The 72,089-nt window shown below is 41.4% G+C and overlaps 1 protein-coding gene across 3 annotated transcripts; it reads left to right on the top strand.

The window, feature by feature from the left end:
- Window positions 1-18,060: 18,060 nt before the first annotated feature.
- On the top strand, window positions 18,061-61,648 carry KDR (kinase insert domain receptor). 3 transcript variants are annotated; one of them, XM_082838076.1, is made up of 30 exons: window positions 18,061-18,362; window positions 22,366-22,459; window positions 24,422-24,618; window positions 27,532-27,662; window positions 27,951-28,119; window positions 28,697-28,836; window positions 29,445-29,622; window positions 31,010-31,124; window positions 31,215-31,378; window positions 33,287-33,443; window positions 34,533-34,656; window positions 35,185-35,293; window positions 36,114-36,455; window positions 38,477-38,623; window positions 39,345-39,476; window positions 42,033-42,139; window positions 42,569-42,704; window positions 43,063-43,167; window positions 44,524-44,637; window positions 45,213-45,301; window positions 45,898-46,051; window positions 47,986-48,083; window positions 50,370-50,492; window positions 50,645-50,756; window positions 51,372-51,471; window positions 51,881-51,986; window positions 53,171-53,322; window positions 58,356-58,455; window positions 58,957-59,042; window positions 60,789-61,648. In XM_082838076.1, the coding sequence occupies exons 1-30, from the start codon at window positions 18,296-18,298 to the stop codon at window positions 61,009-61,011; spliced, it is 4,071 nt and encodes a 1,356-aa protein (XP_082694202.1). In that variant the 5' UTR covers window positions 18,061-18,295; the 3' UTR covers window positions 61,012-61,648. The 3 variants fall into 3 exon arrangements, with proteins under 3 accessions (XP_082694202.1, XP_082694203.1, XP_082694204.1); XM_082838077.1 differs by lacking the exon at window positions 60,789-61,648 and adding an exon at window positions 60,553-60,738; XM_082838078.1 differs by lacking the exon at window positions 36,114-36,455.
- Window positions 61,649-72,089: the final 10,441 nt, after the last annotated feature.

Below are 72,089 nucleotides of genomic sequence, written 5' to 3'. Positions count from 1 at the left end.
TAAATGTTTGATAGAATTCGCCTGTGAAGCCATCTGGTCCTGGGCTTTTGTTTGTTGGAAGATTTTTAATCACAGTCTGAATTTCAGTGCTTGTGATTGGTCTGTTTATATTTTCTATTCCTGGTTCAGTCTTGGAAGGTTGTTAAGCTATCCAAAAGGGATTGGGGGCTTTGAAGAACTGTGAAACTTTATACAGTGGTTAAATCTTACTTAAATTTTCCTCCTAGCAGAATTTAGTTACAGTTGGGGGATTAATTATATTCAAGACCATTAGACAGAATTTAGTGCAAATGCCATGTCTCTTTGGGCAAACTACTATACTTCTTTGTGCTTCAGTTTCCTCATCTGTAAAATGGGCGTAATAATTGTACATATCTCATGGGGTTATTGAGAAGAGTGAATGTTCTAAGAAAGTCACAGTACACAGCACATAAGAAGTCATCTATTACTGCTACACTTTACTGCACTACTAATGCCATCGTGACAATGACCACCACTACTCCAGTCTTTCTTCTTTTTCTCTCCACATTGTCTCCTTTAGTTCACAAAGATCATTGTCTCCTTTAGTTCACAAAGATCATCAATAATTTAATGTAATCATGAAATTCCACTGAAATTTGTGAATTATTTCCTAGATATGGGAATCCATAATTTTCCTTGTTGTTGGAATTTAAGTCATGAGGCCAGATGTCATGGGAAGATTACCGTATTCAGTGTCCAATGACTTGGATTTAGTTCTAGCTTTGTCACTTACTACCTTGGTGACCCTGGGAAGGTTGTCACATCTTTCTGGGCTTCTGTTTCCTCAACTGTAAAATGGGGGTGGGCGAATGAATAAGATGATTTCTAAGGTCTCTTCTGGGAGAAGCTTAGGAGCACTTGGGCTCTAAGACCAAGATGTAGAAAAAAAACCTGTAATATTTTATGCTACCAGCTGAACTCAACTGTTAATTTAATTTACCACAACAAATGTAAAAATAATCTACGACAAATGAAACAGCTTAGATAAAAGTTAAACAAAATATTCTATAAAATTAATAAACAGGATTAAAGATAAAGACATCAGACTATAAAACCTTCAATGTTAGGGACAATGCATTAATATGTATCCTTGTCCTTGTATCTCCAGAGGCTAGCAGAAGACCTGGTACATGGTTGGTATTCAAACAAAGTTTAGCAAAATGAAACAAACAGAATTGAGAGTCAGTGTGGCTTGTGAACTAAATAATATTCTATTTGGATTGGATCCAGGATGTAAATTGTGAGAAAGCTGGAATTTCTGAAATCTGAGGCTTTATATTAAAGCAGAAGTTCTCTCATGGTTGTTGGATCAACATCATCATTATCACCCGGGCACTTGTTAGACATGCAGATTTTTCGGCTCTACCCCACATCTACTGCATGAGAAACTCTGAGGATGGAGTCTAACAACCTGTGTCTTTGTTGTTGATTTTTAATTAGACTTTATTTTCTTAGAGCAGTGTTAGGTTCACCTCAAAACTGGGCAGAAAGTACAGAGAGTCCCCACATACCCCCTGTCCACCCATTACAGCCTCTGGTGGGAGATATTGATAGTTACAGTTGGGGGATTAATTATATTCAACATCATCCCCTGCCAGAGTGGTACATGTGTTATAGCTGATGAAACTGCATTGACACATCATGATCACTCAAAGTCCCTAGTTCACATTAGGTTCATTCTTATGGGTGTACGTTCTATGGGTTTTGACAAATATATGACATGAATCCACCATTACAGTATCACATAGAATAGTTTCACTGCCTTAAACAATCTGTTTTAAGAAGCCCTCCAGGTGATTTTCGTGCACATTAAGGTTTGACAACCATTGCGTTGCAGGATAGAATTTTTCAAAGCTAAGTTGGAGAAATAACCAAGAAATTAAGACTGTCATAAATCCTACATCTAAACTGAAGCTATGATTGATTTATCCTACTCTCCTCTTAGTACACATTTGGATGCTAATGGTCAGGATAGTCTTTAAAACGATTTGGGAACTCTCAGCATCTGGGCTTCTGCTTTACTCTTTGCTGAAATTTTAGGGCACCCTTTTCTCTACCATATTACTAGAAAGTAGGATAGAGCTGTGGAAAGGACACATTTCTAAGAGAAAGTATTTTATTATTGAAAATTATTGAAAATATTTTATTATTGAAAATTTTCAATTTTATATTGAAAATATACTGATTGCTAAACTTCAATAATTATCAACTCCTGGCCTATCTCATTTTATCTGTATTCACATCCATCCCCCCCTTCATTCCAAATTATTTTTAAACAAATCCAAGATGATGGTATCATTTCACCTGTAAATATATATGGCCCAGAAAAATAGAAGAGAAGGGAACCCTTCCCAACTAAATCATTTACCATGGTTTAAAAAAAAAACAGAAAATGTTATTACAAGGAAAGTAAACTGTAGACCAATATCCCTCCTAAACATGGATTTAAAAAATTTTATTATCAAACCAAATCTAACTATATATAGAAAAGATAACATATCATGTCCAAGTGTGGTTTCTCCCAGGGATGCAAGTTTGGTTCAACATTCAAAAATCAATAAATGCAATTTGCCAGAACAACCATAGGATCGTCTCAACAGATTCAGAAAAAGCATTTGACAAAATTCAACATTCATAATAATATCTAATAAGTTAGGACTAGAAAGGAATTTCTTCAGCCTGATAAAAGGAATCTATGCAAAACTTATAATGTCATACTTAATGATGAGGGACTGCCTGCTTTCTTCTCAAGCACGGATTTGAGGCAAGGATGTCTACTCTTATCACTTCTATTTGACATTATATTGGAGATTGTAGCCTATATAAGAAGCCAACAAATGAAAAGCATACAGATTAGAAAGGAAGAAATAAAATTGTGTTTATTCACAGAAACATGATTGTCTACAAAGAAAATCCTAAAGAATCTACCAAAAAGCTACTAGAACTTATATGTGAGTCTAACAAGGGCACAGGTTACTAGGATAATACAAAAAATAATTGTATTTTTATATAGTGGCAAAAAAACAATTGGAAATTAGAACTTACAGTGGCATCAATGAACACGAAATACTTTGGGGTAAATCTATCAAAATATGGTGAAGATTTGAATGCTGAAAACTATATAACACTAATAAGAGAAATTACAGTCAAATCCTTGATGATCCCCAATGACCTCTGTCTCCTGTATTTAAACCCTGGGTATTAACGTCCTCAGACTGTGAATAGGGCTGAACTGTATAATAGGATATTGTGGACATGGTCATATATGACTTCCAGTTCTAGGTCATAAAAGACACTGTGGCTTCCACCTTGCTATCTTGGATCACTTGCTCTGGGAAAACCAACTTCCATATCTGAGGGCACAAGTAGCCCTAGCCCTATGGAGACTCCCAGCGTTCAATGAGGATCTGAATTCTTCTGCCATAGTCATGCAAGTGAGTCACACTAGAGGTGGATTTTTCAGCCCTAATCAAGCCTTCACATGACTGCATCCCAGGCTGACATCTTGTCTGTAACCTTATGAGAGACCTGGAACTAGAAAGACCCAGCTAAACTGCTCCCACACTCCTGAACCACAAAGACTCCGCAATAATAAACGCCTATGGTTTGAAGCCACTAGACTTTGGAGTAATTTGTTATGTGGCAATAGAAAACTAGCACAGGTTTTGGTACCTGGAAGTGAGGTGTCACCACAATAAACATTTAAAAATGTGGGAGTGGCTTTCAAGTGCAGCAGTTGGAAGAGGCTGTAAGAACTTTGAGAAGCTTGTTAGTGAAAACCTAAGGGACATTGAAGAGATGATCATGTGATTTTCATCCTCCATTCTGTTAATGTGGTGTATCACATTAATTGATTTTCATATGTTGAGCCATCCATGCATCCCAGGGATCAGTCCCACTTGGTTATGGTGTATGATCCTTTTAATGTGCTGTTGAATTCAGTTTCCTAGTATTTTGTTGAGGATTTTTGCATCAATGTTCATCAGGGATATTGGCCTGCAGTTTTCTTTTCTTGTGGTGTCTTCGTCTGGCTTTAGTATCAGAGTAATGCTAACTTCATAAAATAAGTTTGGAAATGTTCTCTCCTCTACAGTTTTTTTTTTTTTTTGGAAAAGTTTAGAAGGATTGGTGTTAATTCTTCTTTAAGTGTTTGGTAGAATTAAGTTTCAGTTATGCAAGATGAATAAGTTCTAGAGGTCTGCTGTACATTGTGCCTGTAGATAATAATACTATATTCTACACTTAAAACATCTATGAAGAGGATAAAGCTCATGTTCAATGTTCTTACCACAGTAAATTTTTTTTAAGTAGAATAAAATTTAAAAAAGAAAATTGGGGCTGAGCACAGTTAAAATTGCCCACGTAGCAGAGCTGAGATTCTAATCTCGGTTCATCTGGCGCCAGAGCTCCCACTCGTCCACTACATCATTGTACTTCCCCTTCTAACAAATATGGGAAACTGGAAGAGGAAAATATCTTTAGAACAAGCCATTTGAAACTAAATACAGTACGTTACTCCATAGGAAATCGATTAAAAAAACAATGGCAGCCTTTACACGTAAGGTATTATTTTATATATATGTGAAAAATCACCTATTATATTTTGAAGATTCTTCCCCCTTCACAGTTATGGGGGATATATTTTGAAGGATTTTCCCCCTTTTCAGTCACGGGAATAGTTATTTAGGAGCTTATTATGAAGAAAGGACGTATGCTGAAGAGTGGAACAGGCATCAATGAAAAATTGCAATTGATCAATGCAAAATTTAAAAAAAAAAGTAATATGGACCAAACCCTGTATCTTGAAACTTCTCCATACAAAAAATTTAAACTATTACAGTATGTATGTGTGGAAGAAATTATATGTTAAAAAAAAGAATATTGATGAGGTTGTTAGCAAAATCATGATGGCATTTGAGAAGCCTGCCAGTGAGGGCTAGAAGGAAAATATTTGATCCTGGAGGCAGAAAGTTTAGCAGAAAGATTAAAGGTTTTGTCTTAGGATTATTTGGTCAAACAATTGAGTTTCTAAGATACCTGGGGAGCCATCTCCCCCAGCAGTTTCAGCAGACGCCCGAGGTAGAGAAACACTTGCCTCAAAGAGATTTGCGGATGTGGACTTTGACTAATAGAGTGAATCTCAAGAAGAGAGGATTATATCAGCAGAAATGTTACCAACTTAGATGGATATCCACTTACTGTTCAAATTTCCTGATTGTTTCACGATTTGAATTTCTTTCCATTGTAGGACACTGGTTTGTGAAGCCAGAAAGATGGAGATTTAAATCCTGGCACTTCCATTCACTCGCTATGTGGGCTGTCAAAGATACTTGAAATTTCCGAGTCTCATAGGATTATTTTGAAGAGAAAACGAGATAATGTATAAGGAAACATTTTGCACAGCAGGTATATAATTCATTTGAGCTTTTTAAATGAATTATTATTGATAAGTTATGGCTTCTCTGGGGTCAAGCTCCTGCTTTGGCACCACCATGAAACCCATGAGGAAACAGGGAGTATTCCAGGAGAACTACTCCATGCCCTCTAAGCAGGAGAGAGAAGGGCAAACACTTCTGTTCATATTCTCTTACCCACCTGGGCAAATGAGATGTTAATAAAGATACCTTCAAATTAAAGAGGATGAGGATGGTCTTTAATAGCTTTCTAAAAATCCAAAATATATCATGTTTATTATTATTTAAATTATGATTTTAAATGATCAATTATCAATGAAAATACTAAAAAATATAAAAGAGCATAGAGTAATAAATGAAACCTCTTCTATCTACCATTTCCATCCTGGTCCTCAGGAGTAATTATTTTTACGTTTCATGTGTGCCCTTCAACAATTTTTTCTTTTTTTTAAAATTTAATTTAATTAATTAATTTTTAAAAAAATCTTTATTGGAGTATAATTGCTTTACAATGTTGTGTTAGTTTCTGCTGTACAACAGAGTGAATCAGCTATATGTATACATATATGCCCATATGCCCTCCCTCTTGCATCTCCCTCCCACCCTCCCTATCCCACCCCTCTAGGTGGTCACAAAGCACTGAACTGGTCTCCCTGTGTGATGCAGCTTCTTCCCACTAGCTAGCTATTTTACATTTGGTAGTGTATATATAACAATTTTCTTTTCTGCATATGTGTGTAAAAAGTATTCTGTGATTCTTGAAGATCATTTAAGTCCTCCGTATTTTTCTCAAATAACCACTGTTAAATTCTGATGTGTCTATCTTCAGTCTGTTTTCTGTACACAAGCATACACATAAAGACATTTTCCAACTTTTTGAAACACGAGCTCGTAAAGAATTTTAGGGATGTTTGTAGTCTGGGGTCCTCATTTTTAGACCCTGAAGAATTCTTGTAACTGAATATAAGAGCTAGTGCTACATGTCACTCCAATTCATTGGAATTTGGCTTTTGATTTTAGGAGCTCAGGAAGGGTGAAAGATAATGTCACATACTGCATTGCATTCAGCAGTGTTTCTAGATCAGAGAAACTGATTTAGATAATTCATCTTTCTTGAAGCTCAATTTGGGTGTCTTCCTCCTTCCCAACCTCCCCCAGGCAGTTCTTTAATTCAGAATAACATTTATTGAAAGGCATAACTCAGAAAGAATGGGAGAGTTGCCTCAATACACATAAAAAGCTTATCTTCTTTTTGAAGCTGTAATTCTTTGTATCAAAATGAATTGTTGTTACCAGACTGTTGACTTCAGACTCTTTTACTTGCTTGACATTTACTTCAGCAGTAGCTAGGAACATTTCAAGCTGTAAATATTGAATTAAAATTTGAAATACTCTATGGAGGAGGCTTTAAGATCTTTTTATGTTGTAGGTGCTCTTACTTTTGGAAGACTCACCCTGAATCATGGCAAACACATTAAAATGTACTGCCATCTCACATATTTTTTTGGTTGAAAAATATTTAAAAGTATTTTTAATAACGTTGAGTTTGCTAAGAATAATTTTGTTCTTATGAGTTATACTTTTAAAATTTCTCACATATTTTTATACTTTTTAGAAATCTCACTGTGACTATAGTACCCAATGCATGAAATAGTCCTGAAGCTATAATGTTTTCATTTCAAAGTTTCAGAAGGATCATTTCTGTTCTCATGAACAAGAGTTTAACGTGATGTTTCTCTGCTCTGGCTGCACATTAGAATCACATTCGAATGCAAAAACAAAAATCTGTTGGTCAGGTTTTCCTCCCAGAGATTCTGATTTAATTGATGTACGATGGTTCCAGGTACCAGTATTTTTTCAAAGCTCCCCAGACCCAGGAGAGTCTAATGTGTAGTCAGGATTGAGAATCTCTGTTTTGTTGTTAATAAATAAATTATCTAATAAATAAAAAAGTAGATAAAATAATTTATAAATAAGACTAAAATAATAAATGTCCAATAAAGGCTCTAATAAAAACATGAACAGTATATCTAGTTCAACTACTTTTAGAGAGTCTAAAATTCTGGTGTTTGCATAGATATGTCATAATTCACTTGCTACTAAAAAGTAAATTAATAATTTGCTGAATGAATAGGGATTGCTCAGAAATCTGCCATCTGTACTCAAGGAGCAGGCCTCTGGTACTATAGCAGGTTTCTGGGTACAGAGTGTGAGGTGAGACCTCATGGTGTTGACATCTTGGGAAGACTCTGCCACAGTCACATGCTAGAAGAGATTCTGTGCTGCTGAGTGCGGTTGTGAAGAATCTTTTCAGTATTTCTTCAAGAGGCAAATAATCAAGACCTGTCTTTAGTGGCTAATGACTTGTTGACTAAAGACAGGAGACTGAGTTGAATAATCTCTTAAGGGCCCCTATAGTTCTGTGAGTTCCGTTTCCTGGGAGGGACAGCATCAAGGAGTTAGTTGACTTGCAGTCTCGTAAGAATTATTGTCAGGAGCAACTCCAAATATGACCCAACGTCAGTTCCTCATGGTACATGATTATGAGGTGAAAGACAGTAACTATTTGATATTGGAGATCAGGTCAGGAAGAAGAGTGTAGAGACTAGGAGGATAGTTTGGGGTCAACACATGAGATTGATTGATTTTCAAATATATTATTCTAGAAGTTGAGCCAAGAGATGGTCAGAACTTGATGGTCAGTTTAATATAAGAATAAATTAGAAAGAACAAATGTGTTAGGAAAGGAGAATTGGCAATATTGAGTGATGCTTGGGATGGGAGGGATGAAAGACAAGCAGTAGCTTTCTAGTGACTGTTTTACCAAGAGGTGTATTTTTTGAGAGATGAACTAGCACGAATCTGCTTTAGAGTGTAGCTTTGGATTCATCCTGCTTTGGCTCAAATCCCGGCTCTACCACATGCAAGCTACATGGCAGTGGGCAAGTTACTTAACCTCTCTGAGCCTTAGTTTCCACATCTAGGAAGTGAAGATAATAATAGTACCTACTTTGTAAGACAGTGTTGAGGATTAAGGGAGTCAACACATGTAAAGTGCTTACAACAGGGCCTGATTTATTAAATGTTAGTTATTTTTATGATATGTTATGATGATAACATTGGAAGAAAGGGGACTATTTCCAGAAGACCAAAAAGGCTTGTCTTCAATTAATTGGAAGGTTAGAGAAAACAGCTATGAAAGCTACACTAAACTGGTCCTCAATCTCACGATATACTGAAGAAGACAGATACACAGACCAAATAAATCTGATATAAAGCAGGATATCATATAGCTACAACAGATATAGAATAATGTATTCTTGGAGTATGGGAAATATAGTAGTCATTAGTTGATTGTCTCCTTAACATTCATATCCTCCTACTTTCTATAAAAACCTTCAGATTTTTCTTTGAGAAACAGTCCCTTCCCCATTTCAGTGATGTGGTTTTGATGTTATTGACCCCACTTCTAATTGCAGGCGTGGACTCTGATTAACCTAACCCTACTGGCATCCTTCTTGTCTACTATGGTCTGAATGTTTGTGTCCCCCAAAATTCATATGTTGAAATCGTAACCCGGAAGGTGATGGTATTAGTAGATGGAGCCTTTGATAGGTGATTAGGTCATGAGGGTGGAGCCCTCATGAATGAGATTACTGCTGTTATAAAAGAGACCCCACAGAGCTCCCCAGCCTTTTTTGCCATGTGAGGATACAATAAGAAGTCTGCAACTTCAAAAAGGGCCCTCACTCAACCATGCTGGCACCCTGATCTCAGACTTCCAGCCTCCAGAATTGTGAGAAATAAGTTTCTGTTGTTTGTATGCCACCCAGTCTGTGGTGTCTTGTTATAGCAGCCTAAATGGACTAAGATACTGCCCTAGTAACTGGTATAAGGATGAGCAAATGAGACGCAAGAGAATGTTTGATGAGGACAGAGTCTTCCTCATTTTTTCTCAAGAGCTTCTGGCAAAGAATTTTCTGTGGAGAGTGTGGTGTGAAGATATACAGCCTTTTTTTTTTTTTTTTTTTTTTTTTACAGTGAGCCTGAGGGCAGAATTGAGAAACTTATACAGAAAAATAGTAGGATGACACACTGAGATTCTAGATAAAACTATCTGAAGTCAGCCCAGAACTTACAGCAGCAGGATCCTATACATTTAAGCCAGATTGAGTTGTTTTTTTCTGTTGCTTACAATCCAAGGAATCCTAACTATTGCAGGTAGGGAACAAGTAATTCAGTTGGCCAGGGGTGCAGCAGTAGGGATTGAAGAGACTTCTTGGGGCCTGGTTTTGAAGGGAGGCCAGTCTCCTATAGACAGATCTTGGAATAAAGTACATTCTAAGCAAAGAGAACATATATCGGGCAAAGCCTGGAGACGAGAGAGTAAAAAGCATTTTTTGGAAGTGGCCAGTGGACTCTATATGGCTGGAATATAGAGTATGTCTATGGTATACTAGAAGATAAGCTGGAAAAACAGGAAGCAGGCGAGGAATGAAGCTTTGAACACCAGGCTTAGGATTTGGGGCTTTATGCTGTGTGCAAATGCCAGCTGTCAAAGATAAAGGACAGATGCACCTTGTGTTTTAGGGAGATAACTTTGGCAACAGAGTGATGGATGGATTGGAAAATTCCAGGACAAAGGCAAAATGGTCATGAATCAGGGCAGTCTGGTGAATGAAAATAGGGGATAGATATGAGAGATATAAAGAATGTAGACAAGATTGGTTTGGGTGGGAGAAAAACATCAGGGGAGTAACACAGCTGCAAGGTATGGAGTATAAGCACTTGGAAGGACTGCACTTGAGGGTGCTGCAGGAGGCAGTACAGGAGTAAGAGAAACAGTGCTCAGTTTTGTACACTTTGAATTTCAGAGCCTGGTGGGATGTATACAGGCAGATATCCAGGAAGGGCTGGAGGTTAGAGTCTGGAACTAGGGTAGAAACCAGAGCTGGAAAGCACAACTTTGCATGTTATCCCCATAAAGAAGACAGTCAAAGGCACAAGGGGGAATGAGGTCCCTGAGAGAGTCATGGAAGAGGAAAAAGGATGATGACCAAGAATGATTTGGAGATTCCCTATGTTTAAGGTTGAGCAAAGCAGCTTAAGCCAGTGAAAGGCATTGGCTGGAGAGGTAGGCGTGTACAGTGTAATGAGAATCAAGCAAAGACAGCGCTTTAAGATGGGGTGGACAATGGAATGGATGTGCTGGAGATGCTGGGCAGAGTCAAAACTGAGAAGAAGCTATTGTATTTGAGAAGAGAAGATGCGGGGTCACCTCTCTCTTTCCGGAACTTTTTTTTTTCTTTTTTCCGTACTCGGGTCTCTCACTGTTGTGGCCTCTCCCGTTGCGGAGCACAGGCTCTGGACGCGCAAGGCTCAGCGGCCATGGCTCACGGGCCCAGGCGCTCCGCGGCATGTGGGATCCTCCCGGACCAGGGCACGAACCCGTGTCCCCTGCATCGGCAGGCAGACTCTCAACCACTGCACCACCAGGGAAGCCCACTTTCCAGAACTTTTACAATGAGGAATGGTAAAAGTAACCAACAACCAAGTAGCTTTAGGAAGAAGCAAGGTCAAGGTCCTTCTTTCCTAGGATAAGGAAATCTAAGTGTTTTTGTATACAATCCAAAGACCATTTTAGTGTCTAATATTTTCTATGTGTTGCTTTGTTACAAGACTCATTTTCTCTACATCTGGAACTTCTATTTATATTATGTGGTCAGATGCATGAAATGACTCCCTTATGGCCTTTCATCTGCCTATAACCAGCCTGACTAATTTTGGGATGATTATCAGTTAGATCTGAAGTTGTATTTTTTACTTTATTTAAAACTGTCTCTCTGTGTGAGGTGTTCCTTGCTGAGTCGTTCTGCTTGTTTTATTATGTTCACCAAAGCAGTAACGTATGAGAAATGAATGTTCAGAAACACACGGAAAGAGAATTTTTATTTGTGCCTCAAGGAACTCCTCACCAATGTTTTGGAAACTCTGGAAACTAAATTTCTATACAAAGACCATAAAACTTTTCTGCTTCCATTGATTAGCTGTCATTGCTGGTGAAGCAACACTAGTGGAAAATGCTATCTTTATTCTGGAGAAATGTGAAAAGCACTGAATACTAATACACCTAAACTGGAAGTGGATATATTCTTCTGTGAGGGATGAGTGACTTATAATAATTCTCTAGGAAACGAAAGAATTTGTTTTTGCACTGTTCAGTTCCTTGAAAACTTGAGAAACTTTTAAGAGGGGAGATGACATTAATTCACTGGAAAATGGTTACAACCTGCAAAGGGCACAGACATAAAATTCGGGACACACATTTTTTGTATAGCACATGCAAACCTTATAAATGCTCTTTTTCTTTTTCTTTGTTACTCAAAATAAAAAAAAAAACAACTCCAATCTCCACTGATTAATAAATTAAGAACTTTTTCACTCTGTGTCTATGTTGATGTTGTATAGTTCTATTTATTCCAGTAAGTTGCTTCCTGTAAAGGTAATTGTGATGGATACCCAAGAGGCATGTAATTCTGAGGGGGAAAAAAGTGAAGAAGAAACAAAGAACAGCAGAAATGGAAATAATAAAAATAATTTGAACTTTATCAAAGTATTGAGAAGAGAGGATGCACAGAGGCTGTGCTAGGCATTGAAAATACAAAATAGATTTCACCTAAACTCCTGCTTTTGAAGGAGAAACATTCACATAAACGTAGTCATATTATCATATATCATATCATAAAAGTGCTGTGTGTATATAGGAAAAGGAAAGTAATTTCCTGGCTCTGTGAATAACAAAATAGTCCAAATTAATTGGTCTAGGATAAAGTATAAATTCAGTATAGCTCTGGATATATTTATTAAGTGTATGACTATTATTTAAATGTGAAGTTAAGAATGATTTGTAAGGTACATTTTACATAGCTAGTACATATCATTTGAACCCCACAGTATTTTTGATGATAGCTCTATTTAACTACACATATCATGATAAGTATGTAATGTACAGGGTACATTTTACTAAATAAGCATCAACATCATGCATTTCACCATTCTTATTACACCTTAACCACCATCCTTCTACACAACCACCTGCTCAAGTAAGATTTAACCTCTGCCTGTTTTTTCTGGGAGGATCTCAATTGAAGAAGGCAGTTGAATAAAAAGCTAAAACTTTACTTGGGAAGGACATTTGAGCTGGATATTGAAGGTCAAATAAAAGTTTTCTAAGACAGTAAAGGACAAAAAAAAATCCATGGCAGAAAACAAATACCCCAAATGCCCAAGTGATTATGTACATAGGAGCAACTGCTTCTCTTTGAAGGGGTAAGGAGGTGAAGATCCAGTTGGGTTGGGGTTCCTGGGGCGGGGGAGAGGGAGATCTAGTTACCTGCCTTTAATTCTGCCTTGATTGTCTGTCACAGAATGAGTCTCCTAAGTCACCCTTGGACTTCCGTCCACCTAGGAAAATGGAAGCCATCATCATGGAGAGGCTGAGGAAGCCAATGGCATCTATTGACTCAGCCTCACCCCTTGAAGGAGACCAGTCCTCATCAAGAAACTATGTGCTTGAATTATACTCCAATAAAGATGTTAAAAAAAAAAGGGAAGTATGTTAAATAAAAATATTAAACTATTCCCTTAAAAAAAAGAAAGAAAGAAAGAAACTATATGCTTGGAGGAATCTGTCTTGGATGTTTACTACCTCTCTGCTTTTAAGTCCTGATTCCACTACTTTTAGTTGTGGGACTTTGGAAAAGTTACTTAAACCTTCAAATCTCATCCCCCACCCCCATATGAAAATAATTATAGTATCTTCACTGAGTTATTGTAAACATTACAATAAGTTAAGCGAAAGAAAATACCTGGCATATAATAAGTGCTCCAAAAATCGACTTCTTATTATTATTATTATAAAAAAAAACAAAGAGTGTCTTGATTTTTAACCAATCATTAACTAATGGTGAGAAAACTATGCATTGATTGTTTGCAAAGAGATAAAACAACTGTTTTTTTTCTTTTTTGCAAGACTTTTAGGAAGGCAAAGGATCATTTACTTAAGGATAAACAATTCCTTGTCTTCACTCTTCTTCTTCACTGAGAATTGCTAACAGTGCTCGCTGCCATCATGGGATGTTGCAAGGATGAAGCAAACGATGCAGCGAAGCATTCAGAACAGTGCCTGCTCACAGAATGTGCTCAGTGAGTGTTGGCTACTTTTATTGTTTTCTAACATCCTTCTCTGGTGTTATGTGGATTTTCAGTTGGTTACTTAAATTCCCTGCATGCTTTCCACTTTTTAAAATTGTTCTATTTTGGGCTTCCCTGGTGGCGCAGTGGTTGAGAATCTGCCTGCCAATGCAGGGGATACGGGTTCGAGCCCTGGTCTGGGAAGATCCCACATGCCGCGGAGCAACTGGGCCCGTGAGCCACAACTACTGAGCCTGCGCGTCTGGAGCCTGTGCTCCGCAACAAGAGAGGCCGCGACGGTGAGAGGCCCGCGCACCGCGATGAAGAGTGGCCCCCGCTTGCCACAGCTAGAGAAAGCCCTCGCACAGAAACGAAGACCCAACACAGCCAAAAATAAATAAATTTACAAAATTGTTACATTTATCCTTGTGAGATATAGCAAGCAACTATATGGGTGAGTTTGGGGAGGGCACATAGGCATGCATATTTATAGTAACAGATTTTTCCTGTGCAGGTGGCAAGTAATGAAGTTCTGTTTCATTTGTCTCACCAAAAGAATGGGGAGTTTGTTTTATATTTATTAGAATGTAAGACCTGATGAATGAAGCCAAACACTGATAGAAACATCCGAGGCGAGCCTGGCTTTGCGGTAACAAAACCTTCTTTTCCTTGAACATACCAATATGTTTTAAGTTTAAGTTAAAAATAAGTCACACAGAGAGAAAAATACACATAGGTGTGTAAGGAAGGTGGATAATGAGAGATAAAGGGTGCTCAGGATCTCCCAGTGCATGATAGTCATGAGTACAATGGGCTATGAAATCCAGCCAACATCTGGCAAGGTAGTCAGGGCTCTGGTAAGTTAGAGCATAAACAAATATTGGAAACAAATTAAGTGAAGTAAACAGGAGAAAGTGACATGCAAATACGTAATCAACAAATGGCAATATTTGAAAACTATAACAGCCACTAGAAGGGAGAGTTGAATCTTGATCCATATATTTTATTTGTAAAAGTTACACTTTCTCATTTTGACAAAATGCCATAGAAATACATGAAGTAAAAAGTGCAAGTTCCCATCCACTTGCCTCTTTGCTTCAACCATTTCCCAGAGGTAATGTCAAGACCAACTACGGAAAAGTCAATGGTATTATACAAAACCGGCCAGCACTTTGATTATAGTTACTTAAAACAGGTTTTTTTAATCATGGAAAATTTTAAATGTGTAACTGTAGAGAGAATAGTAAAATGAACCTTTATGTACTCATCATCCAACTTCCTCAGTTATTAACCTTTTGCTAGCCTTCGTATTTACTTTTTTAAGATATGAAGTCCAAAATACTGGTGGCAATGGAACAAAAGTTGGCACTGTGGAGTGTAATTTATGCAGTATGCTTTGATGATATGAACAATTTATATTCTTTGTGCACAAAGCCCGATGAAACAGCTGGAGATACAGAGCACTCTGTGATTAAGTTAAATTTGCCCTGGGTGGAGCTATTGTGAGGACTGCTCATTTCTGCTCACGTTCACCACTAGTAACCCTAGTCTCTCCTGTAATATCTAGCACGTAGTAGGACCAGAAAATGTTATTGAAGAAATGAGCCTTATTTACCATTCAGATCTTAGCAACATGAAGGAGATAGTATAATTAATCTTTGCACAGTGTTTCCCAATGTGCGTTGGGTGCTTACTGTGTGCTAGGTGCTTGTGCTTACTAGGTATTAGGTCAGGCTTTATGTGCAGTAACTCATTCAATTCCTGCAAAAACCCTAGGGAGAAGGTTCTGTTATCATCTTTTGTGTTTCATAGATATGCACCCAGTAAGTTGGTCAAGATCATGTGGATAGTAAAGCGGTAGACCTGGGAGACAAGCCCAGCCAGTGTGGCCCCTGTGTACTTAGCACCACTCTTGGCTGCTTCACCCCCAAAGGTGCCTGAATACCATTTACGGGGCACTGAACGCACTTGCCTACTTTGATAGATGGTGATCTTACCTGTACTGTCTGATTAACTCACAAATCACTCCTTTGCAGCAGTGCCAGATAATGGGAGGGTGTTGCACATGGAACAGACTTAAAAAAAAAGAAAGAAAGAAAGAAAACAAAAAAAAACCCCACCAGACTTTGTCATTTTTCATGAACACAAGGTACTTCTTAGTGCTGTGTGGGAGGGAATGTGGTAGACTGATTTCATTGAGACCCTGCCAAATTCTGGTCTTGTGGCCATCAAAGACGCATCATTTCCTCCAAGACTTCTAAAGGGGGCTATTACCATGGGCCTGCAGGTTCTGGTTTGCATTCAGAGGAGACACTATCTTCTTAAGTGAGACGTGGAAGAGGAAGTGTCATGAATTGTAAATAAAGCTGAGAGAGAAGAATTGTTTGGAGATGGAGATGGAGAAAAACTGCCTGCTCCAAACCAGGTTCCATCTCCCTCCCCCTTATCCAGCTTTGCCAGAGCCCATCCTGTTTTCCTTGCTAAGTTTACTTGCAGGAAGAGAGGAGTTTCTTTTAAGTATACCCCTGGCCCTGACGAATACCTCCTAGATTAAATATTAGTGCATCTATACAGTGCAACACCATGCCACTATGAAAAGGAACAAGATGGAGCCCTAAAGCTTGATGTAGAATGACCTCCAAGTTATATTTTAAAGTGAAAAAAGCCAACACTCAAGCAGTATTTATACCAAGGGTACCCTTTGTGGAAGGAGGAGCATGATATACTTATGCCTATATGTGCATAGAATTTGCTTGGGAAAAAAGGAAAGGTAAAAATGCCTGCCTCTGCCGAAGGAAGGACTTTTCATTCTAAACCTTTTCATATTAAAAAGATTTTTTAGGGCTTCCCTGGTGGCGCAGTGGTTGAGAGTCCGCCTGCCGATGCAGGGGACACGGGTTCGTGCCCCGGTCCGGGAAGATCCCACATGCCGCGGAGCGCCCGTGAGCCATGACCGGTGAGCCTGCGCGTCCGGAGCCTGTGCTCCGCAACGGGAGAGGCCACAACAGTGAGAGGCCCGCGTACCGCAAAAAAAAAAAAAAAAAAAAAAAAAAAAAAAAAAAAAAGAGAAGAAACACTTTACATTAATGTGTATTTCAGGAGGAGGAGTTTGGACTAGATGTAGAAATAAAATATTTCTACCTCTTCATCTCCCTGAAGGGTGGTCCTTTAAGTTGTCATTTAAAAGCACCTGCGAAGTAAGAGACGGAGGGATCTGGAAGATCCCATTTAATGAAGTTAGGGGACATCTGTCACTTCCCAGGTGTGGGGACAGATGGAGAAAAAAGAACAAATGTAGTTAGAAAGGAAACAGAGAGTCTACAGAGCCACAAGGAATCTACACCTGCTGAGAGAGTTGGGAGGTTTGGTACAGAGTGTTCTGGGTGCCCAGGGTCTGGCCAGTAACTCATTGTCTTATTGTCAAAGTGAGACAGGGTCTGGGCTTTGCTTCATTGCGTCTCCAGGGAAGCCCGCCGCTGCGGGCGGGCCTCCTTCCCCGCGGCTTAAGGGGTGCTTGGCTGGAAGCTGTGCTCTGAAAATGCCCGGGAAGCGTCAAGCGACGGACTCCTGGTCGGGTAACCCGGTGGACGAAACCTTTTCTCAAGGAAACCCACACGCGCCGCGGATATTCGAGAGCCCTGGGTACTTCCAGCTCCCCGGAGGCCTGAGGTAGGTTTTTGGTGAAAGCCAGGTAAGACGGGGAGGGTCTGAAATTTAAATGCTTTGGGGGGCGAGGCAGGTAACTTAAAAACAATTGAAGCCGTCAGGTGTAAGAGGAAATAGTGGGAACTTTGGAGAGCTGCGCAAGTGAGTATTCGGACTAAAGGCATTCAGTTTCAGATTTTTAAACTACAACTGTGCTGGCCAAGCAAAACACTCATACTGGCTGTAGTCACAGTTTGCGATCGTGCATTCGCCTCTGCTCAGTATCCGCTTCTGCCTCGTTTCTTCAGCCTGCCGCTGATCCTCAGCCTGTGCCCCAGCCACTTCAGAGGCGCGCAGAGCTAAGACCGTCCCAAACTTTGGCGCTCCTCCTGAGGGCGCAGTGTCCCTCGCAGCACTCCCAGTGTTGCTCCCCAACATCTCGGGGCGGGAGGGCAGCCACCGACTGAAACTTGGAGTGGCTCAGAACCCGTTATGGGCTACATTTTCTTTCAGAAATGGAGTGGTTGCGCCCGGAACGTTCACCCTTGGGCCACTCCGGGCCAGACGCAGTCCGGTGCAAGTGGGGAGATGGGGAGATGTAGTGGGCGTGGGAAGCACCGGGTCCACTCACAGAACCCGGCTGAGGGGCGGGGCCGGCTGCGAAGGGAAGCCCCGCCCCGCATAGCCCCGCCCCCGCGCTCTAGAGTTTCGGCTCTGGCTCCTCACCCAGCACTGAATCCCGGAGAGCCGGAGGTATAAGGTTGCGTTTCGTCTGCCCGCAGGGGGTATCACTTGCCCGCTACAGAAAGCCCTAAGCTGTCTGGCAGTCGGGCTACCCTCTCCTGCTGGCACCCTAAGACGCCCCTGCAGCCGCGGCCGAAGCCGGGGCACCCTCGCCCTGAGAGCGTCGGAGCCCTGCGCGGCGGCGCGCATTCCACCTCCGCGCCTTGTTCGCGGAGCAGGACCAGGGAGAGAGAACCGCCGGTCGAGTTCTGGGCACTGCGCCCGGCGCGAGGTGCGGGATGGAGAGCAAGGCGCTGCTGGCCTTTGCTCTGTGGCTCTGCGTGGAGACCCGGGCTGCCTCTGTGGGTAAGGAGCCCACTCCCTAGAAGGAAAGCGGAGAAGGTCGGGTACGGGCGGAGAGATAGGGATGCGGAGAGGCCCTGGAGGCCGGACCTAACTGGGAGTCATAGAGCTGGAGAGGTGAAAGTGACTTCACACTGTGTTTTTTCATTTATCAAAGAGGAAACTGAAGCTCAGTAACTGGCCTAAGATTACGCAGCGAGTTGGTGGTCTCCTGAGCCCAGTTCCATTTCCGCGACTCTGGCCTCCGACAGGGCCTGGGCTGGAGCGTGTCCTGCAGAGCCGATACACCCGTGCTCTTAGCAGGCGGGAGTGGGAAAGCGCCTGTGGCTGGCAGGCAGGAGGTGCCCCCGCAGGCGGGAACAGGCGGTGAAGCGTTGTCCGGCTGCGCGCACCATCCTAGCCAGGACGCGGGGAAGGAAGCCCTTAGGGGGCCGCGAGCCGGCTCGGCAGACGGCAGCGTGCGCGTAGCTCTGCCTCTGTAGGAGTCGAACGGGGAACCCGGTCTACTGTTCCCTTTTGGTTCGAACTCACGTACACACCCAATGTATAAGGTGGGGTCTAGGGGAGAGGGAAACTTTTTCTTCTTCCTGGTGCAGGACGCCGCTCTCCTCGCAGAGAGAAAGGGGAATTGGGCTTGGACCTGGGGCTGTGACAGCTTCCCGAAGTGTCTCCAAGTAATAGTCACCTTCTCATGTAAAACAGTTTAACATCTTTCAAAGCGCTTTGGTCTTTCGGGTAAGCACAGGTCAGAAGTTCACGTTCTGAAAACTTGCTCTGAAGGTTTTGGTACCTAGATTGGGCGCCACTCGCCACTCTCCTTGTCGTCTAAAATTTCACACTCCTTGAAGATTAGGAACACGCATGCCCTTGGTGCAATAAATTCTCTCTCTCCCCCATCCCTATTTCCTTCTCTGTTTATCTCTCTCTTTCTCATCTGTCTCTAATCTCTTTCCTGTAGCCAGTTTGTTGATTTACAGATTTCCACTCTTTGGAGGGTGAGAAAGGGGAGAGGGTGGAAAAGGAAGAAAAGGTAAAATGATTCAGGTGAAAATTCCTTATAAATTAAAGAATCACATGTCTTTTTTTTTTTTTTTAAAGACACCCACACACATATATAGTAACAAGATCATCTGTCTATAGTTACTGAATTTTCTGAATGACGACTTGGTTCATCCAGGCCAGCTCCACCAGGAACACTCATTTGTCCCTGACAAGACCTCTCTCTTCCCCTTTATGGTGAGAGAATGAAGCTCTGGAACTTGTGGTTTGTTCTGTATCCCACAAAGAAGTGAGTTGCTTTTAAGTCTGGGGTGTTTCATAGCACAGCAGTAGTAACCGTAATCGGGCTGCCCTGAATATAATGATGAGGTTGCCCTTTTGGAGTGTGTGACTTGCTTAATTGGATTGGGCTATAATTGATGCCATCAAATTCTAGAGACAGAGGCACTGTTGTTTTTCCTTCCTGTCTTTGAGCTGGAAGGGTAATAGTGCACAAATGAATTAATTTTGGCCATGGAATTTGAACATAGAAGAGCTTTTTATTGAGTAGCAGCGTATGTACTTCTTAGAGTTATTTCTTTAGAACTTTCTGAAGAGCAGAACTCAAACTTGTCAGTGAAAATGAATGAAGCTTATTGGAGCAAAAAGAAATTGAGTGTTGGTCTACATATATGAATTTGAAGTTATCATTATTGATAGCCTTGTTGAATAGTTTTTTGTTGGAGACATGTCTCTAGAATAGTATGGTGTTGTTTTGGCTCCCTATGAATGGAGAACCTTTTTTTTTTTAACATTGGAAAGTGTGTCTAGAGTGTGAGATAATCTGTGGCAGTGATTTACAGGAGAGGTTCAAGAATCTTTTATTTTTGTGGTGGGGTGAGCTTGGCTTAATTAGAGCTTAGTCTTTACTACCATTTTTTTTCTCACATGAATGTGCCCAAATAATGGGTTCTTTCTCATTTGGGTCATCATAGGAATTGTATTAAGTTACTGTTTTTGACATGTTTCTCAACCTAGTGTTTCCCAGTCAAGTTTGATATCTGTGCTCATCCAAATGAATTATTTTCATTTTCCTTCCGTGACACAAAATGGGGCTCCATTATTGGAAGACTTTTCTTTTGCTTTTAAACACTTTGCTTTATTGTTTGCCTACTTTGGGAGCAGTTATTTCCTTCATATTGAAAAGTGCTCTGCTGATTAACTGAGCATGACCACCCAGACCAATAGCCATCCAACAGTGGCCCGTAGACCATGTATGACCGCGTCACCTACAAATGCAGATTTGTAGGCCTAGGCATATTCTGACACGTGCTAAAGTTTAAGAACCACTGCCCCAAACCCATGGCAGTTCCAACGCCAATTAGTTCCTGAGATTTATTGATATAAAGTAATTTCCAGTTAAAAAAAATTTTTTTAATATTGATTAACAAATCTACAGCAGCCTATTTTACACATCTGAGTGAGCGTATGAGAACACGAGTCATCAGCTGTTCATTCTGCCTGCAGCTGTTCACGTTGGGGTCCACAGATTCAATGCTGTGCATATTTACACTGGATATTTGCTCATACTCTGTTTATTCATACTCTTTCATATTTGCTAATACTCTTTTATTTGCCCAACAATGTCAATCCCAGTTTAGGCCTAGAGAGTCATTTGTTCTTAGTGGATGTGAGTTAAGGATCGTAAGAAGCTTGGGTGCTTACCCAGCATCAATCACTTTTTAAGGTTGTGTTTTGAAGATCTAGATATGAGTTAAGACCCTGACATGGTGGACAGTTTTTCTTTCTCTGATGCTTTATCAACACCTGGTAGTTCTTTGCATTTAGTTGGCAGAGAACTCAGTCTTCTTGCTGTAGAGTGACCCATGGCAAGGAATCTGTTCCATGGTATATTTAGGTAGACACTTTTCCTGTGTTCCAAGCTTGGTGTCAGGACAAGCTCAGCGCTTTGATCAGTAAGTTGAGATTCCCCAGTTGTAATTCATTAGCATTACCCTTTTTTTAACTTATTTTTTCTTTAACTTTATTATTTATTTACGACTGCGCTGGGTCTTCGTAGCTGTGTGCAAGCTTTCTCTAGTTGCGGCGAGCAGGGACTACTCTTCATTGTGGTGCACAGGCTTCTCACTGCCATGGCTTCTCTTGTTGCAGAGCATGGGCTCTAGGTTCACGGGCTTCAGTAGCTGAAGCATGTGGGCTCAGTAGTGGTGGCTCGCGGGCTCTAGAGCGGGGGCTAAGTAGTTGTGGTGCACGGGCTTAGTTGCTCCGCGGCATGTGGGATCTTCCCAGAGCAGGGATCAAACTCATGTCCCCTGCACTAGCAGGCAGATTCTTAACCACTGAACTACCAGGGAAGTCCTGCATTACCCTTTTTAAGTTCTGTTTTCTGAAGGAAAGTATATGCATGTTATATGACATGGGAACATGTTTCTTTCCTCAGTTCCTCTCATCTAGTTTTAATGTACAGTCTTTCAACCTTGGCAGTTCAGTTACCAGAGGAAGTGCACTAGAAAATTGATAAAGGAAAATGAGACAATGTCATGGACATTCCCACCCCCCTCAAAGTACATGGATGAACTATATAGAAATCTCTCTAAGTAGTATTCATTAATCAGCAATTTAGTCAAATGTGTGCATCCTATGTTTTATAAGAAATGTCAGTGGGTCCTTTCCCAGGGGAGTGAGATCATCAGATGAAGGTTCATTTGGTTTCAATGTCCCATATCCTTTTGTAAGACCTTGAAGTTGGCAATGCAGGAAAACAGGAACTCCACCCTCGCTCAATGAATTGCAGAACTGTTGTGTTGGTTTATGACCATCTGCCCATTCTTCCTGTTATGACACAGCTTGTGAACTTTTACTGGGAATGGTGAAAAGTAAATTCACAAGTTTTACACAATGAATTGCTGAAGAGGTGTTTTAAAGTATAGGGTGTGCATTGTTTATGGAAGGTGTTTCCTATTGGGTCTGAGTGGCAATTATATTCATTTATTTAATTTGTTTCTAGGTTTGTCTAGCGTTTCTCTTGATCCACCCAGGCTCAGCATAAAAAAAGACATACTTACAATTATGGCTAACACAACGCTTCAAATTACTTGCAGGTAAGGATACATTTTAGATTCAGATTTCCTGTGTCAAATATCATTGTTTATTAAAGAAAAAATAATTTCCATACATCAGAATTATAATAGAGTCTTCATAATTGTGTGTAAGTAGTGAGGTTTCTAAGAGCTAATGTAATAATGAAAACAAGAGGAAGGTCTTCTCTGGAAAATTCTGTACAATTTTGCTGGCATTTTTTTCCTACTACCCTCTGCCAACACACACATACACACACACACACACACACACACACACACACACACACACACACACACACACACCTAATAACCAGTATAGCACCTAGCGTATATTATGTAATACACATTCAATAAATATTGAATGAATAAATGAAATCTTTAGAGTTAAAGAAGTTTGGGGACGTATTTGTTATACTCAGAATGGCTCTTAGACATCTGTTTAGCACTTTTCAGGAACTTTATTTTATGGAAAAATTCTGACTGTAGTTGCAATTTTATATTCAGTCATTAATATTGCTGAGTGCATGTCAAGCTCTGGCCTGAGGTTCTGGCATGTCTCTTTCACCAGCTAGCAAGAAGTCATGCTCTTGATTTTTGCTAGCTGGGGAAATAGGCCTCTTTGACAAGATGAGGAGGCGTCTAAATTTTGCTTTCCAGCCCTTACCTCAGGGAGAAAAGTAGAAGACTTTAGGGTTTAATGTAGTGATTATGTATGACAGAGCCAGAGGCTTCTTGGGACCGGTGTGGTTTTGGCAGAGGAGGTGGGTAGAGGTGATCTTGCCCCCTGAGAACAGTGCTGATGGTCCACAAAGAACCTTGGGGAGCTTGTTGCCATTGTTTTTGCTTGATGAATGCCAAGTGTTCAGCACAGTGACACAGATCTGTTTTAGCTTGCCGAGTGTAAAGGATACCCTAGTTGCCTTATCAAGGGTAGGGGACCAATACCCAACCCTTGGGAAAAAACATAGTAACAGGTGCTGTTTGCCTAGCTTTGCTACTTCAAGATGCATTTCTCAGCAGATTTTCCTCTTACCCACCCTTAACAACAAAGGTTATTTAAAATTCCCCAAGATTCTATATATACACCTCTTATGTCCCCAGAAAAACAATGGAGTGTGTTAAAAGTAACTTCATTAATGTAACTGCAACTTCGTGGAAATTTCAAGTTCTTTAAAGAAGGGTCAGTGCTGTTACATTCTTCTTGATGTTGACTGTCTTCCTTGGGGCTTTGTAGAGAAATGCTGCAATGAAAGTAATCTGTGCTTTAATGCCATCCTTCCAAGGTCCTACGAGGCCCTTAGACAGTTGCATCCCCTTCCTTCCTAACCTCACCTCTTACTCTCCCGACTGCCCACTCTTCTCTAGCTACGCTGGCTTCCTTGCCATTCCCCGAATACTCCAGATAGGCACCCACCCCAGGGCCTTGACATTGGCTGTTCCCTCTGCCTGAAACTCTGTTCCTCCTGATATCTATACGGCCCACTTCACCAAGCCCCCTCCCTCTAGAACTCTTCACTTGTTTCTTTGCCTCTTCTAGACTTTCTTCATAGTATTTATCACCACCTTTTATACAACATATTTTACTTACTTTTTAAAAGTTTCAGCTTTATTGAAGTTTACGTACTTTTTTACTGCCTGTCTCCTCCAACTAGACTCAAGTTCCATGAAGGCAATGATTTTTATCTGATTTGTTCACTGCTGTATTCCCAGTCTTCAACAACGTTTGACACATAGCACATGCTTAATAAATATTTGTTGGTTGAATAAAATAAGTAATAGAAAACTCGGGAATCCTTATAAGTGATTTCTGAAGCTGAGACTCTGGCTTTTTGTCATTTGTCCATATAATCTGTCATTGTGGTAGAAGGCTATGAATCTCTCTGTTGAGGAGTTTGTATAAGTTTGAGAACTAAACCTTCTATTTTCTTAGAAACAGCCTCATAGGCATTTCACTTAAATACTTGCTTGGAATGAATTTTTCAGGGGTCAGAGGGACTTGGACTGGCTTTGGCCCAACAATCAGAGCGGCTCTGAGAAAAGAGTGGAGGTGACGGATTGCAGTGACAGTGCCTTATGTAAGATGCTCACCATTCCAAAAGTGATCGGAAATGATACTGGAGCCTACAAGTGCTTCTACCGGGACACTGACATGGCCTCCGTCGTCTATGTGTATGTTCAAGGTAAGTGGTTAAATGGAATTCACTTCCCAAGTTAATTTACCAGTTACAAAACACAATCGGTGCAAAGAAGAATCCGGACAACAAAGGCTCGCTCTAAAGGCTCTCTGCCAACAGGAATCTACAAAATTCTTCTCTCCCAAGGCCTCCTCTGAGTACAAGACTCAGTGATTTGTTCTGCAGTTTGGGCCTTGCTACATCTCTATTGCCCAATTAGTTTGGTTCTGATCTTTGTTTCTAAGGGAAATCTGTGTTCACAGTTGGCAATGGAGATTTATAAGAAGTCTTCTGATGCTTGAGAAAAAAAACCCTGACATCCTCGAAAAGGAAGATTCAGGGGAGAATTATGGAGAGGTTTCTGTGGAGAGATAGGTTATCTACAGCAGATTCGGAGATTTCCCCAAGAATGCACAGGGAGTCAGCCAAGGGCTCTGGAGCTTTTTTTGTTCATAGGAACTTTTCTTTTCCCACTTACACTTTATAAAAAACAATTTCCATACACTTGTGCAAATAAAGTCACTGCCTCAAAAGGCCTTTGGAGGACAGTGTTTCCTTTGCTTGTGTGGTCTGAGATCTTGGATGACACGCTCCATCTTTCTATAGTTTGCAATTTGGGATTTACACTGTGGAGGCCAACTTAACATCCATGTAGGGTAAACTCCATGTCACATGTATTTAGCATTTATAATCTGAATTATTCGTTCCTTCGTGTTTCAAAAATCTTATGCTAACTTAAGAAAACCTGACTTAACTAATGAGATATGAATCATATAACTTGGGTGGGTATAAGTCTATAGTATAATATTTTGCTTAGATATACTAAATATTTTTCTTTTCAGTAAAGATGAGCTTTTTAGACATTTTATTTATACATTTACATACCTCTGTACATCCTAGAGAATTTGAAGCAGGTGAAGATGGCTTAGACTTTTTTCCAGAAGCATCTTTTACAGAACAGGAATTTCATCAGCTTTGGGAGACACACTTGCACATCTCCATTTGCGTTTCAATAGTGCAGTATGGTCAGTGCAAGGGAAGAATGGGGACCACATCAGAATAACGTATGTCACTCCTGGATTGCACAATATTTGAGAATTACTTTTGCCCAGGGTAAGCACAGTCCAAGGTAGAATTTTGTGCTCTCCTCCCCTCTGCAGAAGTTGAAAGAGACAAGGCCCAGATCTTCGAGAATTTCTGGCTCCTTTTGATCTGGCAGTCTTGGGAGATCAGGCTTTCTCAGAAGATTGCAAGGATTTCCTGCTTTCAGGCTGTCTGGAAATACTACAAGATGAACCTCTCCCATAATATCTCGTTATTTCCTTCTCCCCAAGTCAGGAAACCTGGAGACATGTGAAAATTCATTTCATGAGTTACAGTAAATATTTTATTTTGAGAGGATGGGTGGTTGTTTGGGTTTCTTTTGTTTATTTCCTCTTTTTGGGATACTGAAATAGAATTGATTTACTGAATAGCTTTAGTCTTACGTCAAGGGGTTAATTTAGCTTCCAAAGACTTGCTCTGTAAGCAAGCTATGTAATATTTCATAGCATGCAGATGAAAGGTAGGTAATATGAAGAAGTAGCAATCCCTAGCACTGTTTATTTGTACACTGCCTGTCTCTGAGTATACCATCAAATTCTGCTTCCTGTCTAAGCCTGGCGTTCTAGGAGGTGAGTTGTCCGAGATTTTGGTCATGAAGTTTAACAGTGGAAAAGAAAACATTGAAGTATTCCCTATGGATGGTCCTTTAATATCCCCTCTGGTCCCCACCTTACTTCCTTAGTGTTCTGACCCCATTCCCTCCAGCAATGGATGGAGCCGGGAAGTGGGTCTTGGTCTCGTAAGATAATGACTATGACATGTGGTGGCTGGATTGGCTGCCTTTCTGTGCTGTCCAGCTGGGAGGGAAATCAAACTTCTGCTGTTGCAGGGAATTAGCTGCTTTTCTCCCCTTTGGTTTAATTAACTCTTTCTTTCCTTGAACCAACCATCCTGAAGAGCTCTGAAAATGCTTGGTCAGGTGTGTTGGGGAGAGTGGCATGAACCATTATCTCTCTGAGATTTCAGGCATGGCTTCACACCCATCAACTCTATCTCTGGGAAAAGGAGTCGTTTCCCAGCAGCGTGTTAACATCATACGAACAGTGTTTGAACGGCATTAAAATCTCTTTTGTTTTTTTCTCAGTCTTTGCCATGGTGGCTTTTCAGGCTTTTGTCATTGAAGATATTAATGATTGCTGAATCTTAAACTAAATGCAATTAAACAGGAAACATAAACAATTTAACTATTCAACATTATTATATAAAGAATCTTATATCTAGTCTTCACAATCTTAAAATACTCACGTGAAACTTTCTCTTGAATTATTGAATTAAAAATCGTTAGTCATTTCTTTAAAAAATCTTTGGGAGCCATTAACCCATTTTCATGACAGTTACACTATTTGCCTTAAGAGAGAGAACATGAAGTTTTTAACATCAAAAAACTCAGTAGGTAAACTATACAGGTTTAACTTTAAATTTACTTTAAAACTTATGTACATGCAAGATGTATAGTGCATATGAAAATGTATGTGAAAATGAAGACGTGTGCTCCCTCACTTTGAAAAAACTGTAATGATCAATCTGCTTAAATGTGGAACCTATAAAGTACACTCTACTTGTTGATCATCAGTGCAAAAGGAGCCAGTCTCATTCTGGGAGTTTTCTTCCAGATATTTCACACATACACACCCCCCCTCCTGTAGCATAACCTTGGAGCCAGATATTTACCAGCAGACCTACCTCTGGATTCCTTTGCCTAGTGTGAAATGTCTTTCCCAATAGTTTACTTCTCTGGTTAGAGTTTATGAACCTGAAAGATGACCCACTTTTCTAGTAAATGCCATTAACTCATGGAACTACATTTTCTTCTAGATTACAGATCTCCGTTTATTGCTTCTGTCAGCGACCAACATGGAGTTGTGTACATCACTGAGAACAAAAACAAAACTGTGGTGATTCCGTGTCTGGGGACCATTTCAAACCTCAATGTGTCACTTTGTGCAGTAAGTTACATCTTCTTTCTTCATCTCTTACCCTTTCATAATATTAAGCTAGTATTAAGATGGGTAGCCTGTTTATAACATTATATATATTATAAATATATATATATATTACATGCATTATATAACATTAAGTCAACAATGAGTTTTAAAGGAAACTTTAGGAAGGGTCAAAATGACAAGAAATAAAACCAATTTGTATTCTTAAAATAAGATGAATTCTTTAGTGTTCATGGTTTTTACTTTTGGATAGCACTTGATTAAATATTTGATATTTCTTTTTCTACCCAGAGGTATCCAGAAAAGAGGTTTGTTCCTGATGGTAACGGAATTTCCTGGGACAGCAAGAAAGGCTTCACTATTCCCAGCTACATGATCAGCTATGCTGGCATGGTCTTCTGTGAAGCAAAAATTAATGATGAAAGTTACCAGTCTATTATGTACATAGTTGTGGTTGTAGGTAAGAGGACAATTCCTTTTTGTATCATTAATGTCAGAAAATAAAGATTAGCTTCTTATATTAAGATTCTGGAGGACAAGAGATATTGAGAAATACATTATTTCAAGATTTGTTGTTAAGCAATTCACTACATCCGCTCTTCTCTACCCAGTAAACCTATGTGCAACTGAGGTTTTTCTCCTTCCTTACCAAGACCAAGAATGAATAAGAGTTCTGTTATGGGAGCGTATTGTTTGGAAAATTCAATGTTCAGAGCATTGCTTGGCATCAAGTCTTTTAATTATACCTATTTTATGGAAAGTTTGGTAGCTTTCTAAAACCGGCCGCATTGACTATTGACCTCTCAGATTTTACTGCTTTTCTGTCCACTGGGCTACAACATCTTTGAGATCCATTTAGGGCTGCTTTGTGGATCTCTGTAGACCATTTTCCTGGGAGTTCACCAAGGTTTGGGGAGGCCCTCAGGGAAAAATGATGTGACACATTTTGAAGTTGCATCATGTCTGAAAAAATGTGTGCCAAGTTATAGATTTTGGTTTCCCTCTCACTTTCTGTTTTTCCAATGTACTTGCTCCAGGGTACAAGATTTATGATGTGGTTCTGAGCCCCCCTCACGGAGTTGAGCTGTCTGTTGGAGAGAAGCTTGTCTTAAATTGTACAGCAAGAACTGAACTAAATGTGGGGATTGACTTCAACTGGGAATACCCTTCTTTGAAGGTAACACTAACAATTCAAAGCCAGACCTCCAAATACTTTGATAATAAGCTCCAACGAAGTTTGCTTGAGAGAGATAGGGACCTCTTTGGCCAGATAAAATGTAAGGGCCTTAACTTACACTCACATACACACACACACATTTTAAGAGAACTGTAGGACATACAGCACTCATGGGAAAAAAAGATGCAAAACCAAGGACTCTGTCCAGGCTGTGAAGATTAGTTTTCTTTAGGGGATTATGTCTTTCTAGGTTGCATTATTTCTCTGTTCTCCAAAGTCCTTGATCTATTTTCCTTTTAAGGGAATTTCTTTTCAAGAGGTGGCATGAGACACACTTCTCCTTAAACAGTAGTCATATTTCCTTGGGTTTCTGCAGTTTACATTGATCTCATTCCCATTATGTGAGGTTTGAAAATGCCTGATTCGGTTGATTCTATTTATTTCTCCTGAAACCAAATGTATTTGTCATCAGCATGATGATAAAAGTTCAGAAGTATCTATTATTAGCATTAAATAGTGTTCACCAAAGGCCAAGACTTTTATGGGTATCTAGAAGCTACCAGGGAGTGTTATTCTGGACTTTGGAAGTTCACTAAACTCTTTTTCAGCATCAGCATAAGAAACTTGTAAACCGGGACCTAAAAACCCAGTCTGGGAGTGAGATGAAGAAGTTTTTGAGCACCTTGACTATAGATGGTGTAACCCGGAGTGACCAAGGGTGGTACACCTGTGCCGCTTCCAGTGGGCTCATGACCAAGAAGAACAGCACATTCATCAGGGTCCATGGTAAGCTAAGATTTCCTTTGGAATTATGCTCTGCCTTGAAAAGTGAGATGATTTAAATAAATGTAGGTCATCTAGTGATTCCTATTTTGCTCGTTCAGAAGATGTTTTTGAGCTCTTGCTAGGAAGGCCACTTGACCTCGAGGTCAAGAGCATAGCTTGGGTTCAAATCCCAACTTTAAAGATGAGATGAGCTGATGTAGTAAGGGCTCACTACATATTACTTGTTGTTGCTATTATTATTATCACTATAATAAGCAGAGCGTTATTATCTAAGATCATTTTTAAATTTTCATTTGATCGCAAGGCTGAGAGGCTTCCCGAGTAAGCATGGGCCTTGCAATTGGGGAAACCTGTATTTAGTTACTTTCTGTGGGGCTTTGAGAAAATAACTTAACTTCCCATTTATTCTCTTTCACTCACATAAATGTCTCAGTTTAGATGATAATTTGTATGGCATCCAACTTATAGGCCTTCATAAGGGTTTGGATTTTATAATATGGGAATGCATAGAAGGGTTTTGAGCAGAGAGAGACATGCTCTGGCTTATGTTTTTATAGGATCACTATGTGGGTTATTTTAATGTGAAATACTTTAGGGAAGTAAGGGCAGAAGTAGAGAGACTAGTTAGAAGGCTAATTGCAGTCATCCAGGTGAGAGATGGTGGGTGGCTTAGACAAGGGTGGTAGAAATGGAGGTGGTCAGAAGTGACCTGATTCTGGATGTATTTTTGAAGATAGAGCCAGTAGGGTTTGCCTATCGATTCCCTGGCTGTGGGATATAAGAGAAAAAAGAATGGAAGATGACCTTTGCGTTTTTAGCGTGAGCAACTGAGTGAACGGTAGTTTTCTCAACCGAGATAGGGAAGATAGGAAGAGGAATAGGACACAGGGTTGGGTGGCTTCATTTGGAGATGCCCACTAAATATCCAAGTGGAGACTTTAATATATTAACCTAGAACCCAGGGAAGTCAGGGGCAGGAGATATAGATTTAGGAGGAATGTGTAATTGACAAGAGGAAGGTGTTGGTAAAGACAAGAGGTCCGAGGACTGAGTCCTGGGGCACATGGGAGGTATGTATAGGGTGTCATGGGAGCAGAGGAGACGTAGGGAAAACTTCACAGAGAAGCAAATGCTTGAGTTGAGTGAGATTTGAGTGCTCGGTAGACTTGTGGAGCAGACTGGGGGAGAGAGAAAAGCTAACGCAGAGACCACAGGTGAGGGAGAACCTGGAGTGGGACCTGTAGAAGGGTGAGATGGGGACTCTCTGAACAGCAGTGACTCAGACCCCCAAGGTCTTTGACTCTTCACTTGAAATGAAAAACTAAACCAAATGGCCGTTTATAAGAAGTTGCCATTTATGAGAAAAATTATTTTTATTTTCTTCCAGAAAAACCTTTTGTTGCTTTCGGTAGTGGCATGGAATCTTTGGTGGAAGCCACCGTGGGAGACCGTGTCAGAGTCCCTGTGAAGTGCCTTGGTTACCCTCCTCCAGAAATAAAATGGTAACGACTGGAAGTAAATGCAAAGCCTTGTTCCACGTGAAAGCAAATCCTTAGATTGGACTAATTTCTGGGATTTGTTTTTCCCCATAGGTATAAAAATGGAAGACCCATTGAGTCCAATCACACAATTAAAGTGGGGCACGTACTGACTATTATGGAAGTGAGTGAAAAAGATACAGGAAATTACACTGTCATCCTTACCAATCCCATTTCAAAGGAGAAACAGAGCCACGTGGTATCTCTGGTTGTGAATGGTGAGTCCATTCAGTTTTCCTTCTCTTTATCTATTATAAAGAGTATGATTATGTCCTCCTGAACAGCCAGGCCACCGTTCCTTTGGTGTCTCTGCCTCACTCACATCATGAGTAGCTCTGGTGTATAAAAATGATCCAGGACAGTGCGGCTGAAGTGAGGTGTGGGGCGGTATGCTCTGGACATGTTTGCTTAAGAGGCCATGAGAATGAAGCAGTTGGTGGTCGAACTCGAGCCTAAAGTAGATGGTTCAGCCGATGGCTAAATGCTGTGACATAAGAGTGCCCACAGGGACAGTCATCAGGCTCCAGTTGCAGTACCTTTGAATTGTGCTCCTGGCATGCAAATGTTTAAGACTCTTCTTGAATTTTGTGGGAAGCTACTAGTTTGATTTGGGGGTTGATGTATCAGTGAGGCACAGGCAGATTCCAATGCAGAAGGCTTTTGCAGGTGGACACTGTTGGCTGGTTGGAAGTGTTTTAATTTTTTTTTCAACAGGAGTCTGGGATCTGACTCTGAGGCTATAAAGGGGGAGATATTAAGTTTTTGATTTAAGAATGGTTTGAATTTTATTTTTCCAAACTGAAAGATACTTATTTACAATAAGTACTCTGGGTGGGGAGGAAAAGGACATCATGGTCCAGTAAATGTGGGAGATGCTAAGTTGATGGACATAGTATATTGCCATTCTCCAGTGGTGGGTGGGAGACATAGAGTAGCCAAGGTTTAACAAACTTATTTGACCAGAGCACCCCTCCCGCATACATCCATTAATATCTTGCTCCAAACACAGGTTGGGAAATGCCTCTCTTTTGTAATTCTTTGTGCTTTCTACTGTCATGGCAGATTAAAACTTCAGGATCTTCGCATGTGACATTAAGGTGCTTCCCTGTATATCCTGCCAAGCTCTGTATGTCTTCTGAGCTTGGCTTCGTTTCTTTGCGGGGACATCAGCTTCGGGGAGTATTTTAAAGATAACAGGTTCCAGAAATGTGACTTAGGAGCCACTTGGGTGTAGGAGTTTGGGGAGTATAGAGAAGCTGGGAAGCTGAAAAGTAGGGTGGGGAGAAGGAAAGGAACAAGAAATAAAGATGTAAAAATGGACAGTGAATAACTCTATCTCATTCATCCAGGAAGTCACTAAATGTTTGATTCACCCTAGCATTTACCCTGCTCTATAAAACAAAGATAAAGAAAGAAGTCAAGGTTTGAAAGTATAATCTGAGGCTTTAGGCTGGTAGTGATGAGAAGATAGTTTCACATTAATGACTTTGGAGCCTAAAAAAGAAAGAGAGAAAAAAGGGAGAGAAGGAGGAAAAGACACGGAAGGAATGGAGGGAGGAAGGGAAGAAAACAAGAAAGGATGGGAGAGAGGAGGGGAGAAAGGAAGGAAGGGGAAGAAGGAGGGAGAGATGGAGAAGCAGGCATGGTGGGTGACCTTGGGCAAGTCATTTCACTTTTTAATTTTTCCCATGTGTAAAGTGGAGGACAATAGCAGTGGCTGTGAGGATTAAATGAATTAATTGATGTAAAGCGCTTAGAACAATACTCAGTACATAATACACGTACTCACTGTATTATTCACAACTCTTTTCTTCCTGGAGCCTTGTCTGACCTTGTGAAATTGGGAGGATTAGGAGAACAATCTCTGTAATGTAGACGAGAAAAAGGTGAGGCACAGGGTGGCGAGACTGGCACAAAGTCATTCAACTTACTAGTTTATTATTATTGTTATCATGAGTATCACTAGAAGTCAGGTGTCCTGTCTCCAAATCTAGATGTTCTTTGAAAAAGCAAATGGGGGCAAAAATTCTATGCTTGGAAAAACACAGGTTTTAATTGCTGAAAACTTCTACTTTCCATTCCTCAAAGCTGATTGACAATTCAAAAGCTGTCTTTCCCATCTCCAGTCCCACCCCAGATTGGTGAGAAATCTCTGATCTCTCCCGTGGACTCTTACCAGTACGGCACCTCCCAAACGCTGACGTGCACGGTCTATGCCGTTCCTCCCCCGAGTCACATCCAGTGGTACTGGCAGCTGGAAACAGAGTGTACCTACCAGCCCATGTGAGTAGGGCCACATCCTTTTTTTCCTGCTCTTTTGCATTTAAAAAAATATTTATTCATTTGTTTTATTTTTAGATCCCACACGTAAGTAATATCATACAGTATTTGTTTTTTGTCTGGCTTACTTAGTATGATAACCTCTAGGTCCATCCATGTTGCTGCAAATGGCATTATTTCATTCTTTATATGGCAGTGTAGTATTCCGCTGTATGTATGTACCACATCTTCTTTATCTATTCCTCTGTCGATGGACATAGCCAAGCTATGATATGACACCATTCTAAGCCAAGAAGACTATCTCTAAGAAGGTTATCCCTCAAGTGGTACTCTTAATCTCCTTCTGTCTTTCTCTGTGCTTACGTCTTTAGGAGATGTCGTTCCTTGGGGTATCCCGCTTTGAGATTAGCTAGCTCTCTCTTCGGGTTGGCCCTGATGTCCATCTCTCTGAATGCAGTTTCTTTGCTCACTTTGTTAATTGCCAGTCTTTGGTTTTTCTCCTTATGCCAATCAACCGGTGAATACCACAGTCTCCTTATCTGTGAGAAGGTACATCTCAAGGGAAGTGCTGATGGATGCAAGGACCTCGGAGCCTCAGGCCCGGCTTATCAGGTCCTAACACAAGTCCAGACATCCTTAGGAAAAAAACAACAAGTCACCCACCACCACCCTAAGCAGTTCACTTCCTGTTGTTGTTTTTGAGATGGCCTCTATTAGTTTCTTCCTCAGATGCTGACCATTTCCTACACAAAGGCCACAGTCCCAGGGAGATTAAGAAGCCCAATGGCTTCTTAGTTTCCTTGCCTTCCTTTGAACTAAATTAACTTGAATTGTCTTGTCGATCCAATTTATGAATGGAGGTTTGTTCCCAGAATAGCTGCTTCCCTCCTGTATCCTGAATGAATCTACCTAGAACCTTTTCCTTCATTGCTGAGGCCTATTTTTAATTGGCGCCAAGTCTTGTAACGTGGTAGGGTGCATTGGAAGTTAGTTCTAAGAACGTAATAACCAAAGTCTGACTCCTTTCCTTGCTGTTGATATGAATTAAAGAAAAATTAAGTCATGATATCATCTGTTACCTCTTTCTTATAGCCAAGCTGCCTTAACGACAAACCCACATACCTGTAAAGAATGGAGAAACGTGGAGGACTTCCAGGGGGGAAACAATATCGAAGTCAACAAAAATCAATTTGCCCTAATTGAAGGAAAAAACAAAGTGAGTTTGAAGTTCTTTAATTTGAAAATCTGTCTCTCTTTTATGGAAGGATGGAGTGAAAGTAGGGTAAAATAATATCAATGTGTGAGGAATATGGGCGATTGATCATCAAATAAATTGGGTGATAAAATACTAGCACGTTAAGTCAGTTTGAAAACACCATTAACTTTTAGAAACACCACTGACTTACTGTTACTGTATCAGAGAAAAATAAAACACATATGTCATTAACTCTGTACATGGGATGTATGGTAATTCTGATTTTATAAACATGAAAATGAGAAAAGGTATGTAATGTTGTATTAAAACACATTCTTTATTCCATGGTTTCCAAAGCTCGTTTTGTATGACGTGTGAGCTGCACCAGCATAATTATAATTGCACAGATTTGAGCGTGCGTGGTCAGTGCTGGAGTCTGAATGGCATAGGCAGGTCGCAGCAGTGGTGGGGATGCTGACTTTTAGTCTGAATGCACGTGCATAAACACAGCCTCCATTGTTTATGGCCTGGAATTTGTTTTTTTCGCAGACTGTAAGTACCCTTGTTATCCAAGCAGCCAATGTATCCGCTTTGTACAAATGTGAAGCGGTGAACAAAGCTGGGAGAGGAGAGAGGGTTATCTCCTTCCACGTGACCAGTAAGTGCTCTCCAGGGGCTGGGCTGTCTGATACTCTGTTGTCCTGGCCATTCCCATGAGTGGCGTGGCTTTAGGAAGGGGAGTTGGATGGCTAATTGACGCTTTTGTTCATAAAGGAGAGTTCCCCAGGTAGCTCCTGGGCTCACGTGAAGTCAGTACATCTGACTTCACAGGAGAGGGAGCATGGGTTCACACATGCTTTTGAAGCTCAAGTCCCGCGTGATATTTTTGTCTTTGTCATCACAGTGCAGCACAGTGCTTGGCTTAGCGAGGTTCAGTCAACGTTTATGCACTTGCTGTTGGACAGCTGACAAGGTTGGGTTTTTGGGAGGCAATTGTAATGACATTGGAGCAGTGCCTTCCCAATACTACCAACTTTGTTCATCTTAATTCTATGGCTAGCTTTAGCTGACTGGATGGAATAAAATATTTCAGTCTGAGCTAATTCACTGTAATAAACATAGCCTCCTGTCAGTGAGTGTTATATATTAATGAGGAATTAATTTTTTAAATCCCAAGTTATAATTATCTGCTTTGAATTGGGGGGGGTTAAATCTTAAAAACCGCGCTTAGAGCTCAAAGTGGAGATTTCATATATATCTGAGGAATTCATTTACATTTCCAAATAATGTATTTTGGCAAAATAATACATTTTGAATCTGGAATTGTCCAGTTTGGTCGTCTCCTTGTAGTCCATCGTCTGGGAATGCCAGAGCTTCACCTCTCTTGGTGCTTTACCGCAGACTGAGGGCAACAAGGAAGCAATAGTGTGCTGCCCAAGTTAAATCACTGTCTTCTAAGCATGGGTTTTACATTTCAGAGGGTTTTGAAATCACTTTGCAACCCGGCACCCAGCCCACCGAGCAGGAGAGCGTGTCTCTGTGGTGCTCCGCGGACCGAACTATGTTTGAGAACCTCACGTGGTACAAACTTGGCCCACAGGCTCTGCCCATCCACGTGGGAGAGCTGCCCACACCTGTTTGCAAGAACTTGGATGCTCTTTGGAGAATGAACGCCACGATGATCTCTAATAGCACAAATGACATTTTGATCATGGAGTTGCAGAATGCATCCTTGCAGGACCAAGGAGACTACATCTGCTTTGCTCAGGACAGGAAGACCAAGAAAAGACATTGCGTGGCCAGGCAGCTTACAGTCCTAGGTAGGGAGGTAACTCTGGACCATCCAGAAGCAGTTGGGATGCCATAAATGTAATGCTTTCAGGGGCTGTGTGAAGATTGTCCTCTAGTAGCTTATGAAGTAGACCGGTGAGCACTTATCTTGCGGAAAGTCCTCAAGTCAGAAGGAAGCTAATCGTGGTGAAGTGATGTATTAAAAAGAGAAAATAACCCCATTCTTTCCAACCCTGATGGTGGGGTCACTCACTACTATCTGCAAGGGATTCCCCTAAACCAGGGAAGCTTCTGCCTCATTCTTGAGCATTCAGTTATTTAAATAGACACATATTTGTGAATGCCTACCATGAGCTAGGAGGGTGCCGGAAGTTCATAGTGGTGGACAGAGTGAGAACACAGACAACTGCTGGGCTGTGGGGTACAGTGAGGTCTCTGTGTCCATGAGGACAGGGGTTGTTTCTGTTTTACTCCTTGCTGAGCTCCAGGCATAGAACATAGTGGCACATACTGCGTGCTTGATAAGACATCTGCTGCCTGAAGAGTGTGGTGATGGGGTTGTTTAAGACCTGTGAGAGCCTCTGGGAGGGATGCTGCACTCAGTGCCTGTACCTCTGTGGTACAGCTCACGGTCAATGAAATGAGCATTTTAGTGCAAGAAAGCTTTGTAAGTCCCACACCAAGTCACTCTCTATACCTCCTCTAACCCCGCGCCTTGCACAAAATCCGTGCAGACACGGCTCTGTCTCTGGGGAAATCAGTCAAATTTGGGGAGTTTCTCTGTGCTATCTCCTTCCATTTTCTCCTCTCCCTGGTGTCCCTTCCTAGTTTCTAGGGTGCATGTGTTCTGTTTTTTTTTTTTTTTAACTGTCAGGAAGGGGGAACTGCCCAGATAAACTAATTTATACCAAAGTTTTAGAGGAATAATATTTTCAAAGGCCTTGACATATTTTAAGAGGTATTTTCAAACAGGCACTAGGACAGATTTTGCTAGTGTTGAGACTCTGGTGTCAGAAGAAGAGATGTTTTTGAGTGAAGTCATCCCAAGGCCCTTCAAATCACACCCCATATATGATCATGGTTTTTCTGTTCATCTTGGTGACCGGTCTGGTTTCAAGCTAGTGAAAAAATTCAGAAAGAGATGTGAAGGAGGTTCCTGGCTTTGCCATGCCCAGGAAATACATGCTCACAATGAGCTGGTTTGCCCTCTAAGGACTCCCAAGTTGTTTTCCAAAAATTATTCTTGGAAATAGACTAGAGTCCATTTGCTTAAGCCCCAGCGTAGTTCACCATTGAGGTAATCTAATTTTGCTAAATGTTGAAGTGGATTCTCTCAGCAGGATTCTTTTCGATGTTCAGTTGGTTTGGACAAGATATTTCCACAGCACTTTGATGATTTGTAGGAAAGGTTAAATCTAAAGTTGTCCTGTACATTTAAATGAGTACCTATGGGCTTCATTTTTTAAAAATCTTTGACTTTCCTTAGGTTATCATTGTTTTGTCTGTGTTTTAGTGGAAATTCTGAGTTCAACTGTTTACTTAGTTATAAGGACTGGGGTAAGTTGTTTAACCCCTTTCATCTGCAAAATAAGGCTAATACTGCCCACCATAGGGTTGATAGTGAAAACCAGAAATAGGACAAATGAGTTTTGTAAAAAGTGTCAAATAAATATAAGGCATTCTTTGTTGAATTACACTGAAGTTATGTACTTTCCAAGAGAAACATGGCAGAATTCTTGTGTGTCACTGGCTAGAATTTATTTATTTATCTGGAGGGAAGTCAAGGGTGACAACTTTTATTTTGCGATGTGATTACCAGCTTGAATCATTAATATGAATGTTCAGAGAGATGCAGTAATCTGTCTGAACTGACTGACTTGTTTCATTTAACTTTACGCCATGAACAATGCTCCAGTTATCAACCTCTGTGTGTTTTTGGCTTAGTAAATTAACAGTTTACTAAATGGTTTAATAGTTTACTGATATGAAAACCACTTCAAAACTTATAACTAAATGTCCTATGATTTTTTTTGTGTGTGCGTGTGCATAGAGCGCATGGCACCTACAATCACAGGAAACCTGGAGAACCAGACAACAAGTATTGGTGAAACCATCGAAGTTTCCTGCACAGCGTCTGGGAATCCCCCTCCACAGATTACGTGGTTTAAAGATAATGAGACGCTTGTGGAAGATTCAGGTGAATAGAGCATGTTGGTCTCTTTTTGGCTGCAAAATCTTCCTAGAGATATTAACTAAAATCCATATTATTTCTTTCTTAAAAAAGTTATTTATTTAGTCATTTATTTTTATTAAGGTATATCGATGTACAATATTATTTAAGTTGCAGGTGGACAGCATAGTGAGTCTCAATTTTTAAAGATTATTCTCCATTTATAGTTATAAAATATTGACTGTATCCCCTGTGCTGTACAATATATCCTTGTAGCTTGTTTATTTTATACTTAGTAGTTTGTACCTCTTAATCCCCTACCCCTATCTTGCTTCCCTCTCCCCTGTCCCCTCTCCCCACTGGTCACCACTAGTTTGTTCTCTGTATCTGTGAGTCTGTTTCTTTTTTGTTATATTCACTAGTTTGTTTTATTTTTTAGATTCCACATAGAAGTGTCCTACAGTATAAAATCCATATGCTTTCTTGATTTGTTTTAGGTAGAACAGAAAGCAATATTACTGCCCATGGTCTGGCTCATCTCATAGACTCGGAACCCGAGTATTCAGAGCCTGCTGAATTCTCGTGGAAGCCAGGGGAGCTGAGACAGCAGTTGACCCTGTATGACTCTTTTTAGAGTTAGATAATAGCCCAAGATAAAGGGAAACATTTACATTAAAAAGATTTTTGTCCTGAAAAACTCTACCAGACCACATCATAAATAAAAACCATCCATTTCCCCCTTTCTCAGGCATCGTGCTAAAAGATGGGAACCGGAACCTAACTATCCGCAGGGTGAGGAAGGAGGATGAAGGCCTGTACACCTGCCAGGCATGCAGTGTTCTCGGGTGTGCAAAAGTGGAGGCGTTTTTCATAGTGGAAGGTCAGTGGGAATTCAGAGACCATCAGGTGGTTTTTAAAAATTAGAGAGGCCCGCGTACCACCAAAAAAAAAAAAAAAAAAAAAAATTAGCTTGTATCTGGGCTTCCCTGGTGGCGCAGTGGTTGAGAGTCCGCCTGCCGATGCAGGGGACACGGGTTCGTGCCCCGGTCCGGGAAGATCCCACATGCCGCGGAGCGGCTGGGCCCGTGAGCCATGGCCGCTGAGCCTGCACGTCCGGAGTCTGTGCTCCGCAACGGAAGAGGCCACAGCAGTGAGAGGCCCGCGCACTGCAAAAAAAAAAAAAAAAAAAAAAAATTAGCTTGTATCTTATATATACTCATATACTTTGGGCAGGAGGGTTATGGGTGGTTTTAATAGTCTTTGTACTTTGTATGTTTTCTACTATAAGTATATGTTATTTTAACCAGAAAACATAATTAATGTTATTTTAATTCTGCTCTCATCACATTTCTATCCCCGCAGTTCTCACTGTGGAAAAATTCTTAGCCAGGCGGGTGGAATATCCTCCTCTCCCTGATTCTTTCTTCATATGAATGGCTTAATTAACTTGTTATGAAAATTATGCCTCTATATTTATTAGGTAGAATTGCTGCCTAGTCATGAAAGTCGGTGCTATCTAGATAGTCACAAAGGTTCATAGTTTTTATTGGACTAAAGATAATTAACATTCATTTGTGAGCAATAGACCATTGCTTCTCTGATATAGAAAATTTGGGTTCTTATCTAAATGTGTATGCAGGAATGATGTGAATCTGGCATTTTCTCAGATGGGAAAGGTGAATTTGTGACAGAATATTTTATCTTCAAAAGTGTATTCCTATGTCTTTTTAAAAATAACCCATCAGGGGACAATGAAACTGTATTATGTGGGTGAAGGAATGGTATGCAAGGGGAAAAGAGAGGGGTGGTGATAGATGGAGGAACTGATGGATTTCTATGCACTCATCCTAATTTGTCTCTCAAAGACTAGATTTTAGTTCCTTTAGTCTGTCAAATCTATGTTGCCAAGTATTACATCTCAATACCTTGACTTCTTTTCAAATCTATAGGCTTATTACCATTTTGTAAACTGCACTTGCAAATAAAGATTTCAAGTGACACGGTGGTTTTGTCACTTTCAAAGTGCTACATGTTTTAGGCAAAATCCTAAGGGAGACTTCCAGTTCTCTCCCATGCTTTGCCTCAGCTCTGTTAGCTGTCTGCAGCTGGTTACCAAGAGGCCTAACTAGGTAACCTTGGCACAGAGATTGTATTTACTTCTCACCAGAAGAGAATACTAAGAAAGGAAGAGGTAAATATTTAATGCTCCTGCTACTTTCCCAAATGTTCATATGGGAATATTAATGCACCAACTTATATAGACAGTTGAATCTTTGAACTTTTTACTATGAACAAACAGACTTTTAAATCTCTATGTATAAATAGAGAATTCCCTCAGTAAGACCACCAGAGAAACAAAATCTACTTCCAAGCATACTTGGTGCTTGTCTCTCAACTCTAACTCTTATTTTGCTAACTAATTAATTACTTGTCTTTCTGTCTTCTTGAGGCTGCCTGAGCCACTCTCACAGCTTGTGGCCCAGTTTGATTCACACTGCACTCATCCAATGGGAGAGCCTAAGTGATAATTGCTTCCTTGTCACCACTGTGCTAATCACTCTTGGTTGAAAGCTTCCTCTGGGCTTAATTTTCCCCACTCAGAGCTGTCCTCTGGAGTCCTGAACATCTGCAGCTTTCCTTGCTGACCTCCAGCTTTTTCTCTTCTCTTTCCTTTCCTGAGTATGTTTAAACTCATACTGCCAGGCCACGCCTGAGGCACTCACCTCAGCTCTTTCACTTTCCTCACTGAGGCTCCTGCCACACAAGGATGGGGTAGTGAAATGTTAGCCAGTGTTGGACAGACCTTGTTTAACTCTTGACCATTCCATCAACTTGCTGTGCGCCCTTGATGAAGTAGCTTAACCTCTCTGAGCTTGCTTCTCCATCTGAAAACTGAGGGTTATCGAGAAGACTGAGTGACATGACATATCTAAAGTGATGAGCATCTCGTAGGTGCCTAGTCACCAATAGCTCTCTGGCCAAAGGACTGCATTTATTTCCCTACTTGTTTTCTTTAACAGTCCTTCCGCAAACTCCATACAGATCAAAATATAGACCAACAGCATAAAACCAAACATTTATTTTCCCCAAATAGAATACTTTTCTTCTCTATAGAACATGATTTGGCTTTTTTTTCCATCAAAGGCTGCTCTTCTTCCAAATGCTTTCTGTTTGTCTTTTAGGACATTAATATTTCTCTCTTAATTACTTTAGAATTTTACTGTTGGAAGTTTTCATGAGCAATGTTTTACAAACTTGAAATTATCCATTAAGAATATTATAAACTCCATTCAAGTCAGAGGTTTGTGACTATTATTGTCTAGGATTTTCCTGAGTTGGTAAGATTGAGATTTTGCTTTAGTGTGGAACTTCGTTATTTTATATCAAAAGGTATGAGTTTCCAGTTGTTGATGCTCATTCATTTGTGTCTTTCCAGGTGCCCAGGAAAAGACAAACTTGGAAGTCATTATTCTAGTCGGCACTGCAGTGATTGCCATGTTCTTCTGGCTACTTCTTGTCATCGTTCTACGGACCGTTAAGCGGGTAACGAAATCATTTCCCTTCTGTCCCTTGCACGTTGGTTTTCATGATTAATGAAAGCTGACTGGGGTTCTTTGAGTTGATTCTTCCCATTGTTATTGGCTCAACAGGCACAATTTTATTTCTATACAATAACCTTCTTACCCACTTGCTTTTGGCTAGACCACTGGGCTTTAATTGATAGAAGCCAACAAGAGAAGAAATGGGCTTGGACTGTCTAGTGTAATTAAGATTTAAGAATTAAATTCTGAGCTCATTTGGGGGTCGAGGGGACACTGGGAGCAGAATTATAATAGGACTACTCTCACACACTATGAGCCATTTAGAAAATGAGACACCAAGAATGGGGCTTCTATAGACAACAACAACAAGCACAGAGAACAACAGCCAGACAACAGGGTGTGTGTGACCGGAAGGAGCAATGCTTTCCAGGCCGGTGGAGGGGAACTGAAGACGGGCTACTTGTCCATCGTCATGGATCCAGACGAACTCCCCCTGGATGAGCACTGTGAACGCCTGCCTTATGATGCCAGCAAGTGGGAATTCCCCAGAGACCGGCTGAAACTAGGTGTGTTTTCAAGTGATGTTAATTTGATATTGGGTTTACCAGGCCATCTCTTCCTCTTTTAGGCTGGTGAGAAATCTAGTCTATTTAAATGTTGGATCCTGGTTCAGAAAATGCATCCCATCTCCTGAATTTGAGTAATCGTCCATTTTAGTCACTTAGAAGTAGGGTCCCTGTATAATCACCCAAAGCAGGACATTTAGAGGGTGAAGAGGGGGGTATTAAATCATTAAGCCAGGACAAGGGGGTCAACTGTACTGTCCACGATAAACTGGGATGTATGGTCACCCTATCAAGTCAGAATCTTTGCCTATTGCTTTGGTGGTGAAATAGTCCAAATCTGTTTTGTTGTTGACTCTAGGTAAGCCTCTTGGCCGTGGTGCCTTTGGGCAGGTGATTGAAGCAGATGCCTTTGGAATTGACAAGACAGCAACCTGCAAGACAGTGGCTGTCAAAATGTTGAAAGGTAAAAGCAAAATTCTATGGTGATGTATCCCTCTATCTGTTTCATCCCATCTTTAAACATGATGAAAGGCTTGTATCAGTGGCTCTGTGGCTAGGTGGGCCCACGAGCCAAACATGCAGCCAGACTATACGATGCCTTTGTACAAACTAGATAAAAATTTCCTCTTTTATAGACTCATGTCAGGGTCCACAGCCTGGCAGGCAAAGTTGGGATGGGTCTGAGCTCCCCTACCGCCCCACCTTGCCTGGGAGCCCTTGCACAGATCACAGCTTGTACAACTATATTTAGTAGTCCGGCTATAGGAAAAAAATACCTTGGTTACATCAAAACTGTTTTCTTAGTGTACTATAGTGCATTAGTAAGATAATTACAGACCATCAAGAAACGGAAAAAGAAATTTGATGTAATAAGTAAAAATAGCAGCATGCAAAAACCAGCATGTTCCCTAGAATTGGAATACGTAAAAGATTCTCACATATAAAAGGCAATATGCAAAATAAGAATGGTTGTGCTGGGAAAAAAAGGATTAAGGGGGACATTTTTAAAATTAAAAGTTTCATAAACAATTGTCAAGCCTAACCGTAATGGAATTCTGGTCTTGCCGTTTTAATTTTGGGGGGGTGATTAATTTGGGGGGGTATAAAGCTCTTTGCTAGAATTCTCATGTGCTTTCATGGATGGAGACAGTGCTACTGACCCTTCGCCAATAGGTCTTGTGCATTTTGAAGGCATCTCTCTCCTTTTGCCTTTTCTCCCTTGTGGCCGAGGAGTATGTAATTTTGAGGTGGCTCATCAGGGCCTGAGGTGTGGACCACGTCTGTGAATTAGAGGGAAGTGTACCAGTCTGTACAGGATCAAACTCACAGTCTTAGCCTCATCGGCCTCATGTGCCAACTGGCTTTGCCAGCTGGCCCTTGTTAAGTTTCCTGCTCGGCACAGATTGGTGGGAACTCCAGCATAGCCCCTAATACATGAGCGTTGCTCATGGTGTTGCTTCCTTACGAGGAAGCACTGAAATAATCAGGCCCTAAGAAGCATAGTAAACCTGATATGTGAAAATCCAGTTTTGTAAAAGGAGAAAATCTGGGCATGATTTCATTTGCAGATGTATTCTCCACTTTGCAAAAGACCTCACAGTGGCTTCCTTCAAATATCAAACATTCTGGGTGCACTTAAAGAATTCGATTTAGAATTATAAAATATAATTTATGTTTGTCTTTTAATGCAGCTAGCCTGTCAATTGGGTTACAGTTGTATTACCCCTGGAGGGAAAGTTGCACAGGTGCACATAGTGCGGCGTTAATCCTCCTAAGGTAATGCCTCATGTATGATTTCCCTCTTTGTTTATATTTGTAGAAGGAGCAACACACAGTGAACACCGAGCCCTCATGTCTGAACTCAAGATCCTCATTCATATTGGCCACCATCTCAATGTGGTCAATCTTCTTGGTGCCTGTACCAAGCCAGGGGGTGAGTGTCTATAGATGGCTCTGGCTGTGGGATTTTGGCATATACTTTTCTGCTGGTATTTGAGGGAAACCACCCAACTCCCATGGCCTTGGTTTCCTTAACTTAGGAAACTTGGGCAGATTCCTATATATAAATATATTTCATGGAGGTTTAATGGGCACTGTAAATTATTCTAGAACGTGAATTAAAAAATACTACATCATTATAATACAGTTTGCTACTTATGTAATAGGTGTTCAGAGGAGAAGAGTAAACTTCCCTCCAAATTTGAAAACAAAGGACTTTAAGAGTGGTGCCCCCTAAAATGGAGTCATCTCAGGCGATTGTGTTGAAAAGCAAGTGGGTGGATTTCCTTCTGAAATTTTGGTTCATCTTCTGTGGAATTGCCTTTTGGAAAAAGAAAAGTTACAATATAAGGGAATTGCAGCCAGCTGATTTCTATGATCCTGTTTCCAGTGAAAGGGTGTAGCCTCTTCTGTGATATTTTCTAGCTCATTGATATCTTAAACACTTGGTGAGAAACGAGTGAAAATACAAATACGTTTTCTCTTCTTGGTATGCTGTGCTGTCTGCAGGGCCACTCATGGTGATTGTGGAATTCTGCAAGTTTGGAAACCTGTCAACTTACTTAAGGAGCAAGAGAAATGAGTTTGTCCCCTACAAGGTATGTCATTTCCTAACTCAACTGTAGTCACACTGTAAAATGGAGAAAAACTCAAAGTGGTACAGGTTAAGTTTTTTGGTAAAATTCTGCAAAGAAATTGTGAGGAATCTTTTCATGTTACCTCTTGGCTGTTGTAACTTCCTCTTTTACCTTCTGGAGGACACATACTTCTCATGTTTTATTTTTGTGACTCTGATCTACTGACCCATTATAGATGATGCCAAGGAGGGGAAGGTGGGTGTGATTAAGGGTAGGGAATGACAGGTGGAAGGACAGCTCTGGATTATTCTGTCTCTGCCCTGGCCATATGTGGCCCTATGGAGTGTCAATCCCAGTGTCAAAAGTGCCCTAATGTTGGAAGTGTGTCTGAGTGAAACTTGTAACAAGGCCCTTATCTCTAAGCTAGAAAAGAGACAGGCTTTATGGAAGAAAATCTATTATGTAGAACACTTGCCCCAAATTTCAGCCCAGAGATTCCATGATCCTGAAATTGATGTCTGTCATCTTCTTTTAATAGTTACAATTGTTTCTGTAGTTTAACTACATTGGAGAGATTTTCTGGTGTTCAAGGAGTTTGTTCAACTGTTTCGTTATAGACTAAAGGGGCACGATTCCGGCAAGGGAAAGAATACGTTGGGGAAATCACCGTGGATCCTAAACGCCGCTTGGACAGCATCACCAGTAGCCAGAGCTCAGCCAGCTCCGGATTTGTTGAGGAGAAATCCCTCAGTGATGTGGAGGAAGAGGAAGGTACCTGCGATTGCTTCCTCTGCACCGAATGCATGCTCTTGTAGGAACAGACGAGGTGACAGGGTGTTACAATGAATTTTGTCCTGGAAAAATCCAGTATTACCTAATATTTGAAAGAGACCTAAATTTCTAGGAGGCTTTCATTCAGTCTCCCCAAAAGTGAGGGGCGGAAGGTCTCAATAAGCAGCAGGCTACGTGGTGAGGCAGAGCATGGCTAGCCTGAGAAATCTCGGTCCCCCAGGAGGGCTAAGCAGTTGGCAAACAGTCAAACCAACGCTCTTCAAGTCTTGGTTCAACATGTGTCAGCAGGAGAGGCTCAGCGCCATCTTCCGGATGGGCAAAGGAGGCTCTCTGGTGTTTGATCCAGCCTCCCCGTTGTCCACAGCGGTTCAGTCCCACCTTGTCTGCTTCACCAGCACAACAGAAGTCCTTCAGTTAATCATACCCAACCTTCTCCAAGGCAGTGTAGGCATCTGTTGTTTCTACCCCAAGTGGCTTATCAAGTCTTCCGTATTTCGTCAGAAGAGTCTTGGTCAATACACTTTTCTTTATCCACTTACGCTTCCAGTGATATTTTAGTGCTCTTTATGAGTGGAGCTGTGTTCCCAGCCTAACTTTCAGGACCTCTTCCAGCTTCAGGATACGCTGTATATCTGCTTCCCTCAGAAGGAGCAGAGACAGCTCTGTGGAGGTAGAGATGGGGCTTCCTGACATTTGGGTCTTCTTGAGGCATGAGCTTAGAAGAATTCAATCATGAAATAGTGGGAGAAACCTGCTTCTGTTCCCTTTGACATGAGGCCACAGAGAGAACTTAAAACTGACTTCTTTCCCATAGAAGCCAAGCAGGCAGTGTGAGGCTAGAACTTGGTCTAGAAAAGCGTGGGGAGGTTGTCTGGACCTCACATAACTGGGTGCACACTGAGTGGAGCCACTTCTGCCCAGTCCTCTCTCTCACAAAATGGTGGCCAGAGAGCTGGAAACCCAAGGGCTTGAGGGAGTCAGTCCGAGTAGAGGGGGCATTGGCCCAGAATTTTGCCTCCATTTCTTCATCTGGAAAATGAAAGAGTTTCACTCATTATTCACGGGGAGCCCTCCAGCCCTGAACATAGAAAGTCATTGAGAAAAGGTTTCGTAGTCTTTTTAATACTTACAAGGTTATTATTACAACTGAGTTTTCATTTGCTCTGGTATTTGTCTTCAGGAAAGAAGCCATGTCTTATCTTATCTGACCAAAGTTAAGAGATCATGTTGAAACGTTCATTAATGTCTTAGTGTTTCTTTGTACTAGTTGCCCAGAAGTAAATACCACAAATTTACGTAAATTCATCTTCCTCTCGATGTTCCTGTCTTCTCTCATTCGTATCCTTGAAGGAAAAAAGCATTCTCACAGGCCAGATTTAATGTGTTTACAGCCCTTTCTCAGTTTAAAAGTGAGAGAGGTAAATATATTACTGGTATTTTTAGTTAGCCATTGTAGATTATGGTTTGACCTTTGGCCTTTGTCCCGGGACAAAGCCTGGAGAGAAAAGATTCAATGACCCTGGATATTGTTGTTTTATTTTTAGAGTTCTTGATATGAAAACTATTGTTTATCCCTCTGGGTATATGAAAAAAACACAACACTTTAAAGAGCAAATTTGTAAAAGCCTGCTTTTACCCCCCTGTTACCTATGCCAGTTTTTCCTCCATTTTTCCTCCTGGATTTGTTCGTCCAATTTGGCTAAAGTGGAAAAACCAATATTTTTGCTAAGGGGTATGATGAAGGCTAATAATATACCAGGATTCAGCATACTTACAGAAGATAGAAGCATTTTCTGTCTGCTTCTATTTCCTGAAATTTAACTCCCAATTTTTAAAATGAAGATTGCTCTATCAAACTTACAAACAGTTTCTGGCCGAAATACCAATCTCTGTCCTCCTGCATCTTCTGACAGTTTCTGAAGATGTGTACAAGAACTTCCTGACCTTGGAGCATCTCATCTGTTACAGCTTCCAAGTGGCTAAGGGCATGGAGTTTTTGGCATCACGGAAGGTGAGACAGAGTATCTCTTCACATCACAGATTTGCAAATGAGGTGTCCAGTGCCAGCCATTGGTGTTTGTTTGGGACTGTAATTCATTCACCACTGCTGGAGCACTGTTAAGAGAGCTCTACTGGGGAGGCCCCATTTCTGCTCATTAAAGTGGTGTTAGGAGTTCATGAAATTAATTCATGTGATAAATACCTACTAAATGCAGGCAGTCTTCTGAGCGCTAAGGACACTGTGTGAGCAAATAGGCAAAACTCTCCACCTTCATGGAGATTATGTTCTAGTGGGTGGAACAAACAATATAAACAAGTAAAATGCCTGATAGGCTAGATGGGAGTAAGTACTGTGGAGAAAAATCAGCAGGGAAGAGTTATAGAGTATACAAGAGCGTTATGTTCCTGTGGACATATGCCTCTGTGTTTGTGTACATTGATTTTAAACCAAGGGGACACGGAAGGCTTTAGGGGAATGTGCATTTGAGTAATGGCCTAGAAGAGGTGAGGGGCTGAGCCTTGCAGATATCTTGGCACAAATCTGTTTTTCATTTCTTTGATATTCATCACCATCCATCAAAAAGTATTTGGTAGTAGCATAATTAGAAACCAGGAAGGACGGGCTTCAGATGAGAGCGATTGAAAGAGCTAAAATTAGAAAAGTAGGCCAAACAAAGGCTGAGGTGGATACGTGACAAGTTACAAACATTCCAAAGGTTGTAAACACCGTGGAGGCACCCCTCGGAAAGGGTAAAAGGGATGGTTTTACGTTAAACAAGAAAAATTCAGATTCAGTATCAGGAAAAATGACCAGTTGACAGAATGCAGTTGCTGCAGCCTACCTGTGGGAGAAAGACTTAAAGTTTTTACTTTGTGTTTTTATCCTCAATTAGAGTGAAATCCCTCACGCATGCCTTTTTCTGGAGTTTAAAGCTTGTCACCGCTTTCAGAGCCTCAGGATCTCCGAGGTTTCTGCCCAAGAGCTCTTGTCTTCTCTCTTCCAAGGGGTAGGGAGAGAAGTGGGATCTTAGCGGATTTTTCCAAAGAGAAAGGCCCTTTGCCCTTCTTGAAGATTCTGATTTTATTTTATTATTTTTTTAAAGGCCAGAGCCTGCCATTTAGTCAGGGTTCCTTTGACGGGGAAGGGAATGAGGGGTGGAGGGGGATCCTTTTACTTCCCTTGCATCTACCAGCTGAATTTCTTGAATACCACCTGGTTGCTTAATAAAGGAAGCTCTTCGGTTCGGGGCAAAGTAGGAAGGACTGTGTTTTCTGGAGTCTCCTGTCTTGATCAATCACGCCAGACAATGTGCTTTTAAAAAAAAAAATGTTTTTAATAGAATTTTTAAACGTTACACTCCATTTGCAATTATTACAAAATATTGGCTATATTTCCTGTGTCGTACAATACATCCTTGTGCCTCGTTCAGAGGAAAGTGCTCTACAGATGTGAGGTGTAAGGGGTCCGTAATGCCTGGCTCACACATCACTCCTCCACTGACAGAAGAATTCTCATCTAAGCCTTTCATTCATTTCTCAATGTTCCCTGAGACTCTTGTTCTCTTATAAATCTATCAGGTGGAGTTAAAGCTGCTTAGGGTAGGAAGTTACATGAAGGTAGGGGGATGCAGAGAAGAGAGAAACTGAGGAACAGAAAAGAATAGAAGGAAAGCCAAGGAGAATTCGCTTTGCCTTTATCGTGTACCAGAGAATCCCCTTGACTAGTGAGAGGCTGAGAGTGCTTTCACAGACCTCCACGATAAGCCAGTGCTTTGAAAACAGGGTGAGCCCCACTGGGAATTGTTTCTCACAGCTTGTCCAGCTTCGGTTACGTATGGAATAGAGAAACCAACAAAGGGCACCAAACCAAGGAGAGCCCCTTGTTTCTGATTTCCGTGCATTCATTCAAAATAAACCCCATTCTAGGGCCTCCTTAGAATAACATGTTTTAACCGTATATGGTGCCAGGCAAAAGGGATGTGTGGATGTGACCAGAAACACATTCTTAATTGTGTCCAAGAGAAGTCTATTTATGACTCCATCAGCATGCTATAACATAACTATTTAATTCCAGAGTCTGGGGCTGTTTATGGAATAAGCAGATGTGTGCCTCAATGAAACTTACAGACTTTTTTCCGGAAGAGTTGATAAAAGATGTTTAACCCAGTGCTTGTTAATCAGTTGGTTTTCTGATGTGGGTTTTTTTTTTTTTTCTTTTTTTTTAAAGCATGAGGTCACAACAGATGTGGAAGAGATCAGTTATGTTGAGTCCTAATGCACACGATTCTTTTTGCAGTGTATCCACAGGGACCTGGCAGCGAGAAACATCCTCTTGTCGGAGAAGAATGTGGTTAAAATCTGTGACTTTGGCTTGGCCCGGGATATTTATAAAGACCCAGATTATGTCAGAAAAGGAGATGTAAGTTTCAGAGATGCACCCAGTGATCTGTTAAGTTGCAGAATTCAAACTCCTCTCAGCAAGCCTCAGGACCTGTGTCCAGGGACAATGGAAGCTTTTCCTTCAGATATTTGATAAGTAGCGTTCTCATTCCTTGTCTTCTACCCCTGTAGGCTCGCCTCCCTTTGAAATGGATGGCCCCGGAAACAATTTTTGACAGAGTGTACACAATTCAGAGTGACGTGTGGTCTTTTGGTGTCCTGCTCTGGGAAATATTTTCCTTAGGTAAGTCCCTTCTCTTTGTCTCTCCATCCATACTCCAAATAAAATGATAAAAGTCAGTGACCCCAGTGCGCCTTTCCCTCTCCTGTATTCCACCTTTATTGGATGAAACTTACTTGGAAGCTTTGGGTTGTAAAACCTAAAAAAGCAAAGAAAGAAAGAAAGGAACAAAGGATATATATGTGAAGAAGGTGTTGAAGAATCAGGCTCAGGGCTTTCTGCAAGAGAAAATCAAATCAATAAGGCACCATTCCTCAGGACAGGAATAAAGACGCTGACGTAGAGTGGACTTGAGGACACGGGGAGGGGGAAGGGTGAGCTGGGACGAAGTGAGAGAGTGGCATGCACGTATATACACTACCAAATGTAAAATAGATAGCTAGTGGGAAGCAGCCGCACAGCACAGGGAGATCAGCTTGGTGCTTTGTGACCACCTAGAGGGATGGGATAGGGAGGGTGGGAGGGAGGTGCAAGAGGGAGGAGATAAGGAAACATATGTATATGTATAGCTGATTCACTTTGTGATACAGCAGAAACTAACACAACACTGTAAAGCAATTATACTCCAATAAAGATGTTAAAAAGAAATAATAATGCCCCATTCCTGTTTTATTCTAGGTGCTTCTCCATATCCTGGAGTAAAGATTGATGAGGAATTTTGTAGGAGATTGAAAGAAGGAACTAGAATGAGAGCTCCTGATTATACCACACCCGAAATGTAAGACTTTACAAGTATTTCTCTATCCTCCTTTGCTCACAAAAATTCTCCCTGCCTAGAAGACTTTCCATTATAGGTACCTCCTTCATGGCCCAGTTTGTGTCTTACCTCTCCCTTGAGGTCCTCCTTGATAATCTTAAGCACAGAGTCATCCTTCTTGAAATGACAGCACTTTATCTATACCAACCAGTCAGTTTGTACTAGATGTTGATTTATGATGTTTCCTTTTCGATACACACTTGATGCTCCAAGTGTAGGGTTCTGTGTTTTACGTAGTTTCGTATCCCTCTTTAGCATCTTGGCTCATGGTGGACTCTTTATAAATATTTACTCATTCAAGTGCTTATTGTCAGCATCAGATCAGGAGGAAAGAGGCGGTTATAATGACATCAGTGTTTTGCTTCTCTAGGTACCAGACCATGCTTGACTGCTGGCATGGGGAGCCCAATCAGAGACCCACGTTTTCAGAGCTGGTGGAACATTTGGGAAATCTGTTACAAGCGAATGCTCAGCAGGTTTGTGACCTCCATCCAAGAAGCTTCTACAGAGAGTACTTAGGTGTCCAGGGCTCGTCTGCTGCCTAGACCTTCTCATGGCCACCATACTGTCCTCTCAGCCACTGAATCCAAGGAGCCATATTCTTCCAGATCTGAGCAGTAATGCTTTTCTAAAAGTCATAATTACCTTTTTGACAGATGAGATCCTAATTCATAACCTGGGAGCTGATCACTTTTATTTTTACTGATGTGTATTGTGGTGTCTTCAGAGGCTCTTATAAAGTAAAAAAGCAAACAAACAACAAACAAAACTAAAAAACAAAAAAAACCCAAAACCTAGTTGATCAAGTGAATATCAACAGTGGACAGAATTTCAAGGAATTTTAAATACATTCTTTAAGCAAAAACACATCTGAACCCTGCAAAATTGATGGGGTTTTTTTCCCTCTGTAAAATCCCAGGCCCTCATAACTTCCATTGGAGGATTTTAGACTTGTAGCCTTTACTGTTAGAAAGTTACTTAATCTCCAGTCAACACCTCTTACTACAGTGAATGGAAGTCAATTTCCTCCTGCTTTTCTTTTGAACAGGTGGGGGACAATGGGTCAAATCTATTTTTATCGATAAACCTCCCAAACATTTAGAGGTATCAAATTGCCCTTTATTTCTGTATCAAATTGCCCTTTATTTCTTTCTCTTGATGAAATAATGTTAAGTTCTGCAACCTTTTCTCAGTAGACCCATTTTCCTGAACATTTACTGCTTTTCTTTAGACTGTCATCAGTTTTTCCATTGCCTTGAAGCATAGACACTAAAATTGGATGACATGCCCTTTAAAGGACCCAGCTCGTGTAGATAGGACTATGTGAAGAAACGATTTCTCAGCTCTGTGGAGCTCTGCCTGTTCTGTTGTTCCATCTGTAACCACAACCCGTTTTGTCTTCATGGTAGCCATAGTGCTCTGTGGTCCCCTTACTCATCTTGTTTTTTGTTAGATCCTTTAATATACTTTCATCGACACATCGCTTTTGAGTGCCCTTTTGTTTTTGACAAGCCATTTTTAAAGTTGTCTTAAAGTTTTACATTCAGATATGAAAACCACATTCCCCATAAACAAGAAGCCCCAATGGCCTTTGTTTTTCATAGAAAGGCTCTTGAAGGACTGAAGCCATAACAATAGCACTCTGTGTTTATTGTTTCAGGATGGCAAAGACTACATTGTTCTTCCCATATCAGAGACTTTGAGCATGGAAGAGGATTCGGGACTCTCTCTGCCTACCTCACCTGTTTCCTGTATGGAGGAAGAGGAAGTGTGTGACCCCAAATTCCATTATGACAACACAGCAGGAATCAGGTACGGTCTAAGGTCAACATCCCCTGGGGGAGGGAGCTTCAAGGTCATCTTAGGGAAGGGGATGGAGGAAGGACATCATATAAAGTTGCTGCATTTCACTTGCACATTCACCCTTTGCCCTGAGAGGTCCTCCTTGAAGAGCGCCTGGGTAGGTGAGTCTCTTTCCATCTGTGGTCCACATTGCTGCCTAAGCTCTTCATTTCAGAATTCTAAGCCCTGCAGCTGCAAATAGCTGGAATGCCACAGTTTGTTAATCTCCAGAAAAAGAGACCAATTTTACAAAGACATCTGTATTTAAATTATCCCCATGTACTCTTTTATTAATGTGAGTTATATGGCTTAGGAAAGATTCAGGAAGGAAGAGTTCTATGCATTTATGAAAACAGACCTTTGCCTCTCTGGCTGGGATACAGTGTGCCATGGGGATGTGTCCTGAGTTTGACTGGGCAGCACAACTTCAGAAGCCCATCCCAAGTCTGATTTTCAGCATTTTATTTGCATAATGGGACTTCTGGGTTTATTTAAAACACATGCACTGCCGTATTTTCCTGATTTGTAGAGGGGTCCTAAAGGCAGCTTTCTTTTTGTTCCCTCCCAGCACCTGTGGATAAGGAAAGAGTTGGTATGGTTTCTACAATATGATATTAAAATTGCCTTTTACTAAGCCTGTGACTACTTCACTTTGCTTTGTCTTGGGTGTTTTCCTCCTGTAACCAGACCCCTGGCGGCATGAGCCCAGCCTGCCCCCTTGAGTGTGCTGTGGCAGCAGGGGGGACCACGGAGTGCTAGCCTTTGGCCGGGTTGCCAGATGGCAGGTGGGGAGTCACGCAGGACAGTTTGCCCCGTGGACTCGCACAGGGAGGGCAGCAGGAACGCTGCCGTGGGAGAGAAGAAAGCTCAGAGTGGGAAGAAGCCAACTCGTAAGCTGTCCATTCCATTTGTGTCAAGAACTTCCAGCATTTTTCAAAGAACTTTTTCTTACCAGATTTTGCCAAAGTTAGGCAAGGTAGATACTATTATCTTTTGATGTAGATGTTGAACGTGAGTGTCAGAGCAGAGAATACAATATTGTGGTTAAAGATCCAGAGTTTAGAGTCACGTGGAACTGGGTTGGATTCCCAAGTCTGCCCTTCGCAGCTGTGACCTGGGGCAAATTTTCACCGTGACCCAGGCGAGGACACTGGTGTTGTACAAAAATGATGACTTTGAGAATTACACGGTATCATGAGTTTCTAAGTGCCTGGCACCTAGAGAACACTCAATAAACGATAGCAATTAAGTGAGCTGCTTAAAATCACATGGGATGAATCCAGTTCCTCTGATATCTAACTCAGGGCTGTTTTCTCCCATACCAAGGAGGGGGCCTCAAAGAGAAAGAGGAATGAAATGAAAACCTGTAGTTCCACCCCAACGTTTAAAAAGTCCTTGTTCAAGTTCAGCTGGCCTTCTGGTGTGGTAATTATTCCCGAAACACTGTTGCCTTCTGTGTTATCAGAAAGCCATCTGATGGTGAGCTGTGTTCCTTGGGTTCTTCCGTGACCAGGTGGGGCGAGGACCCAAGCCGGCAGCCTCTTGGCTTACTCAGGCGCTTTGCGTGTGGTGCCGAGAGTCAATGAAGTCACATATGTGTAATGGAAGTGCCAAATGCGATGCTGGATCTGAAACAGGGCTGCCAACATGTATCCCCAGAGGCGTGGACAAATGTGACACCACACTCCCAACACAGGCCTGGCTCCTGTTTTCTGTCTGTGATTTTTGAATTGGTCTTTCCAGTCCAGTTTCCCTTTTATCCAGCTGTAATTTGAAAACTAAAATGGAAATTGGAATCTTTTGTCTGCATCCCCACTCGACCCCCCCCCCCCCAACCTTTTTGCCTTTTCTAAAACTAAGGCACCACGCTCACGTTTTAATCGTCTGGGTTAAAGGAGAGGCAGAATCGAGGCATCTGCGCACAGCACATTTCAGTTGGATGCTCTCTTGTGTTCTGCTTCCCTGGGGAAGAGGAAGTGAGGCTGGGGTGCCTCTCAAGGGACTTGTGCCCTTATCTTCCACGTTGCCAGTCAAGGAGAAGAGCCAAGGAGTCTTTCTCACTTGCTTCTTCATAATTTTCTATTTCATTGCATTATGAATAGAGCTGGACAGAGACATCCCCGTGGGAGCCAACCTCCTGATTTTTTGCCCCTTTAAACTATTTTTAAAATATTTGTTCAGCATTTATTTAGAGAAGAGGCTGAGAGATATGTGGGGGAAGGGTGAGGAGGAAGGACCACTAGTGTCTAGACTTAGGTTTGTCTCTAATTTCCCCTGTGGATCAGCTCTGGCCCCAAGTCTGCATGCTTCCTGCGAGAAAACACATCTTAATTGGACTCATCGTTCTTGGAGGACAGTTTGGGGACCATCTGCGGTTGCTCCACCAATTCCCCTGGGAGTTTCGTCTCCCACTCCAAGCAGCTTATCAAAGATTTCTTTTCAATTCTCTCCCAGGGAAAGGTTCTGGCACATAGCTTTTTTTTTTTTTCATTTTCGTTAATTGCTAGCGATGATTTAAATGCTCCTTGTAGATTGATGCCTGGGACAGCCTGCTGGCTAGATTTTCCTGAATTTGGCTCTGATGTTAGACTGCTTGAAATGAAACTGTCCTTTCTGCACCTTTTGTCTATCTTTTTTTTTTTAACATCTTTATTGGAGTATAATTGCTTTACAGTGGTGTGTTCGTTTCTGCCGTATAACAAAGTGAATCAGCTATACATGTACATATATCCCCATATCCCCTCCCTCTTGCATCTCCCTCCCTCCCACCCTCCCTATCCCCCCTCCCCCACCCCCCCACCCCTGCCCCACCGCATGGTCGGTGCACACATGGGAGAGAGCAGGGCTGTGCGCATACTAGGTGCTCAGTAAAGACTTGGACAATCTTTACTTCACTGCTGTCTTCTTCCTTCTCCTTCCTAGTGCTTTTCCAAGGGCGTCAATGTGGAATAAGGTAAAAACAAACAGAAACAACCCTGCATGGGCTCTAGAAACCTAAGTTTGAGCCCCAGTTCTAGCTGTTTCCTCCCTAAGCTTCCTCATTTCCAAATAGGAAATAATGAAAACCTATCTTGTAGTTTTGTGAAGAGCAGATGCAGTGATGGCCATGAAAATGCCTTGTCAACTGTGAAGGGCTGAGCAATGTTTATTATTATTGGGCTCAGCAGTCAAGGAGCTGGCCTTTCTAAGGCAGCTGCATTACAGCCCAAACACCTCTGGAATCTGTCCACAGACCATGTGGGCATCACCTTTCTTTAGTCAGGCTGCTCTTCTTTCTCCTAGATAATTGGAACAGCCTCCCGATTGGCCTCATGGCCTCTGGTCTTACCCTCCTCAACCCAGAGTCATCTTTCTAAAGGGCGTATCTGACTTTGTCAATCTCATGCTTAGAATCCTTCAGTGACTGCTCATTGCCCTCAAGATAATAATCCAGATATTCCAGTTATGTGATTCTGGACAAGTTCCTCAACCTTTCTGTGTCTTAGTTCCTCATCTGAAGTTGGGATAATGATACCCACCTAGAGAGGTACCATTTGTGGAGAAGCCATGAGACAGTGGTTGAGGAGCATTTAGCACAGAGCCTGGCATGTGGGAGAGTCTCAATAAAGGATTCCAGAATGAGTGAATGAATGAATGAATGACTATGGTACCAGTAATTTTTGGTAACCACCACTTTTAGGGACTGGACTTAGGAGAAGTAGGCTTTTCTCTCTCCTTTATGTCATGTCCTCTTTCCTGTGGAGTTTCCTGAGTAAGGATGTCATTGGTGAACCCCATTCTCTCTTTTTTGTAAGAGGAGGAACAAGCCTCCTGGGGCAGGGGACAGAGAGTTAGTTTCCATTATCCTTCTTTGCCCAAATGAGTCCTCTCTTCACTTGATCACAGAAAACACACAGAATATATAATATATCCAGAAGGCCATCTAAAGTGGGAAGTATGCTGGGTTAAGAGTGAAGAGTGAATTTACTGTCCCTTCCCATGAAAAGGACTTTCCTTCTCTCCACTTGGGCTGGTTTTAACAGAAAATCAGACTCACCCAAAGTCACATAGTAGGGAAGGAACACCCTTAGGGAACAGGTGATGTGTTGTTGTGATGTGACAAGTCCTAGCCTTTGGACTCCTGAAAGAAACGTGTACCGTTTGGAATTCAAAGGAGGAAAACAAGCTTTGGTTGATGGTGCATCATTCTTTCTAAGACCCCCTTATCAACCACCAGTGATCACCTCATTCATCCTCCAGGTATCTTTGTGAGTGAGGAAAGGAAAGCTCTTGCCAGTACATTTTAAAGATGGAGCAATAGGGGCACAGAAATATATTTGTGACTTTCCCAAGTCTGTGTAGTTTGTGGTAGATTTTGAAATAGATAGAATACCTTGTGACTCTCAAACTACACCCCCAACTCTGTGGGCTAACAATAGGAGATTCAGCCCACCTGCCCCTGTACCCATTATACCTCTATTACATGTAGAAGAAGATTGTCTCCAGACCTTGCTGGGTTCAGCATCCTTTACTGGAGCCGGGTGAGATTCAGTGAGGTCTGCAGGTGTTTCCTCTGCCCATCTTTCATTGACTGGTTGTTCTGTGGGCCTTGTCTAGAAAACTTGCTTAGGAGATGGCCAGAAAGATGTGAAACACTCAGTAATATGCCGAGAGCTCAGTGGAGGAATCACAGGCAATCAGGAAGCCAAGCAGAAAGCAGCTGACCACTGAGTCTGCTGTTGTTGTCTTCAGTCCAGCCCTGGACCTCAGAAGTACGATTCAAAGGAAAAGGGGCTCATCTATGCCCCCTCAGTTATATTATACTTTTAAATGGACTTTCACAGGAAATTAAGCCTTCAGTGTGTGCTAGCAGAGAAAGATTTTTGTTTTGTTTTTCTTTTTCCAAAGGATGTTTGAAGGTCGCTATTAAACTTGCGGTTGAAAGATAATGAACTTAGGTATCACTTGTGGAATCTGCAGCCAAATATACCACCACTAAAACATAAATATTTGTTCTTTTGCAGTCAGTATCTGCAGAACAGTAAGCGAAAGAGCCGGCCTGTCAGTGTAAAAACATTTGAAGATATCCCGTTGGAAGAACCAGAAGTAAAAGTAATCCCAGATGTAAGCACATCTTTTAAAAATAGTCTTAGAAATAATACCAAAGGTGAAACATTAGCTAGATAAATATTAACCTAAGCATTAGAGACTTGAAGCCTCATTATAAGGCTGTCCTTGAGGGTATGTGTGATGGGGTCATTACAGCAATGGAACTTATTGGGCCCCCTTGGTTTTTCCATAAGCAAAGCCCCCGGTCTAAGGTTCAAGACAATCCAGCTTCATGCCCAATTCCCCTCAAGCGAACATAGCATCATTGTGAAAGAGGGATAGAAACGGGTCTCCTCGGCTTCTTCTTCCTAAATTTCTCTCTTCTTCCAGGCCTGCGTCTATTTCTTGGAAGCAGTTACTTCCTTTTATAGCCTGCACGGTTTCTGGCTGTGATACCTTTACCTGCCTCTGCAGAACGTGGGAATGTTGTCCGATAGATGGGTTAGGAAATCAGTTTAATTAGGTAATTGTTCAGTGTACACAATCAACTGTGCCATCTCATTGTCTCTTAAAAAGGACAACCAGACGGACAGTGGTATGGTTCTTGCATCCGAAGAGCTGAAAACCTTGGAAGACAGAAGCAAATTAGCCCCATCTTTTAGGTAAGGCTCAGCCGAAATAGAAGGACAAATTTCAACAGGAACTTTTGGAAGGAACCTAGGACTTTGAGCGTAGGTGCAGAGTTTTCCCTTTTTGTGTCTTCGTGGGTTGGGCAAATTTGCATCAACCTAACTAATAAAGAATGGAAACAAATCAAACTAATGACCTGGCAAGTCTAAAAAAGAATCTGAACTAAGAGGATTTGGTCAGTTTTCATGAGAGTTTATGAATACTAGGGGATTTTTGAGCATATTTACTATGGTCAGTGGTTTGTGTGGTACTGGCTAAGTAAAAAAGAGGTCATTGGATGTGATCCTTAAAACTATGGAGATAGTTAAAATCTTTGTGCACTCTACTCTGAAGAATTTTCAAACTTGAACAGAAACGGGTACCCCTGTCTTAATGAAATATAATGTATAAAGAAGCCATTATCTATTTGCTTCAGATACTTAAATATTTTTGGCTGAATTATTAAGTACTTAATTGTGGGAAAAATGCTGAATTTGGTTTTGAATATTTCTTCCATGTGATTCTGTAGGAATTCGTAGCTGTTTTGAGTAGCTATACCTGCTTTTAACTTAACAAATAAATAAGATTCTGTATTTATAAGAATATTGGGATTCAGAGTAGTTATTTATTTGCTAGCAGGTTCACTCTAGGTGAGAATAGAGAAGACTTTGATCTACTTATAATCGAACTGTTGGATAAAATGGGACCACCCTTGGTACCGAGGGATGCTCATGTAAAACAAACAAACAAACAAACAAAAAACCCATTAAAATGTGCCATTGTGCCATTCCATTGTCTGCCATAGGCCCAGGATGAGAGACTGTGAGAGCCCATCATATGTTTCATTCACTGATTCAAATATATTTGTTCAGCCATGAATAGGTACCATGACATTGTCTGAGACACTAAGCTCATTTTACTGAGGTTGGATTGAAAGAAAAAATGGATATCTAGTCATTTGAAATCACTTTTAAACCATATATGAACACGGAGTTAATAAAATCCTTTTTTTGCAGTTTTTAACATGAATAGCTTGGTAAAACACCTACTAAGGGGGCAAAAAAAACCCCACTTCAGAATGGCTTAAGCTCCACACAGCCTACACCAAGCTACAGAAAGCCTTTTTAAGCTTTTTTTCTAAGCTTGGACATGATTACCGTCTGTCACGATTCCACCGTCCTTCCAAAGAATGTGGTTTTGATGAGTAAAAAGCACTTTTTGACATGTCTGGCTTGATTACACACACACGCTTCGACTTACTAAAGTTGAAAGTTGCACAAGAACTTTATTAACACCACCCACGGGCCTTGTAATCCCTTACTTGACAGTGTGGTGCAAGCACTAGTGGACTTTCAGAGCATCCCAGTTTCGCTCCACATCCTGAAAGAGTCCCTTTGGCTCCTATCCTTGTATACAAACTTGTCAATCTGCAAGGCCATAAAAAGGTTCCACTGGTTGGAGCCTTCACATAACTCAGGAGAACTGCCTTTTATCTCATCTCAGGCTTGAAAGACTTGGACCTGAATAAGACGACTTATCTGAAACTCCAGATTCACGCGAGTACCTGAAAATAGACATTGTCTGAGTGAGGCTGCTATGTTGATGAACAAGGGGGAGGGAGAGGGACTGGTGTCTCCAGGAAGATGCCAGCCCACACGGGGTTGGGAACGGGGTTAGGATAAGATGCAAAAGAACTCCCTTCTCTCTGCCGACTCATTTGGTTGCCATCTCTTCTGCAGTGGAATGATGCCCAGCAAAAGCAAGGAGTCTGTGGCATCTGAAGGCTCAAACCAGACGAGCGGCTACCAGTCGGGGTATCACTCCGATGACACGGACACCACTGTGTACTCCAGCGAGGAGGCGGAACTTTTAAAGCTGGTAGAGATTGGACCGCAAGCTGGCAGTGCAGCTCAGATTCTCCAGCCTGACACTGGGATCACACTGAGCTCCCCTCCTGTTTAAAAGGGGGCACCCACGTCCCCCAGTCCTAGAAATCACATGAGAGGTGCTGCTCAGATTGTCAAGTGTTGTTCTTTCCACCACCAGAAAGTAGCCACATTTGATTTTCATTTCAAAAGCAAGGACCTCGGACTGCAGGGAGGCAGTCCTCTAGGCATTTCCTGAGAAGATGCTTGTGACCCAAGAATGTGTTTGTGTCTTCTCCCGGTGTTGACCTTATTCTTTTTAAAATTCATTTAAAAAGCATGTCTGATGCCCCCTAATGTGGGTCACCCCAGGGGTTACAGCAAAAGAAGTTCAAGAAATGGCCAAGAAGTAGCAGTACCGGGGGAGCTGACACCTCTGTAAAACTAGAAGATAAACCAGGCAATGGAAGTGCTTTAGGTGCTGAAGATGGGAAAGACCTTTAGGACTGAGTCCATCTAAGAAGCTTTGTTTAGGAGATGGGTCCTGAGCCAAGTCTTATGTGTGGGGAATGGATTGCTGGAAAGGAAGATGCTGGCTTGCTTTGGGGATGCACTGGAGCCTGCACATGCATTGCGTTGGCTCTGGTGGAGGTGGACATAGGGTCTGTTAGGAAACGTAAAGGCTTCATACGAGGTGACTGGTTTTAGAAGGTTGCGTGCTCTTCCCATTTGGGCTAAATGAGAGTTCCTTGTGCTGTTTCCGACTCCTAATGAGAGTTCCTTCCGGACTCTTACGTGTCTCCTGGCCAAGCCCCAGGAAGGAAATGATGCAGCTCTGGCTCCTTGTCTCCCAGGCTGATCCTTTATTCAGGACACCACAAAGAAAGGACACTCAGCCTCTCTGTTGCGTCGAAGATTTCTGACTGTGTAAACCAGCTTCTGGTTTCTTCTGGATGAATACCGACATGTCTGTCCTGATGTGATACGTCTGAGCCTGAATGCAGTAGATTCAACATCAAGCTGTGGTGTCAAAGCTTCAGGAAGAATATTACTCTCTTGTTCCTTCTCCCCTCTCCATGCCTTCCCCCTCCCTTCAGTATTTTCCTGACCTCCCAGCCAGTCAGTATTCTAGTAATTTGGCCTCTACACCCTAGTAAAAGCTGATCTGGTTTGTTCCCTCTCTGAGTAATTATTAGCCAGATTTCAAAATTACTTTGTAGCCAAAGTTATAACAACTATTGTATTACTTAGACTTTTAACATGTAAAGCTCTTTCTACTGGTTTCTGCCCTTGTTCTTTCCTTTTTAAAAAAGAAAATGTATTTTTCATTTGGTACCATAGTGTGAGATGCTGGGAACCATGACTATAAAACATGCTATGGCACATATATTTATAGTCTGTTTATGTAGAAACAAATGTAATATATTAAAACCTTATATTATATATAATGAACTTTGTACTATCACATTTTGTATCAGTATTATGTAGCATAACAAAGGTCGTAAAGCTTTTACCAATTGATGCCATTTTATTAAAAAAAAAAGTGAAAAACTTGAAGTAATCCCTTCGCAAGGTTGCATCACTGTACCTATCATTTCTCTCACTTCTAGAATGGAGGAGGGGGAATCAGACATCATTTCCATATGGCTCTTTTTTATTTTCACTTGTTCCCTTATTCTTCTTATGAAGGATGTCTTCTTTAAATGTTTATATACTTTTTAAACCAATAAATGTATTCTTAGTAAAAAACAAAAAATACAATGGTATAATACTATCACAGCTGTTTTGAGGGTAAATATTTCTGGCTTAAATGCTTCTCCCCCTCCTTCGTTACACAAATAATTCACACACACATGCACTCTTGTTAAATTCCAAGCACTTCTGAGATTCTTAAAACATGGACTGAGAGATACCTGATAAATACTCCAACAGTATTTGTGGCTCGCTAGTAACCCCTGTGCCTGTTAGAACAGCCAACCGTGAAAATCATGGGGCGAGAGATCCCGAGACAGGTGGCCAGACCTGGCAGTGCAGGGAAGCATGGAATGTATCTGTAGTTTTCAATAATGCTTTGCTCTATCCTTGCAGTGTCAGAACCTCAGATCCAACATTGCCATTTTAAATGATTACTTTTGCCTGAATTCAGTGAGTGGAATTATCCAAAGATCATTGGCACCAAAGTGTGGTCCTACTCTTTCTTCGTGGGATTTTTTTTATACAAGATTTTGAAACGTTTATATAATCCAAAGATATGCCTATTATTTTTTTTAATGTCTTCTAGGTTTTTTAATCATATTGAGGAAGGTCTTCCCAATTCTAAAATAATGCAAAATCCTAAATTGCCTTCCTTCTTTTATTACATTTAAATCCATTTGGGATTTATTTTTGTATATGGAGTGAGGTAAGGACCTGGCTTTGTTTTCTTCAAGCGGCTGTCCATCATGGCAGCATTGTTTATTAAATATACCTCTTTTCCCCTGTGCTTGGGGAAATACACACTGTACCATTTTTCAAACCCTATCATCTCACTGAGATATTCTGCACAACTTTATGATGGAAAAGAGGGTGGCTCCGGGTGTGTGTGGTTCCTGGGCACTGCACTTACAGATTGGGCCATTGGCTGGAGTTAGTGGAGTAGGGTCTTCTGACAGATGTTAAACTGTAGGTCACGCCTGGTCTTGTCTTTCCCATTGTTACAGTGTTGTCCAGTAAATGAATGGCAGAAGAGTCTAGGTTATTCAAGATGGAGAAGACCTCATAGACAAATGGAATTTTCTTCATTTTAGGAAAAAGAGATTTTGTTTCTCATAAGCGACCCCTGGCACTGTTTCCAATGCCAGGAAATTGGATTCATTTGAAACTTCACACTTCATAAAGAAATGCTTTCAGCACCTCAGGCAGAATAATTAGGAGGTGAGGTTTGGCCCTCTCCTTCTTCTCTCTTCTGTTTTCCACACCCCTTGTTCTTAGCTCCTTTTCTCTCCTCATTTGCCCCTGTATTGAAGAGAACGTTGTAGCTTTTTAAAGTGCTTCTTGCACGGTCTTATTTTCAAGGCTTTCACTGAAGGTATTTGCTGTTTTAGGTGAGGCCAACTGTCTCCCCCTGGCTCCTGACCTCTCTCTTTCTCTCCCTTGGCTTGCTTTGTTCTTCTGCCTCTTCTCAAACCCCTTTGTCCCTTCTCCTTCTGTTTCTCTCTTTCCACTGAACTTCCTCTCCTGTGAACCCTCCCCCCAGCAGCCTTTCTCCTCAACCACATCACAGGAGAGAGGAGAGTGGTGGGAAGTTTAAGTTCATTACCCCTGGACTAACTATTCCTATCAATGTCTGTCTCAATGAAAGAAGAAAAGTAAAAATCTCAAATCCACAACTTTGTAGTTAACCCATTTTCCTGTCTCCCCTAGTATGTCTTTCTTTCTACCTCTCACTCAGATATTCATCGCCCACATGATAAAATGTAGGCAAAGCCAGAAAGCTTAAGCCTTTCAGTGAGTAGCTCTTGATATCAATCTTTCCACATTTGTGTGCCCTTGTCCCTTAGGGATAGTAGGCATGTCATGTCCATGATTTCAGGTAAGGAGTGAGCACAGATCAAAGGGGGTTCCAATCTGTTTTTGTAAAATTGCATTTCTGCATGAGTCTCTCCCACGTAAGGGTTTAGACATAAGTGGAAATCTGGGCAGTCTTTGTGAAACCAATATTAAATCTGATTTTGGAGGGGGAAAGTTACAGAATGCTCCTAGGTAATAGAGGTTAAAAAGGTAAAATAAAGCCATTTGCTCTAGTTTTGATCAGAATGGAGAGAATTACAAGAATCTGGGAGGAGCAACTCAGAGAGAAATGTAAGTTGGCCTGAAGTTCTGGAGCTAAAGTGGTAGAACATACCAGGCTCAGCTGAGGTCTGACTCAGAGATAAGAGCTCTGAGTTAGGAAAAAAGTATTCTAAGGAAGACTATTGATAAGACAAGGATTGCAGTAAACTATGACAGATACGTGATGAGTGAATGTTAATGAGAAGACATCAAACTGTATCTTAGATTTTATTTTCTTTACAACACAGCATATGACCTTTATGTGACTTGATACCTGTAGAACAACATTACATTCAATAGTTTCACTCATAGTTTTTGGTTTAAAAATAAAAGAATGAAAACACATGGTTTGATTTTTTTACATTAGTCTCACCTTTTGTTTATTCCGAGTACTTTAGAACCTATGATCAGTGTACTTACCAGTAACTGGTGACAGCATACCCCCATACTATACTTTAATTGCTAGAAGCTCTCAACTTTTAGATACACTGGAATAGAAAAAGGGCAGGGAATAAGAAAGCGGTCCTTCGCTCCAGTTGTATTCCACTCTTTGCTCTCTGTCCTCTCCCTTCTTCAGGGAGTGACGTTTGTTGGGGGCAGAGAGTGTGGAATAAGTCCAGGAAAGTGGGTTGAGTTCTTCGGTGTGACGGATACTCTCAGTGGCTGACTCTGATCCCGTGCGTACTTCACAGGATATGGGGTAAGAAATGACTCATCAAGAGCCCTCTGAACCATTGTTATGGGGAGAGGTTTCATGGGAGCCTGGTGCTTTGCATGGAATCTCTTTAAGCTGAGTGTCTTATCCTGATAAAGGGGATTGAAAACATTCCGTTCATTGCCACAGAGAGAACAGAAATGGAAATGAAAACCCAGACGCAAAGTAGAGAATTCAGGCTGGTGACATAGTGAGCAACAACATTCCACATTCATCCCCCAAGGTAACAAGAAAACTGGCAGACAGGAATCCTGCAGCACATAGTGGGGAAAAGTGAGGCCCTCCAGAGGAATCAGGTACCAAAGGTTCAGCCCTTAATACTAAACTTTAAGCAAGTAATATTTATTTGTTTGTTTATATTTAACTGTACTTTAAAAATGCTACATTGTGCCAGACACTCTTTTGAAAAGAGCTTATTAATATTAACTCATTGAATTAATCGGGACCCTAAAGCAAGATGTAGGCATCACACTGTAGATTGGGTGGCAATCTCCTCCTTTTATGTAGGAGACATAAAGGGATCCTCACTGATGGTTTCTACAAATGTTTGTTAGGCATTTACTATGTGCCAGGCACCTTAGCAGACAGTGGTCAAAACCGTTTTCTTGGCTGCTTGGGTTACAGGTTATCAGCAGAACCCTAGAGAGGAGGAATTCCAATCTTATTCCGGAACTCTCTACATATCCTTATGGTACCCCTTTAACAAATTGAGCGTAGTTCTAATTATTGGCTCATTCTTCATTCAGTCATTTTTGAATAAAGATCTGAGTTCAAGAACCCTTCTAGGTATAGATTCCACGCTTAACCTGACTTCAGGGTCAGGATGCTCATGGGAAAAACCAGATAAGAAGCCTTCTGACAGAAGGCTGAGGAAATGCTTTTCTTGGTCTGGTTCACCTCACCTTGAAGAATTTGCATTTCACTTGTAAAGCAAGAGGAGATTCTGTTAATGCACCCAGAAGAATTCCATGTTGGCAGGCACTTATGGCAACATAGAAGGAATCTTTTGTTTTGTCATAAGTAACATTGTTTGACCTTTATACTACTGTTCTACATTTTAAACTTTTCCAGTGGATGAAAATCCAAAGTACGGAAAGAATAAATTCCACCATTGCCATTAGTTTTACTAGGAATTCTTCAGTAGGGATTGTTCTAAGTGTATAATGACTTCCCCTTGGGTATTTCAAAATATTATCGAGTAGCATGCAACACTTCATGAATACATCTGTTTTACAAATCAAAGTGTACTCCTGTATAAACCACCTTGAGAATCTTTTAAGCAGCATATACTTGAAGTCAATAGAAACAGAATTTTCTTTTAGTTCAGTCACCACGAATAGATCATGATCTATTGCTGTGCCTTGTCCCCCTGCTCCTGTCTAATATGGTTGGCAAATTGCCTTGAGGACCTGTCATGAAGAGAAAAAAAAGATCCTCATTCTTCCTTTATCAACCTCATTCATCAGTAAATTTCAGTGTTCTGTCCAGCTTTCATTCTTGTAGTCTTTTGCACTGCAGGAGAGCTTATTCCTTCTCTGACTGATGAACAAGACAAGGGGATGTCATGCCAGAAACTATTCCTGAGTCCAGTCTTACAGAATTACTTAGTAATGTTCACTTTAAAAAGAAGTACCAGTAAGTATTAATTTTGGATGACATATATATTAGAACAAGTTTAGTCATGGTAATAGAATTTTTAGATAGATATATATCATGGATTCAACTTTCATTATGTTTCTCTGTTTCATGGTGATAGACATTTCAAGTAGCTCTGCAGTCACTCAGACCTGAGTAGCCTGAAGGACAGAGAAATAACCTTGATCGTTGATCGTCTGCCATATGCCAGGCATTGAGCTATGCACTCCTCACATTTTACCTCATTAAATCCTTGTAATGGGCCCTCGTGTTAGGTGCTATTATCACCAGGTTCCAAGTGAAGACCGGCAGTTAAAATTTGAAGCCCCGGTAAGCAAGGTTATGCCGGGATGGAATCCAGTCTACTTATACCTTGGGGACATGCTCCTATTTGGGATGGGAACCAGAATGGGATCCTCGCTCCTGATGGAAGGCAGTGAGCTGACTCATCTGATAAATCAACCAACCAAAAAAAAGATACATATGAAGGTGACCTGGTACCTTTAAGTGTCTTAGTTAATATATGTTGGCTTAAATATGTCCATCTTTCAGGCAGCTTTATCTACAAGCTAAATCCACTTTGACTAAATGTAAAAGTTTAGTGTTACAATAAACATCTGATTTCCAGAGGGAAGAAAGTGTGTTACTTACTAGCTGTATGGTCTTGAGCAAGTTACTTAACCTCTTTGAATCTTCTTTTCCTTAGCTGGATAAGAATTAAATGAGATATGTATGTAAAATAGCCACCATACTACCTGATAAGTGGAAAGTATTCAATAAAGGTAGCTATTTTCTTATGCTGCTGGGGATAGGGAAGTTAGGTTTATAGCTTGTTGAATGATAGTTCTCAAAGATTGTTAATTAACTTACCATTGACAAACCGGTTGGAGGTCTCCAATGGTACTTTCTGCTGTCCCTGGTTCCCTAGGTTTGAAGACTGGCATAAGGACTCAGCATGAAGAACAAATTGCTGGATGACAAGCGCCTGGGAAGATTGCAGGGTGATAGAGTCAGGATTCAGTAAAAAGCTCACTGGTCAGTGACTCAAATAACTTAATTCAGTTTTTCTGCACAAATTTTGGGATGGGGCACCATGGCTTAGCAATAACTTTAAATTGGTTAACAAGTATCAGTTTGCCAAAAATCAGCTAGACAATGACCAATTTGCTAAAAATCAGTTTGTCAGATGACCGGTTTGCCCAATGATGAGCTCATCAAATTAAACTTGTCAATAAACACCAACTTTTAAGAATTATCTATAAAGTTTACAGCCATTTGTAGTGAAGATTTCTGTGAAGTTGTAATGGACTGGTTTTCACTCTGTCTTCAAAACAGAATTTTATGGGAAGTTCAATTCTTCAAAAGTTGATGGACATAGGCTTACATTTCCCATTAATACATTTAATCATTTTCAATGAGTCATTCAGACTCATCAATTTCAGCATAAAATTGTATTATATATTTGCCATTGATACATAAATTCTGTCAAGGGATCCAGACTAATCACAATGATATGAAATGCTGACTTTTTCTTACTAACTGCTGCTAGAAATGCAAGATGAAGTCTCATATGCCATTTGAGGCATTATTGAAATGACATTCAAAGCAATAAGAACTCAAAAGTGGCTGGAGCAATTCCATTATACTAAGAATGTTAGCTTCATCAAGACAAGAATTTCTGTCTATTTTGTTCACTACTTTATCTCTAGTGTCTAGAACAGTGTCTGGACAGTAGTAGGTACTCAATATCTGTGGAATGCAATGATAAAATCGGTCATTTGGTAAATAGAATTTTAGCCAATTGGCTCTCAGCAAATTGATTTTTGGCATTTTAGCTTGGTTTCCTAGGTACCAGCCAGAGCAAAAAAAAAAAACCTTAAGGGCTTTTGTTGACTACATGTTCAGGGTACGTTGGAGTTTCCAAAGAGGTGAAAGAAATTTTAAGTTGTGTAAATATGGGGAGATCAAGGGAGGGATTTGTCCGCCCAGTCTCCTTGCTGATTAGACCAACTTGATTCTGACTCTCCATTCCTGGAACCACACTTAAGAGATAATTTGACAAGCTGTAGCACACCCACAGGAGGGTGACTGGGATGGTCTTACATACAGAATGGTTGGCAAACTGGAACTAGTTAGACTGGAGAAGGTTTAAGGGGTTATGCAAGGGCTGTCTTTTAATATATGAGGAAGCTTCCATGGAAAGTGCTCTTTCTTTTGTGTTGCCAAAGGGCAGTTAGACCAATGGATACAAACCATGAGAATGGCAGACCCTGGGTCATCTGATGCCCAATCACGTGTTCTTTCCTTTGTGCCTCGCAGAGTCTCCCTTCCCTGGAGTAAGTAGAGATTGTTCTGTAAGGTTGTTGGAGAGGAGTTATAAGAGTTGAGGATCAGGGTACCAGTTGTCTCAGATGGCCTCCAAGTCCTGTTTCAGCCCAGAATATTAGAGACCAAGAAGCTGGGTGCTTGAGTAAGACAGACGGGTTTGGATCCTGACTCTACCATATACTAGCTGTGTGATCACGTACAAGTTACTGACCTCTCTGAGCCTCAGTTTCCTCATCCATGAAATGGAGATAACAACCGTACAGGGGTTGTCATAAGGATTAAATAAAATAATGGATGTAAAGGGCTTAGGACAGTGCCTGGCACATAAGTGCTCAATAAGTTCCTTACCTATTATTATGAATCAATGAAAAAGAATGTACTCTGTCTTGCTTTCTTTTTGCAAGAGGTGATAATCAAGATTTCAGTCTCAAATGGTTAACGTAGACACTTCTAAGAGCTCACCAAGTTCTTCTGAGGGCAGGGAAGTTACTTTTTTGTTTTCAAAATAGCTGCTTCCACAGATGACGCCCGAATATATACACAACACTTTAGAGTTTGCCGTGGACTCCAGACTTCTGCTTTGTTCAGGGGCCTGGGTGGAATGGAGACAGGAAGAGGCTCTGAGACACAGTGGCCAAGGAGCCGGAGTGCAGGCCAGGTTCAGCAGGGAAGTGGCCCCGTGAGTCACAGGCTGGAAAACTCCAGCAGGGCCCCTCTGGCTTCTGGCTCCCGGCTCCTCACGCTGGGAGACATTTCCTGCTCTTTACACTTGGCGGCCCCGCCTCCCCCAGGAGTTCCTTAAGACTCGGTCTTTAACTAAATTGTTGTAACCCAGGGGAAGGAGTGTTTTCTGTGTCTGCCAAGGCAGGAATCTCCCAAGCTTTGCAATAATTGTGTATGAAGCAAGTTGTTTCTCCGGCTGGGGCCTACCTTGCCGTCCTGGCGAAAGGAAGGCGGTAGCGTTGACTGGTTCCCTTGGGGGTTGGAGGGGCTTAGCTAGCTTGTGAGTTAGAAAGCCAAGTGTTACTACCAAAAGATTCCTTCTACAGCACCCCTGGAAGGGCAAAAGCTTCGCTTTGACTTTGGATAAGGTGCTCAGTAATCCCCTGGGCTTTGCTCGCTCGAGCTCCACGTGGCATGAAGGTCAGCACAGGAAGCCCTGGTCACCGGGGCAGAGGAGCTGATGTGGGTCATCTGGGCCCCAGCTTGGCCTTTGACAGGTTTATGGAGGACAGAAGGCAGGGAGGAAGCTCCTCCCTTGGCTTTGGCCTCCCAGCTAGTTCAGGTTGGGACTCTGTTCAAGGCCCCTCTTTGGGCCTGCAGACTGATTAGGCCCCAGACCCTCCTGGGGTCATTTGGAAACAGTCCAGGCCCTCTAACATATGGCCCTGATAAGGATCTCCCTCTCCGAGATAAGGAGCTGTTTAAGGGAATCCGAGGAAGCCCGGGGTTTGTTTCCATGACGCTGCACAATGTAAAGTGTAATCCCTACACAGATGCAATTAGCTGTTAAGCATATTAAGTCACGAGGAAGGGGTGCTCTGCTGACTCATAAATTACTGTGAGTCCACCCCCGGGGGACCGAGGGCAGGTATCTTTTCCTGCCAGATCATTAGAATGGTGACCGATGATGGGTCAAGAGGCTGAACTTTCTGCAGCTTCGGCAACCACGAGCCTCCTGAGGAGGAAGGACCCCAGGGAGCCGCAGCCACGAAGGACCATTTGTTTCCCTAATATTGGGAGGGCTATAGAGTCGCCTCTGAGGGAGGCTTTGAAGTCCTGTCAAGGCTCAGTGTGGCAGCCAGCTGGCTCGGCGTTTCCCGCTAACTCAGGGTTTGGCACTACAGCGCTAGGTTGCCAGGTGAGCTTGGTGAAGGTTGAGTGCCCCTCCAGGATGGTCAGCTGGATGCCTGGCAAGGCCATTAAAACTGCATCTGTCAGAAGGAAGGAGACTGTAAGTCTCATTTCTGGGCAAATAGCTACTAAACGGCCCTTACCTTGTGTACCAATGGCACCTCCTCATAACTTCCATTGATTTCATAGAAGTAATAATAACAACGACAGTAATCATCGATAAATTAAGAACTTAGTCTGTGCTAGGCAGGGTACTAAGCAGTTATAAATATAGTTCTCATAACAACCCTCTGAGCTAGGTGCTAATGTTATCACCAATTTACAGATGAGGAAACTGAAGTTTAGGCAGGTTAACCTATTTGTACAAAATGGTACAGTTAGTAAGAAATAGTGGATCCAGATTTTAATCCCAGAAGCTGATTCAAGCACTGAAACTCAAAGTAAATATTTTAGGACCTGTTAGAAACATCTCTCCACTAGGCTTGTGGAGAAATGTGCCATTCCTCAGACTCCAACTGGTATCAAGACCAACCCAAAATAAGATGTATTAGAAAAATATGTTGGTAGCGCCCATAACAATATTATCTTCTCTATCCCCTCTCTTTATCAGCCTGATTTAGCCTGACCTTCAGAAACTCATATGGGGCTTTTCTGTCATAGTTACCTTCATGTTGTTTGGGAACTTTTTGAGATGGTGTAAGAACAAAGCAATCGGTGAAAACGCTTGTAATTACGTCTTTGAGTGTCTTCCAATTTTATAGAGACAGGGTTTTTCAGGCGAATAACCAACAGTTGGGGTGGGATGCTGAGGAAATCAAGTTAAGATTCTGGAT

This window comes from Leucopleurus acutus (assembly GCF_964270905.1).
Source record: "Leucopleurus acutus genome assembly, chromosome: 4".
NCBI lineage: Eukaryota > Metazoa > Chordata > Mammalia > Artiodactyla > Delphinidae > Leucopleurus > Leucopleurus acutus.
This window is presented reverse-complemented; position numbering and strand designations above follow the sequence as displayed.

Excerpts from the sequence above, each read along its gene's own strand:
- KDR (XM_082838076.1), top strand. The coding sequence starts at position 18,296 with ATGGAGAGCAAGGCGCTGCTGGCCTTTGCTCTGTGGCTCTGCGTGGAG. Across the intron at positions 29,623-31,009 it reads CACATTCATCAGGGTCCATG|AAAAACCTTTTGTTGCTTTC; the intron begins GTAAGCTAAGAT and ends ATTTTCTTCCAG. Across the intron at positions 53,323-58,355 it reads GACAACACAGCAGGAATCAG|TCAGTATCTGCAGAACAGTA; the intron begins GTACGGTCTAAG and ends GTTCTTTTGCAG.